The sequence below is a fragment of the Capra hircus genome, chromosome 12 (genome assembly GCF_001704415.2).
Source record: "Capra hircus breed San Clemente chromosome 12, ASM170441v1, whole genome shotgun sequence".
Taxonomy (NCBI): domain Eukaryota; kingdom Metazoa; phylum Chordata; class Mammalia; order Artiodactyla; family Bovidae; genus Capra; species Capra hircus.
In genome coordinates, this window is record NC_030819.1 from 56,483,156 (window position 1) to 56,555,244 (window position 72,089).

The following is a 72,089-nucleotide window of genomic DNA, read 5'->3' on the forward strand; positions in this document are numbered from 1 at the left end:
GGGTTTGGAGGACACAAATATCCAGTCCACAACAGATCCTTTACAGATGCTTTGCCAATCCTTAGAGAGTACTAGACTTCCTCAGTGGCTCAGATGGTAAAGCATCTGCCTACAGTGTGGGAGACCTGGGTTCAACCCCTGGGTCAGGAAGATCTCCTAGAGAAGGAAATGGCAACCCACTCCAGTACTCTTGCCTGGAAAATCTGATGGACATAGGAGCCTGGTGGGCTACAGTCCATGGGGTCACAAAGAGTTGGACATGACTGAGTACTAGTACTAGTAGAGAGTACTAGTACTGTATGTTGCTAAGAGCATAGCTACATGTATTAGAAGCGAACAAGCAAGTGATACGTTACTAAACTATAATGGGAACTGAGGTTCCTAATCAGGACTCCTGCTTTGATAGAAAGAAAAGTGAAAGTGAAGTCGCTCAGTCGTGTCCGACTCTTGGCGACCCCATGGACTGTAGCCTACAACACTCCTCCATCCATGAGATTTTCCAGGCAAGAGTACTGGAGTGGGTTGCCATTTCCTTCTCCAAAGGAGAAGACCATCTTAACTCAACGAGGAGGGAGACACCTGCAGGCAAAGTCAGAATTTTCTGCAGGAAAAAGTTTTGAGTTCAACATGTGAACAAGTGCTCAGTTATGTATTTAATCTGTTAACCATGCTTCTACAGATGGTTCTCTCTGGCAAAGACTGCTTTTTTCAGTAAGCCCTGAGACCTTCTGGGAGAAATAATGTCTCAGGACTTCCTGAAGGGAGCATTTTATGATTTGCAACAGAACCACCATATCATGCCAGAACAAATGGGCATCACAGCTGGAGCCAACACAGCAAGAAGGTAGAGTAAAACAAGACATGAGCAAGAGAAGTGAGGTGTTTATTTAGAACAATGGAACTCTGATGTATGTTTCAATACATGAGGAGCTGGACATGTAAGAAGACATACATGAATGTCAGTAACACAATGGTCTCTGTTGGAATTAATGTAACTTATCTTTCTTTCATTCTATAATCAAAACTCTTGAAAAATGTTTGAAAAATACACTATTTTTCAAGTAGGAAGGAAATTAATTTTATGATACCATTTAGTGAAAAAAACACATAAACCAAAATGGGAAGAAGCGATGAAGAAATACTATCCAAGAAGGGACGTAGCTGCTTAAATGATTGTTCATTGTGTAACATGGCACTGTTGAATATTCTGATTCTCTTTCCCTTACACCCCATATCCAATCCACCAGTACACTCTGACTCTAGCCATTTCCTACCATCTCTGGCTGAAATAAGTCTGAACTACCAGTGTCTCCCTTGGATGGCAGATGCCTCAACCTGAGCGTCCCTGCCTCTGTTCCACACAGCATTCAGACTGACCTTCCAAAGCACAAATCTGATCATGTTCTTTCCGGGGTTAAACCTTTTCAATGGGTTCCTTACCAAAAAAAAAAAAAAAAAAAAAAAATTACTTGGCTGCACCAAGTCTTTGTTGTGGCACGTGGCGTCTTTAATCTTCATTGTGGCATGCAAACCCTTAGTTGTGGCACGTGGGAATCTAGTTCGCTGACCAGAGAACTAGAACCCAGGCCCCTGCGTTGGGAGTGCAGTCTTAGCCCACTGGACCGCCAGGGAAGCCCCTCGATGGATTCCTATTATGGGAAAACCCCAAATCCAAGTTCCTTACCTCCTAGTTAACAAGACTTAAACAATTTGAACTACTAACTCTCTGAACATCTCCTACCATTCTATTCCGAAATGAGTTCACATTCCCGTCATAGGAACCTTACCTTCCTGTTGCCGGCCAAACAGAATCTTCTCTTAAGACATTTGTAACTTGCTCTTTTCTCTGACTCTAATCTCCTTCCCTGTTATTCAGTCTTAATTCGTTACCTCAAAGAGGTCCTCCTTGACTACTCAGCAAAAGCAGTTGTCTCTGTCACCCTCTGCTGTATTTTCCTCACAGTATTTGCTCACACCATGGGAAGTACTAAGTAGTACTATCAGCACATACGACTCTAATAAGCACTCTGTGCTTGCTGTCCTCCCCTCACCTTCTAAAATGTAAGCATTTCTTGAGGGCAGACATCGTTTCAGTTCTGTAGAAGCACAGGGAACAGTGTCTGGAACATACAAGTGCTTAATGCAGTTTTACTGACTAGCTACAAAACGTTCGACAGATCATTTCACTTTCATTTCACTTTCTCAGCAAAGCACATATGCTTTGAAATGTAATTAATCAAACACTGCTATTTGGTTAAGTATTTTCCAATTATTCAAATAAAATAGTTACTATTTTGGTCAATCAGAGGCATTGCATTAGAAAGTGTTTCATTTTTAGCAACTAGATAGCCTCTAAAAATGCTAACATTAACACACAGTTTGCAACGATGGGAACACCAGATACATGCAGTGTCCAGTAAGGTAGATTACTGAGGACTCGATATGCGACCAGTGAAGCAAGAATTGGATTTTTAATTTCATTTCAGTGAATTTGAAATCAAATTTAAATGGCTACATTCAAGTACTGGCTATCAGGCAGGACAACGCAACTCTGTGAAAGTTAGATGTGAGCAAGCAAATGATAGACTGCTAAAAGCTTTTAGAAAGAAGATGAAGTTCAAGGTGAACTGAGGCAGAACAGGAGGTTAGAGAGGGAGGCAGAAGCTGTATTAACAAAGAAATCCATTTTAAGGCAGAATCATATAAAATTTCCAATATTTGACCAGTTTTTATTTTCAATTTTATATACTATAATGTGTTACAGAATCTAAAACGCTTTCTAAACTCTATAAAAGGCAACAGGGATTTTCAAATTTAAGACAACCTAGTCAATTCCTGACTGATACTAAAAATATAAACAAGTAACCTTGAGGTAATCTATATCCCATTTATAATTAGATTCAGAGCTTACCTTATGCTTCATAATAGGGTTCTACTGTGGGCAGCCTAATAACTAACGTAGTTTGAAAGATCAATTATGTTTATATATTAATGTTAACAGATATGCAGATGATACCACCCTTATGGCAGAAAGTGAAGAGGAACTAAAAAGCCTCTTGATGAAAGTGAAAGAGGAGTGAAAAAGCTGGCTTAAAGCTCAACATTCAGAAAACGAAGATCATGGCATCTGGTCCCATCACTTCATGGGAAATAGATGGGGAAACAGTGGAAACAGTGTCAGATTTTATTTTGGGGTGCTCCAAAATCACTGCAGATGGTGATGGCAGCCATGAAACTAAGATGCTTACTCCTTGGAAGGAAAGCTATGACCAACCTAGATAGCATATTCAAAAGCAGAGACATTACTTTGCCAACAAAGGTCCATGTAGTCAAGGCTATGGTTTTCCCAGTGGTCATGTATGGATGTGAGAGTTGGACTGTGAAGAAAGCTAAGTGCTGAAGAATTGATGCTTTTGAACTGTAGTGTTGGAGAAGACTCTTGAGAGTCCCTTGGACTGCAAGATCAACCCTGGGATTTCTTTGGAAGGACTGATGCTGAAGCTGAAACTCCAATACTTTGGCCTCTTCATGAGAAGAGTTGACTCACTGGAAAAGACTGATGCTGGGAGGCATTGGGGGCAGGAGAAGGGGACAACAGAGGCTGAGATGGCTGGATGGCATCACTGACTCAATGGACATGAGTTTGAGTGAACTCTGGGAGTTGGTGATAGACAGGAGACCTGACGTGCTATGATTCATGGGGTCACAAAGAGTTGGACACGACTGAGCGACTGAACTGAACTGAATGTTAACTGTATTTAAACTGCATTGGTGAAAAGCATCTGTGTTCTTTCCCTCTCCATTTAAAAAATTTTATTATTTTTGCCACACCTGTGAGCTCTTTATTACTTCTGCTCAAAGCTTGTGAGCTCTTAGTTCCCTGACCAGGGATTGAACCTGGACCCTTGGCAGTGAAGGTACAGAGTCCTCACCACTGGATGGCCAGAGAATTCCCTCCTCTCAATTTTAAGAGAAGAAAAATTGTCAAAATTGGTTAGCTTATTTGAATATCATATCAGAGAATTATTCTGATCAAAATACATATTTATCAATAAAATATTTCTCTTTGGTCAATATTCACCCATACAGATGCCAGGACATATATACAATGACTTAAAAAAAAATCTTTCTCCATCTTTTATTGGATTTTCTGATCTTCGTGAATTCCTTTCTGATCTACAGGTGCCTTTTAAAAACCTCATTTCTGACAAAATAAAACCATAGCTCCTTTGGTTTAGTCTGGTATTTAGTTACCGTTCTAGCAAAATATAATACAGAATTTAGAATATTTTTTATATTAAAGAATTACATGAAAATATCAACCTTTCAGGTAATATAAAGAACATCTTCTACAATAGCACAGCCATATCCATTATCCTACGTTATATTTGAGGTAAGGAATTATCTTTAGTGGTACTCTTATTAGAAGTTATTACAGTTTCAGCATATTAGCACTTTATTTCCAAGTTTACTTTACAGTATTTTAGGCAGCCATGTATAATGACATTTCCCTACACCAGAATCACAAAGTTGAGTGGCTGAGAATGCGTTAGTCTTCAGATGAAATGAATTGCCTAGGATACTGCCACGTGGGAAGAGACAGGAACAAAACCATAACTATGATCACAGCATCAGAAGGTTAAACGTTGTTTTATCTTCAGATTTTAAAAACATTTATCATCTCAGAGTAATGGTTTAAGCCTTTACACTTGTGATACTGTTGGGAATAACACATGCAAAATAGATATACAATAAAAAATTTAGTGCTATTGCTTTTTTAAAAAGTGAATTCCCAGGCATTTTTTATAGTATAAAACAAAGTGCAACAATTCAATATTTTAAGCATTAGAAGAAATAATCTAGGTTATCCCCCAGTCTCTTAAAGGGATTACTTGCACTAAATTATTCAACATGATCTAGTCATTTTTAATACACCAGAATAGGTAAAAATGTCACACAACAGCAAGATAAGTTTTTCTAGCAGGTGGATGTGACTCTCACAGGAGCAACAGCAATTTCCTTTTGAACAGAAAAGGGCATTTAGGCTTTCCCACTCTGGTGTGGTTACAACTATCCCCAGGCAGAGGCTCCTCCTGACCTCTATGGCATGCCAGCCTCTGTGATTGTCTTTTAATATACAACAGGGCATACAAAGTCTGTTATATTCTTCTTTGTATTCCCAGGACTCACTCCAGTGTCTGGCAGATAATAAGAATTTAATAGTGTTTGTTAAATAAATTTAGCAATAGGTGGAAGAAATCCTTTGTTTCTAGGGAAAGATACCACTGGCTTTTCTGGGCAGACAAGTTCATGATGAAGCTAAATAAAACCACCTAAGGTCATCCCGAGGCCAAGACATTTCTTTACTTTTAGAATCCAGTTGTTGAGTCAATCAATACTATTCACAGTAACATGAAAGATAGAAAACTCTCTTATTGTAAACATTTTCTAAGATTCTACAACATGTTTTGCTTTCCCATTTTGGCTTCTAATAATTCCTTTGAACTAAGTTTAACCTAAATTTTGCTTTGAGCTGATCCCTTGAGTGGAATACTGTTTTCTCACTTCAGAAAACGTAAAAGGATACTGAATCTAATCACAAGAAAACACCAGACAAATCCCAAACAAGGATCATTCTTCTAAAAAAGGGAAGGCCTGTGTTCTTCCAAAATTTCAATGTCATAAAAAACAAAGTCTATGGAAATGTTACAAAAGAGATTAAAGGTACACAACTAACTGCATAAGCCTATACTCAACCCCATATGGGGAAGGGGCTGCTGCTGCTGCTGCTAAGTCGCTTCAGTCGTGTCCAACTCTGTGAGACCCCATAGACGGAAGCCCACCAGGCTCTGCCATCCCTGGGATTCTCCAGGCAAGAACACTGGAGTGGGTTGCCATTTCCTTCTCCAATGTATGAAAGTGAAAAGTGAAAGTGAAGTCTCTCAGTCATGTCTGACTCTTAGCGACCCCATGGAATGCAGCCTACCAGGCTCCTCCGTCCATGGGATTTTCCAGGCAAGAGTACTGGAGTGGGGTGCCATTGGGAAGGGGCAAAACGGCATAAAAGATGTTATTGGCTCAACTGATAAAACTGGAATAAAAACAGTGAAGTATCAAGGTTAAATTGACTCAAGTTAACTATAATTCTCAGGAATTACACACTTAAGAATTTAGGGATAGAGGGCTATGATGTATACCCTTGGATGATTTAGAAACAACATTGTGTGTAAAGACCCATACACATGCACTGAGTGAACACACGGAAGCATCAAAGATAAACCTAATGAGACAAAATAGCCAAGTTGAGGTTAAAAAGTATACAGGTGTTATGTTTTTCCAACATATCAACTTGTAAGTTTGAAATTACTTTCAAATGAGTAAGAACAGGTAATCAGAAAAGGGCATTCTCTTTTTCTCAGTATATTCTTTCAAGGTAGCCAACTCCAACAGTCGGTCCTTCCTGGTTCTGCCATCTCTTCTCCTCTTTGTTTAGGCACTTGTTAAGATGTCAATTCTCTTATAAATAATTGTGTTTTTGTTTATTTTCATTGTTTAAACAATCTAACTTCCTTTTTAGGGAAACCTATTGAAAATACTGCATTTACTCCAAAATAAAATAGCAGAGGTAATTTACAACCTTTCTGAACAGAAACAACAGGTACAACCCAGGTGTTCTAGGTTTTAAGTTCATCATATATAATTAAAATATTTTCAGAAAACCATAATCACCTCTGTAAGGCCTACAAAAGTAGATTAAGACCTGAACTCTGTCATTTGCTAGATTAAAGTCTAAAGGGAGATAAAGATATAAACTATGATTGAAAAAAGAGTGAGAAACAATGAAGATCGTATTTCTACCGTTGCATAACATATTTCCCCAACTTGGTAGCCTAAAACAATAAACATTTATTGTTTCATAGAGCTTCTGTGGCCAAGAACCCAAGAAGACTCAGTGGCAGACAAGATGTAGGTGGGGCCTCCAGTCCTCCCAGGGCTTGACTAGGGCTGCAAGGTCTACTGCCTGGGTGGCTCACACACACGCAGACCAGTCCGTGGGGAGGAAGCCCGAGTTCCGCATCTCACAGACTTCTCCACAGCGCTGCTCCAGTGCATGCAGAACGTGGCAGCTGGCCTCCCTGGGAGTGAGCAATTTGAGAGAGCACAACGGGAGCTGCAACGTCTCTTAGGACCTAGCCTCAGAAGTCACACACTGACATTTCCACAGTCTCCTACTGGTTACAGAGGTCAACCCTATTTAGCACAGAAGGGGACTTCACTAAGGCATGAACAACAAGGGGCAGGGATCACTGGGGGCTGTCTTGGAAGCTAACTGCCACAAAAGATAGAAGATACCAAGGGAGGACAGAGAAGGTGCAAATAACTCCATTCCCTTGGCTGCCAATGACAAAAAACTATTAGGTGATTATCTCTGGGTATTCAAGTTTAGTTCTTCAGTCAGAGTATGCCATAACTGTGACAGAGAATGTGACAGTCTGGCAATATTCCTGCCTCTTTTAACTGAGCACATCACAGAATGTATCCAAAGAAAGCTTCATGGTTGTTATACCCGGATACTGGGAACCCACCACTCACATGTTATTCCACTCCAGACTGGCACATCTTGGTCTCAGCCTGTATAATTGTTTGCCACATAATCCTTAGTGTGAAGTTCAATGCAGCACTGCCCCCAACCAATGGATGCCTCAAATCAAGAGAATCTTTATCCCATTCACAGAATCAGCAGCTCAGAATCCTTGAATTACAGGGGATTTTACTGTTTAAAAGTTGTGTATTTACTCATTCACCTGCACCAGGTCTTAGGTGCAGCACACAGGACCCTCTGATCTTTGCTGGAGCACTTCGTGTGGAATCATTAGTTGCAGCATGTGAACTCTCCGTTGCGGCATGGGTGGGATCTAGTTCCCTGACCAGGGATCAAACCTGGGTCTCCTGCATTTGCAGCATGGAGTCTTGAACTACTGGATCACTGGGGGAAGTTCCACTATGGATTTTAGAAAATTTCATCTCTTCTTTTAAAGAAACAGGGACGAAAACTTTAAAAAGTGGATTGTCAATGGTAAAGAGGGCGTGAGACTTGTAGAAGAGTTGTCATGAGAACCGCAGGATGCATCACCTGACCATAAATGCTACTGAAATAGGCAACAGAGATCCAGACCAAGGCATGTCCCCATGAGGTTCCAACCACGAGGGTATACTGAACACGTATGCTTCCATTCTCTCTAGTAACCACTGACCTTTGGCAAACTCTTTCTCCACCAAATGTACACAGAAGGCTTCAACCCAAAATAATGCATCATGTGCTTGTTTTTCTAACGGAAATGTTGGATTAAGTCTGACCCACCTATAATTTATTGTTCTGTGATCAGTAGAAGGCACATAAAAGATGACTGGAATAACACAGCTGGCATAAACAAGTACTATACTTGATATGAACCTCATTACATCATAATACACAACTGATTATAGAGTAATGAGGTTCATATCTAGTACTTGGGTTAAAGCCATCTTTCCCCATTTTTCCTTCAGTTACTCTCCATTGAGGAGGAGGGGGCTTCCTTGGTGGCTCAGATGGTAAAGAATCCGCCTGCAATGTGGCAGACATGGATTCAATTCCTAGGATGAGAAGATCTCCTGGAGAAGGGAATGGCTACCCACTCCAGTATTCTGGCCTGGAGAATTCCATGGATTGTATAGTCCAGGGGGTCGCAAAGAGTCAGACACAACTGAGTGACTTTCACTTTCTAGGAGGAGGCATGCACATGCAAATTATCTATGACTGGCAATTAAGCACTCTCAGAAGCACTAGTGCCTCCCATGTTATTTCCTGGGACATTCCCCATGAATACCCCCAAGGATATGCTGCTTTTCACAAAATGATTAACATCCAGTGTTAAATAGTTAAGGTACTTTTCATAATCACCAGGCATCACAGGCATTGCAGATCTGGTAGCTGGGCTAAGTCTATACACAGCAGGGCAAAAGCAAGAGATGCAAAGTTCCAAAATGATGTCATGGGCTATTGCGTTTCCTTCTCTTTTTCTAAATTGGGCCACTGCTGTTTCCTCACTAAAGGAGCTGGCTTCTGCAAAGTGAACAACACAGTAGTAGCTACCATAAAACAGGTGCTCCATAAACGCTAAGGCCCTCTCTTCTTTTTCAACTGGACTTCTCCTGTGTTTTACAAAGACAGAAAAACAAGATGGAAGATTTTCCTGTTGCTTAGGAAAAACAACTAAAGCTTGTTTAGGGAATATACCTACAAATACATGAAAGCAGCCAGTTATCTGGTATGCGTGAGTACTGGAATGGCATGGAGTAATGTAGGGCTGGGTGAAAAGGATTGAGAAGTGGAAGGAAAATCTTATTAAGAAAAGATTCCTATAACCCATTCCTGACTTCTCCCATAACAAAAATTTTTGGTTTTGAAATGATAAAAACAGCATCTATAAAGGTGGGGAAAGGGCCCTGTTATCAGTTTACGAGGGCTGCAGTAACAAAATATCACATCAGTGATTTATTTCTTCACAGCTAGAAGTCCAAAACGAAGGTGTCAGCAGGCTGGTTTCTTCTGAGGCCTTTCTCCTCGGTTTACAGAGTTGTTTCTCACTGGGTCCTCACATGGCCTCCTCTCTGTACATCTCTGTACATCTGTTGCACATCTGTGTCCTAATCTCCTCCTCTTATAAGAACACCAGTCATAATGGATTAGGATCCACCCTAAAAATTTCATTTTAACCTAATCATGCCTTTAAAGAACTTATCTTCACATACAGGCAGATTCTGGAGTACTGGGGGTGAAAAGTGTCAACATATGAATCTTGGCAGAGGTGGGGAGACCAGTCCAGCTTGTAACAGGCCCACACATTGTCAGCACTCTTGTTTGCATTTACAGTGCAATAACTGCATCTCTATTTATTTACATGTCACATATGCAAATGAAGTAATACAGCATGATGATCTGAATTTATCAAAAAGCATCTCTTTTCTGTAGAAACCCAAATCTATAAACAGCACACAAAGTGCGGTGATTTACCTGATAACTTGCCAGGGCTGGCTGGCCCAAGGTGGTGGGTGGACCACAAGGAGCACCAAAGATCTCTTTCCTAATCAAAGCTTCCTCACTGGCTTGCCACAAATCCTAAAATCCTTCTATTCCTTCACTGGCATTTTGTTTCCTCTGAAAATGTAAATAATCTCTGGAAGAGTAAGATATTAACTGATCGTTAGCCACTAACATCTTAGGGTAGAACAACTGAGATTGCAGTCTTAAAATATTATGAATTCCATCAAATGGAATTTTATTACTGCTCTGCTACTGGAATGTTAACAACGGTCTTCTTTAATGGTAATTCTAGTCTAGGCCATTCATGCTTTTTTTAAAAAAAAAAGTCTGTGAGACAAATATGTATAAAAACATCCCCTCACCTAATAAAGAAACCTGAGAAGAGTAAGAGGAAGGTGATGAAATTAACTTTTTTGAGTACCTGCTCTGTATCATGTACTGTTAAACATTTTAGAAAGCAAATTATTCACTGTTAAAAATAATTCTATATAGTAGTATCAACTGCATTTACAGAGAGGAAATGGGCTCAGATAAAGTAACATCAGAGTTTGAGGATAGGTAAGGAGAGATTAAAACCCACGTCTGGTTCTGTGGCATGTTTGGTGGGTACACGTGGTCAAACTACTAGTGCTGAGCTCTAGTTTCCTCCTTTTAAAAATAAAGCTGATACCAGCAGACAACCCTCCTTTTCACAGCACTGTTGTGAGGTTTATGTCAGTTGATGTGCACATAAAACAGTGTGGTGGAAGGCAGCAGAACTGACGTGCGGCTTCTGAGACTAGACCTTGTCGCCTTCTGCTCCGTCCCCCTGGAACACTTCCACTTGTTAAAAAGTCCAAGGGAGACTACAAATGAGGAGAGACAGCCTGGAGACAGAGACAAAAGCCCAGCTGACACACAGCACCTTGGCCTTAGATCCTTCACCCCACTCACAGTAGACCCTGCACGAGTGGACCCAGGTGAAACTTGAACTTCCAGTGGACCCAAGAGAACTTCAGGCAACTACAGAATCAGCACAAACGATAAAGCATTCTGGAAATCCACAGAGTACAGCAGAGGCTACACTTAAGCATCCTACCACGCACAGGAAGGCCCACTCCTCCCCAAAGAATTCAGGTCCCAAATGTCAATAGCACTGAGGTTGAGAAACTCAAGTTACCTGTAATGGAATGGTGCCTAGGATTAAGATGGTAGCAGTGAGAGGTGGACAAGTGCTGAGATTCTGGATATATTTTTAAAGTAGAGCTGACCATATTTGGTGAGGGATTACACGGACAATATGAAGGAAAAAGAGGCATCAATGATGACACCAAAGTTTCTCACCTGAGCTATTGGAAGGATGAAGTGGCTTGCACTAAGATGAGGAGGGTGGTGGGAGCAGCAAGTAGGGGAACAAGAGTTTGGTTTTCATTTGGGAGTGAGAAGTAACGCATGGAAATTCAAGCATCAAGTTTTGGACAAACTAAATTGAAATATGTATCCACTTGCCATCAAGTGAATAAATTTATCAAGCAGGCAAATGGATATGAGTCTGAAGTTCAGGGGCAAGGCTGGGGTTGGAGAAATAAACCTGGAACTCTTAGTATCTGTACAGTATTCACAACCATGGGACAGGCTAATATTATTTAGAGAGCAAATGTAAACTGAGACAAGATCTGAGCTCTGAGGCATTCCAATGTCAAGAGGAGAAACCAGTAAAAGATACTAGTAAGATGAAGAAGACAACCTGAGGTAGGAGGAGGAGAGAAAAGAGTGATCAACAGTGTCAAATGCTGCTCAGATGTCAAAAGGAAAATGAGGGCTAAGAAACTATCAAATCCAGTCACAAGGAAGCCAACACTGGTGTGGAAATGAACAGTTTTGGTGGGGCTGTAGGAATGAAAACCTGAGTGGCCTGGACCTCGATACTAGCTATAAACAATGATCCGCTCTTTTGAAGCCTTTGTAAAGCTGAGTCAAGAAACAATAATATCTGGAGGGGATTTTCTTGGCTACCAACTTATTTTATATACACACATGTACAGAAAAGTTTATAGTGTGACAATTCCCTTATATCTACTACAGAGATTCAAATTTTAACACTTTCATATTAGTTTTTCCTATACACACATATATATATACACATACACACACATATACACACACATACATACATCAGAATATTGAAGATAACTTCACCTCTAAATATCCTTCCGACACACCTCCTTACAAAAGGCCTTTCTCCTGCAAAAGTAATAACCATAAGTTCAGTTCAATTGCTCAGTCGTGTCTGACTCTTTGCAACCCTATCAACTGCAGCATACCAGGCCTCCCTGTCCATAGCCAACTGCCGGAGTCCACCCAAATCCATGTCCATTGAGTCAGTGATGCCATCCAACCATCTCATCCTCTGTCATCCCCTTCTCCTCCTGCCCTCAATCTTTCCCAGCATCAGGGTCTTTTCCAATGAGTCAGCTCTTCACATCAGGTGGCCAAAGTATTGGAGTTTTAGCTTCAATATCAGTCCTTCCAATGAACACCCAGGACTGATCTCCTTTAGGATGGACTCGTTGGATCTCCTTGCAGTTCAAGGGACTCTCAAGAGTCTTCTCCAACACCACAGTTCAAAAGCATTAATTCTTTGGCACTCAGCTTTCTTTACAGTCCAACTCTCACACCCATACTGACCACTGGAAAAACCACAGCCTTGACTAGACAGACTTTTGTTGACAAAGTAATGTCTCTGCTTTTTAACATGCTGTCTAGATTGATCATAACTTTCCTTCCAAGGAGTAAGCGTCTTTTAATTTCATGGCTGCAATCACCATCTGCAGTGATTTTGGAGCCCCCCAAAATAAAAGTCAGCCACTGTTTCCCCATCTATTTGCTGTGAAATGGGACTGGATGCCATTATCTTAGTTTTCTGAATGTTGAGCTTTAAGCCAACTTTTTCACTCTCCTCTTTCATCTAGAGGCTCTTTTAATAACCATAAACACACTCAGAAAAATATATTCCCAAATATATTCTATAGCTAGGCATACTTGAATTTTCCACTGTGTTTTATAGCAGGTTCCCACCCCATCTACCCCACCACCCCCCTGCCCCAAACCAAGATTTAATCCAAGTCCATGCACTGCAATTGGTTATCAGGTTTCTTTGGTCTCTCTCAAAGACTTTTTGAAAAGATCTGTTTTACAGAATGGATTGGATGATTCCGTTAAGACATTTAATTTGTTCTGTCCTGGAAGGGAAGATTTTGAGGGTAGTAAGTGTATTTATTATTTTTGGCACAATATCCTAAAATTAACATTTCCCAATTTTCTGATCTCTGCAAAGTCTTTTAGTTTCAGAAAATTCTCAATTTATTCCAAGATTTTTTTCATTCTCAACTGAGCAAATTCCAGGGCCTATATACTCCATATTCAGAAAAAAATATACTATCATCTCCATTTACTGTAAGAATTCATGGGAGATCTCTTCTTAAAGCTAATCAGTACCCAAACCAAATATCATTTTATTGATTAATCACGACAAATTACATTTGGAAAGTAAAATGAAGTCTCTGAAATTTCTTTGCTGATTAGCAAAATATGCCTCCTTGTACTTGAGGGTGAAAGCTGCTGTCAAATAATGCCTACATGACTGGAAACTGTAATAGCCAGATGCGTTTACTGGGTTGGTGCTGGTATGTTCTGTACATTCCTCTGTCAATGTAGTAAACAGGTTAAACACAGATGAAAAATTTGATTATATTAATATTTGGCTTCTTTACCTGGTCATTTATGTACAAATTCTTTCAACAACTTAATTAATGTTCTTTAAGCAACTTAAAATGCAAATTGACACATTTACAGCTAGAATTTCAAGGAACATTTGTTGTTGCTGTTGTTCAGTCACCCAGTTTTGTCTGACTCTGTGACCCCATGGACTGCGGCATGTCAGGCCTCCCTGTTCCTTACCATCTTCTGGAGTTTGTCCAAGTTCATGTCCATTGCATCAGTGATGCCATCCAGCCAACTCATCCTCTGACCCCCTCTTCTTCTACCCTCTATCTTTCCCAGCATCAAGGACTTTTCCAGTGAGTCGTCTGTTCACATCAGATGACCAAAATACTGGAGGCTTCAGCTTCAGCATTAGTCCTGGCAGTGAATATTCAGGGTTGATCTCTTTTAAGATTGGCTGGTTTGATCTCCTTGCTGTCCAAGGAACTTTCAGGAGTCTTCTCCAGCACCACAGTTTGAAGGCATCAATTCATCTTAAAACATTTTCTGCCATAATCTTCAAATTATCATGTTTTTCACAGTGTTGGAAAGCATTAAAAGTAGAATTTTTATATAAATTAATTTTATACTCTTTAATGCAATGAACATAAATTCCCTCTACCTTGCATTGCAATTCTGTTAGCTTACAAAACTGAAACTATTTAGCATGTTATATGATATTTAAATTATGGTGAAATGAGTAAAACAAAACGGTTAATGATTTTTAACTGTTCTATTTCATTTACTTGGACTTTAGTGCTTTGACACTGGAATATGAATCAAACCATTGACACTTATTTAGAGTGGTTTTCAATTCCTTTGGGTCTACAGACTATTTCAGTGAGGTAAATGACCTTCACTAGCCATCTAGTCCACCTCACCCAGATTACCACTGCAAAAAACCTTCACTTGAATAAATCAGAAGTTGGGAATCAGATTTTAAGAAGCACTTTCCGTAAGACCAGAACTATTGATTCATATAAAGATAAAAACTGTAGCTATTATTACCTTATATTAAGTCAGTCTGTAGCTCAATGGAACTTTCACAGACTAGCAGGAAGACCATGATCATACTAAGTAAACTTTAGACACAGAGCTAGACAGCAGGGCAGGACCAACCAGTAGAAAATCATCCTCTCAATTCTCCAGCTAGGATATTATACAGTCATATATACAAAAATACAACTCTTCCACACAACTGTCTTAGTACTTTAATAATTTTAATGGGATATTAAACATTACTGAATTACTTGCTCTCATATGAAGCAATGTGAGGCAACAAAATCAAACATGTTACATATTTGCGGTAGCCAGTATGAGGTGGGCTCCAGTGGGCCCGGTCTCCTGCTGTTTACACTGTGTTCATCGCCCCCATTACATCAAGGTGGGTCTGTGCAACAGAATGATGGGATGTCACTCCTAAGGCTGTATTATCAAAGATATTGTGGTTTCTGCCTTTTTCTCAGACACCTGCTCTGGAGGAAAGCCAGCTGCCATGTTGGGAGGACACTCAAGCAACCACATGAGACCCTGAATTAGAACCACTCAGCTAAACCACTCCCAATTTCCTGATCATCAAAAACTGCATGAAATAATAAATGCTGTCTTTTAGGCAGTTTTGGGAAAATTTCTTACAGAGCCAGGGATAATATAATAACATGTATTAATTAAACTGGTTGAAGTTCTAAGTCTCTTAACTTCTCATTTAGGTATTAAAAACCAAATTATGCTGATGCAATGTAAGGTAGTTAAAAACAAAAAACAAAACTAACAAATACCTACTGAGTACCACTGAGGGCAAAAAAGCTCTCTCATACCCCACATGAAACTTCATTAGGGTAATATTCATGCTGACCTGTAACTTCTCGCTAATTCCTCCCCAGGTAGGAGGGAGTAACTGGTCTGATAACAAGTTTGAGAGAAGGAATTCTGAGGCTCAACTAAAAGTGAAGTGAAAGTCACTCAGTCGTGTCCGACTCTTTATGACCCCATGAACTATATAGTCCATGGAATTCTCTAGGCCAGAATACTGGAGGGGGTAGTCTTTCCCTTCTCCAGGGGATCTTTCCAACCCAGGGATCAAACCTAGGTCTTTACCAGCAGATTCTTTACCAGCTGAGCCACAAGGGAAGCCCAAGAATACTGAAGTGGGTAACCTATCCCTTCTCCAGCAGATCTTCCTGACTCAGGAATCGAACCGGGGTCTCCTGCATTGCAGGCGGATTCTTTACCAATCGAGCTATTAGGGACGCCTACTTGTCTAATCTCACCTACTTGTCTCCTTTCCACTTGGGACTTGTCTGACTGAAGAGATCTGTTTGTTCTGGCCTGCCCTCTGTCACACAGTAAATATAGTGGGACGAGCTCTACTCGTGTAGACAGAGAAACATGAGGTTGAAATCTGTGTAATTCTGGAGTGCCACATTAGGGAGTTCATTGTTTCTGCAAACCTCAGTCACATTTTCCCAACAACTATTTCAGTAATTAACTTATATCTGAATCTTTATCTATCTGACTTCTGTGTCCTGTTTCTAAACTGGATCCAAACTTCAGTAAGGGAAAAAAAGGGGACGGAGCAACTTATCAACTTCTAAATACAAACTATTAAGGGTATTTTGTGCCCTTGTGCAGTTTATAGTCTATTTGGCATATAAACTAGAATTATGTAACCTGAAAGGTTACGTTATATAAGAATTACCTAACAAATATAAACTTTAAGCAGCACGTAATTATTACCAAAAGTGAGAAATTATGATCATCTGTGAGAATCAGAACATCTGAAAGAGAAGGGTAAAAACATAGACCTACCCCATGCCAAACCTATAAACTCAGAAATGGGACCCAAATAACTGCACTTTTAATAAGTTCTCAAAACAATGCTGATCCATACGAATCTAGTCAAAGTGAAAGTCAGTTGCTCAGTCGTGTCCGACTCTTTGCGACCCCATGGACTAGTAACCCTCCAGGCTCCTTTGTCCGTGGGTTTCTCCAGGCAAGAATACTGGAGTGGGTTGCCATTCCCTTCTCCAGGGGATCTTCTCGACCCAAGGACTGAACCTGGGTCTCCTGCATTGCAGGTAGATTTTTTACTGTTTGAGCCACCAGGGAAGCCCCAATCCAAGATATACATGGCAGGTGCAATGACTTTGGAAAAAAGGAGCCTGCTATGAGCTAGCAAAGGGAAGATGATACCAAACAAAACTTGAAGCAAACTTTGAAAGATATACAGGAGTGGAAGAGGTGGAAGAGGATGAGGGGAAAACATCTGTTGAGGGCTTCTTAACTGCAGACACTCTCCTATGTATTACTTGTTTAAGACGATTTCATTTCTTATATGGAAAAACTGAGGCCCAGACAGATTAAATAATTTGCCTGAACTCATGAAACTAGTTAAATGACAGAATGAGATTAGCAGAAATTTTCATTTTAAAGATGAAATTGAGCCTCAAGGGGGTAAAATATGTCAGAAGTAACAAAATTGGAAAGGGGCAGAACTGTGATTAAGAAGTGAAGTAGCCAAGCTGAAATCAAGTCTGTGAATCTAAAGGCTCTGCTGTTGCTGCTTCTTTTTTTTTAGTAAGTGGGGAAGGAGGTCTGTCTCGCTTAGGAAAACACACAAAAGAAGGAAAGCAAAAGCAGACTTAAAAAAAACATTAGACCACTGCAAAACAGACTATATTTTAACTTGTGATACAGCCAGAGAATCATACATTAAAGGCCACCAATGGCTTAAAAAGCACTCAAAAAATAACTGTTTAATCATTATGGTTTTGTCTCAATTGTTTAGTTTACTAAATAATTACTAACTGCCATTCGCAGTCAGCAAAGAACCAACTGTTAAGACTGATGGCTTATCAACTAGTTGGAAAGCACCAAACTAGACTAATTGTATAGCTAACCTTAATTTTAGAAGTATGACATTAAGGCCAGAATAATTTTATTAAAAATTGCTTTGTTGTTTTCAGTCACTATGTCCAGCTCTTTGTGACCCCCATGGACTGCAGCCTGCCAGGCTTCCCTGTCCTTCACTATCTCCTGGAGCTTGCTCAAACTTATGTCCACTGAGTCAGTGATGCCATCCAACCATCTCATCCTCAGTCACCCCCTTCTCTTCTTGCCTTCAATCTTTCCCAGCATCAGAGTCTTTTCCAATGAGTCGGCTCTTTGCATCAGGTGGCCAAAGTATTAGAGCTTTAGCATCCGTCCTTTCAATGAATATTCAGGGTTGATTTACTTTAGGACTGACTGGTTTGATCTCCTTGCAGTTCAAAGACTGCTTTATGACAATGTTTTATAAGACTGCTTTGTCGTCCATGTTACAATTTTAAGGACTTTTAAAGTGAAAGATAGTGAAGATAAGTCCTTAAAATATTTGTCTCTATAGGGACTTCAGTTCCTCTTTTCTATCTCAAGACCAAAATAAAAATTCAACTCTGTAAGGCCCTTCCTGTAATTAATCATTTTTTCCTTCATTGCTGCTATACATCATTGCTTGTACAAATTTAGCATTTATTTCATTTTGCCTTGCATTAAAACTGTTTGTTTAAAAACGTTTGTACTTCTTTAGGGAAGACTATGCATCATTCACCTTTGTATTCACCTAGCATTTAGCACAGTGCCTTGCACATTCAATAAATGCTCAAGATGAGCACATAAATTACATATGTCAACACATTTCCTATATCAACCTTGAACTAACAAATATAAGCACATGGGAAAATACACTGTTGAAAACATTTCCATTTTTAAGCAGGTTTGGTCAGCCATGTAATTTGAGATCTGGGAACCACCAAAATAATTTTTATCAACAAATATGCAGTATGTACCATGCAATGTATATACAACAATGGGGGAAAAAAAACAGATGTAGTTTTTGCCCTCACAAACCTTACACCTAGTAGTAAGACAGACAACAGCATATAAACATATGTTATGAAGAAAACAAACAGTAGGTGAAATGAGGAATTAGAGTAAGGGTGGAGGGTAAGGGCAGCTTACATAGGTGCACAACCTGACAACTAAAATTTAAGCTGAAAATTGAAGGGTGAGAGTCAGTTATGCAAAGAGGAGAACAGTCAGCAGTTTCACACACTAGCAAAGTAATGCTCAGAATTCTCCAAGCCAGGCTCCAACAGTACGTGAACCGTGAACTTCCAGATGTTCAAGCTGGATTTAGAAAAGGCAGAGGAACCAGAGATCAGATTGCCAACATCTGTTGGATAATCAAAAAAGCGAGAGAATTCCAGGAAAACATCTACTTCTGCTTTTGACTACGCCAAAGCTTTTGACTGTGTGGATCACAACAAACTGTGGAAAATTCTTAAAGAGATGGGACTATCAGACCAGCTTACCTGCCCCCTGAGAAATCTGTATGCAGGTCAAGAAGCAACAATTAGCATCGGACATGGAATAACAGATTGGTTCCAAATCGGGAAAGGAGTATGTCAAGGCTGTATATTGTCACTCTGCTTATTTAACTTACATGCAGAGTACATCATGAGACATGCCGGGCTGGACACGGCACAAGCTGGAATCAAGATTTCCAGGACAAATGTCAGTAACCTCAGATACACAGATGACACCACCCTTATGGCAGAAAGAGAACTAAAGAGTCTCTTGATTAAAGTGAAAGAGGAGTGAAAAAGTTGGCTTAAAATACAACATTCGGAAAACTAAGATCATGGCATCCGGTCCCAAGACTTCATGGCAAATAGATGAGGAAACAATGGAAACAGTGAGACTTTATTTTTGAGGGCTCCAAAATCACTGTAGATAGTGACTGCAGCCATGAAACTAAAAGATGCTTGCTCCTTGGAAGAAAAGCTGTGACCAACCTAGACAGCATATTAAAATGCAGAGACATTACTTTGCCAACAAAGGGCCATCTAGTCAAAGCTATGGTTTTTCCAGTGGTCATGTATAGTTGTGAGAGTTGGACTATAAAGAAAGCTGAGCGCCAAAGAATTGATGCTTTTGAACTGTGGTGTCGGAGGACTCATGAGAGTCCCTTGGACTGCAAGGAGAGCCAATCAGTCAATCCTAAAGAAAATCAGTCCTCAATATTCATTGGAAAGACTTGATGCTGAAGCTGACACTCCAATACTTTAGCCACCTGATGTGAAGAATTGACTCCTTGGGAAAGATCCTGATGCCAGGAAAGACTGAAGGTGGGAGGAGAAGGGGACGATAGAGAATGAGATGGTTGGACAGCATCACTGACTCAATGGACGTGAGTTTGAGTAACCTCCTGGAATTGGTGATGGACAGGGAAGCTGGGCATGCTGCAGTCCATGGGGTCAAAGAGTGAGACACGACTAAGCGACTGAACTGAACTGAATTGAAAGGCCTAAAGGTGTGTGTGGGTCATGTGCTGCAATGCCAGCTTTGAAAAGTTATTACAGCACATTCCCCAACCTTCCGTTTTTCAATTCTTTTGCTGCCTAAATTAAATTTAGGCAGATTCTCTTGCCTAAATTAAATGACAGCACTAACTCTGGGGAATGCAAGATTCCTTCCATATAATACCAATTTCCTTTTAGTCTTTATGACTATTAAATTCATCTCAAAGTGACACCTTTTTCCCAATTAGGAAAGAGTGTTTCTTCTATATCAGCTTTCATTTTTTGATTTGAAGCCCTCCTGATTGCTCATCAACGTGTTGTATGATTACTTCAACAATTACTTATAGAATGTTATTCTGTCATCAGGAAAAATGCACTGCTGGCTTTTGGAACCGTATGTTGCTCTGGAATATAAGGTCACACAGCAGAAGAATTAACATTAGAAATCCAAAATTTCAGCATCTGCTCTAGGGGTCTTCCTTATCTTCTGTCTTCTCATTTTGTGAGTGAAAATCAGAGCCAAGTTAAGTTTAGGTTACATAATGGGCTGTCACCTTCTGTCTAAATTATAGTCTATAAGTACAAAATAACATCAAACTCTCATACTATTTTCTTGTGTGGTTACTATATGGCTGTATTCACAAATAGGTTGTGTACATCTCTTTCACTGCACATATTACAGTATGCTAACTATCCTCCTAACTGAATTGAATTCACTGAGTGCAAGAACAAAAATTCCTTTTATTTTTAAATATGCAAATACCGGCCCAAGTGTAATGCCAAAAATATTAATATACATTCATATTGCTTAACCAAAACCCAGGGGCTGGGTGCGTTTTAGAAACAAGAATTTCTGTGAATTAAAAAATGTCACAAGGCACATAAACCATTTCAAAACACCTTACATACCAGTGGCCAAGAGCAGCACCTCATAATCAAGCATATTAATATTTCTTCAGCAGAACATAATGGATAAATGAAGACTATATATACCTTTTCATTAGTTCAGGTTGCATTTTGCTCCCAAATGAATTCTATCTCCAAGCTTAAAATGCTTTTGCTTTTCAAAGCCTTTTGAATGTTGGTATTAGAGATATTATGGACTGTATTCACAACAGTGCTGCTACAAGATGCGATTAATCACTTCAACTCTCATCTTTTTGATGAGACCAGAACAAGCAGTTATACCAGGCAGCTTTTATATCCCATGTTTGAAGAGAGGTGTTTTATCACTAAGGAACCCAACCTAGCAGAGGGAATCAAAAGCTGACGGGGAGGGGGGGAGGGGGGCAGAATCCTAATTGTACAATACTGTATTCTTATCGGAGCTGCTCATTAATTATTATTTAATAAGGAAGCTCCATTTGATTAGATCATGTTAGTTATTTTTTTAAATGAAAATGGGTAAATAAAACTCTTGTCCCATACGGCTAACAGGCTATGGAGGCAATCAGCTTTGAATTCTATGGGAAGATAACTGCACTCTTTGGGGACCAATGTTCATAGAAAGAGGGATTCCAAATATAATGGTGAGAAATAAGCAGAAATGTACACATTTTTCTCTAATTATAATTACTCTAATATAAACCAAGGGAAATTTTCTAGTCAATCTCTCCTAACTTTTATATTATTAGCAATCTTATACAAAGTCTTACATGTTTTTTCTACTTTTTACAAACGGAAAAAGCTCTGCAATCAAAACCGAGCAGACTAAAATCCATTCTTTTCTTTCCATAACTCAAGCCCCACCTCCACTTTGCTTCTGTTACTATTAGATTTTTTGCCTCAGCAAAATACCCAATTTGCACTCAAAGACTACAAATCAGCTCTGCAGACAACAATGTTTGATATGATTCAGTCTGGGGATGTTGATTTTCAGTCTTAAAATTGTATGGACATTTTAACTGAATCAGTTACTTTGTTCAATATATGACATTAACATTCAGCAAGTGTTTATCACAGAAAAGTGTATTCCATTCTAAAAACGGAAATACCAAGAGTGAAAATGAAATAAATCTTCTTGAGTTTTAGCTACTATTTCAGAACGAAATACTACCTTCTCACATTTTCCTAATTCGTTAAAATAAGAAAGAGAAAACCTAATAACCTAGATCTTAACAACAAATATACCAGCACATTACTTACCTAGTACAACAAAAAAGGTGAAGAAAAACTAACCAGACTATTTTTCAGTCTGGAGAAAAACAAACTCCCTGTTCCATTTCTCAGCTGTTTACATTCAAAAAACTAAAATCCTTCTCACTGGATTTCTTGATACAGGGGACTGACTTCCTCTATACTATCTTATGAAAACGATCAGCATTAAATATTTAAATTACTTAGCTTGAGACCACTTTAAAAAAAAAAGCCCCACAGTCCAAAATGCCAGTGGTGACTATTCTGTAAGGAAATGGGTCAGAAACATGTTGTTATTCTAGGAAGCAGATCAACCGAGCCAAGGACTTCTAAAATATGCTGCCCCCAAGATTCAGGATGCAAGACTCAAGAAAGCACGCGCGGTCACGATGTCCGTGAAGCCACAGGACGTTCCTACGAAAGCAGAGCCTGAAAACTCATCGGCTCATGGAGAACTCCCCCTTTCTCTTAAGTTACAACAAGGCAGGGCAGCTGACAGGAGCGCGCTAGGGACATCTCGGCCCCTGACTAGCTAAGAATGGGGTCCCCGTGCTGCGGCTACTCCCCTTACCGTGAGAAGATCTGGGAGGGAGGAAAGGAGGAGAAACACCCAGAATCCTGGTGAAAAAGGCCCTGGCCTCGCAGACGGGGGTTTAGGGAGACAGGGGGGGGCAGCTCCGTGTGTGGTGACCCTTTGTGAACAGGCTCTGTGGCAGCTCGGCTCTCACCGAGGCTTTCATGAGAGCGGACAACGGGGGCCCTGCGCCGCCCGCCCCGACGCGGAAACCTCGGCGCTGCGGGCGGGCGCCTGCCAAGAGCCCCTCCATCGCACCCTCCGCCAGCTGTTGGGAGGCTTCGCTCCTCGCCCGCCCGCCGGCCCACCCAAGTCACTCAGGGCGCATCGGCTTTCGACCCGGGCTCGCCCGGCCAAGGCGCAACGAGACGCGCGCCGGGCTCTTTCCTTAGCGTAATCCCTCCGCTGCCGGCCGCGCACTAGTTTTAATCACGCCCCACTCTCCCCCGCCTTCCCCCGCCTGGCCGCCGGCGTCACCTCCGCCACCCGGGCGCTTTCCAGCAGCTTCCAGAAACGTCGCCTCCCCAAACCCAGCCACTCACATATGGCGGGCTCTTGCAGCCACCGGCCCCGCCCCTAGTCGTCGCCGCAGCTACAACTGCGGCTGCGGCGGCCGAGCGGAAAGCCACGCCTCTCTGCGGAGGCCCACCGGAAGTGCTCCTGTCTTCGCCTTCCCTGCCCGGCTCACGCCCTTTCAGGGCCCCCACGCAGAGCCGGAAGGGGAAGTGTTTCGCCGAGGACTCAAACCGGAAGCTGCTTTCCTAGCGGAGGGGCTCGGGGGGAGGAGCGGGCCGAGGAGAACGTGGGTTGAACGTCGCGCACTGGCGTGGGAGCTCCAGTTGGAACGGGAGTTCCGAGCGACCCGGACGCGAGGAAGGGCCGAGCCGGCGGCAGGTAAGAGAAAAGACGGAGTAGCTTCCTTCAGCTTCTGAAATAGGAAAAGCGGATGGAGCTGGGGTGATCTGTGGGGGTACTACGCTGGTTGAAAGGAGGGGCTAGGCTGGTTGGGGGAAAGGCTTGGTGAGTAAGGTGTTAAGAGTCACAGATTCATTCGCTTGGACTCAGAGAGGTAAATGCTGAAGAGAAACCAGAGGTCCCCTAACCGCCCCCCCCCCCGCCACTTCATAAGGACCGTGAATTAACGGAACCCTGCGTCTCCTCGGGTTTCCAAGGTTGGGTTTTGAAACTCACGTCTCCTGGTCTGTGATTCAGGACGGCTGGCTTGGGTACCAGACAGGGCTGGGCGCCGAAAGCCAGCCCTAGCCCTCGGCTTCAAGTCTGTTGTGGCCTCACCTTTGACAGCTCGCGTGCCGAGCCCCCTTCCTTGGAGGGAAAGCTTAAACGGGTGTAAGGCCTTATTCGAGCAGTTGGTTCTCTGGGTTTCCCCATTTTGCGCTGGGCTGTGACTTCAGCTTAATTGCTGCTTTCGCTAGCCCCAGGGCCAACTTGACGCTTTGTTGCTGTTACTGGGTCCGTGCTGAGTTAGTACTTGACATTTGGGCTTCTGGAGCGTCAGTGGTTCACAAAAGTAATGAAAAGGGTGGGGGTGGGGAGCGGCTCAAAAAACAAACAAACAAACAAACAAACAAAAAAACGGGGAGGGTGAAGTGGAGCAGACGGTAAGACTGGAAAGGCAGTGGTCTCACAGTGCGATGGTATTTAGGTCTTAGCATTGCCCTCAGGTAACCCTGAACGACTGAACACAAACGCATGGAGCGTTTGGACTTTACTGTAATCAGACTGGAGTCATTACTTGATTTTAAGCTGGGCAGCGACAGACTCAGACTTGTTTTTCTTTCATAAAAGCATCACTTTGGCAGTGATAAGGAGTGGAGATGGAGATGAAGACAGAAGTGGGGGTTTGAGATGCTTCCAAAGAACTGTCCACAGAATTTGACGACTTTGACTAGAGAACCACTCAAATTTTCTAGTATGTGTGTTTGTAAGCATAGAGGTGCCAAAGTCTAGGAGAAATACAAGCAAAAGGAGCAGGAGTAGGTGGTTTTTTGAAGAGAGGACAATGAGGGCAGTCATTCAGGGATAAATTAAGTTGTAAGAACTACCCCAGGGTTTTCTATCTAGGACCAAGTAAGTTGTATTTGAAAGACTTGAATAGCCTACCTCTGTTTTTTTTGTTTTTTTTTTTTTGATGAATTTTCTTTTGGGGCTTCTGCATATTCAGGATTTCAACCACCAGCTTACCTGTTTTTCCACTGAAATTGTTGGGTGATAGGATCAGGAGAGCAAATCTGAATTCTTACCATGTTTTACTTTAGTAGAGAGAGAACCAGCTGGAAAAGTTTGCTTAATCCCTCAGGCAGATGGAAATTTTCAACAAGGAAGATTTTTTCCAGATACATGGCTTACCAGCCCTTTTTTTTTTTTGGAGAATACTGCAGAATGATCCAAGCTATGCTACCTATTTTCTGCATAATGTATAAAATAGCACTAAATAGTACTTAAAATTTGCTATGTGTCAGGTGCTAAACATTGTACACACATTGCATTTAATTCTTCAGTTCAGTCGCTCAGTCGAGTCCGACTTTTTGTGACCCCATGAATCACAGCACGCCAGGCCTCCCTGTCCATTACCAACTCCCGGAGTTCACTCAGACTCACGTCCATTGAGTCCGTGATGCCATCCAGCCATCTCATCCTCTGTTGTCCCCTACTCCTCCTGCCCCCAATCCCTCCCAGCATCAGAGTCTTTTCCAATGAGTCAACTCTTCGCATGAGGTGGCCGAAGTACTGGAGTTTCAGCCTCAGCATCATTCCTTCCAAAGATATCCCAGGGCTGATCTCCTTCAGAATGAACTGGTTGGATCTCCTTGCAGTCCAAGGGACTCTCAAGAGTCTTCTCCAACACCACAGTTCAAAAGCATCAATTCTTCGGCACTCAGCTTTCTTCACAGTCCAACTCTCACATCCATACATGATTTAATTCTTAGAATCATCTAATTTTCCAAATACAGTTTTGAACCTAAAGCCGGTGCTTTTAGCCACTGTTGAATCCTAAAAGTTTGACTCTTCCTGTATAGTTCCCTTCTGTTAGTAGGTTATAAACAGAACCAGCCAGAGTTAACAAATTGGTGTCCTCCCTGAGGAACTTAAAAGGAGAAGCACTAAACTTGTTTTTTTATCCTTTTGGCAGTGATACTCAATGGGCCGAATTTGGCCCCCTACCCCCACCCCACCCCTCAGGTTGGCAACATTTGACAGACATTTGGCAACATCTGGAGATACAGTCACAACTGAGGGGTGGGTGTTGTTGGCCTCTAGCAGTTAGAGGTCAGTGATGCTGCTGAACATCCCCTTAACCCACAGGACAGCCTCCACAACAAACTGATCTGGTGTATGATGTCTGTAATCTTGTGGTTGAGAAACCCTGCTTATGAATGTTTCTTGAGGAATAGCAACTTGAGATTCACTGATGCTTTTCTGAAGAGAATTTTTATTTTTGGAATTATTCCTTGGCTTGAAAGCTGTGTAAAGTATATTCCTGTGAAACAGAATAGCATAACTAGTTACTAAAGTGAATCTGTGAGCCCCAGTTTTCCAAGAGGTGGTTGTCATAGAATCATGGATTCTTAGATATTGGAAAAATGTTTTTCTTGCAAGTATTCTACAGCATCCCTGTGAAGTGGTGATTCACTCTGCCCAGAGTTCTCCTTTATCTAGTTTTCCTTGTATTTTAAATCTGAACTACTGTTAACAATTACTTTCCCTTACACTGAACTCCAGTCTCATAATTTTGACTTGACTGAATGTGATTCTACTCTAGGGGACTACACTCAAAAAACACTTGTTACATGTGTAATTTGTACTATGACAGTGTTTATATTTTTGTTCTGTTACAAATTATTTAATGTTAAATGAAGTACATTATTGTCAGCTTTTAAGAAGTGACACTGTTCTCAGCTGGTGATGTATTCTTGGTAATTGAAAGCAATAGGAATGTAGGGGGTTCTTTTGTCCTTGTCAGGTAATAGCACAATGGATCTGGGTTTTGTAAAGTACTTTCTTAATATAATGTTTATATATTTGTTTTAAATTGTATATAGACTAAAAACTTAGGTTTTCAAACTCTGGTCGATACAGTTAACTAATAGCTAACTCTGTTACAAGTTTTGATGTTTGCTTTTAAATGAGTCTACTGTGAAGACTGGTCCTATTGCTGGTCTGTGCCCTCTTCCCACAAATTTGCTAGATTTATAAATAAATTTAGATATTTTGCTTTCACTTCAAAATAACAATTTTAGAATCTGTTTAACGTAGGATATATAGTTCTCAAAATATACTTAATGTATATCCATCTTCTAAAATAGCATAGCTCTTTTTCAAAGTAAATAGGATTTTTGTTTAATTGTCTATTGACTTTTTTTTTTCCAGGGTTCATTGAGAAATCCTTAGTGCTATTGACATGTTTCAAGGGACATAAATTAGCCAATGACTCGGAATGACGGATTCCCCGAAGAGTGGAAATGGTTTGCCAGTGGTTGGACCAGGGGCTGATATAGGGAAATCTTCACTCCACATGGTGGGGTACTTGGGAAAAGTTAGTGCACTTATTTTTTGCCTCAGTGCAAAGTTGGTTTTTTTCCCTCCTGTTTTTGAGACTTAAATTTGGTTTTAATTTTACCAATTAATTTCTAAAAAATTGTATCTTCCACGGAAATCTTACAGTAATGGCGAAAGACTGTTTCTGTTTACCTCTCTGTTTCACTGATACGTGAAAGTAGAAAGAAAACACAGACCTCACAGTTTACTGTTTGAAAATGTCGAACATATTTTCAGTAGTAACTGATGTTACCTTTTTTCTTGCAAATAAAACTAATGCTATTCTTAACACCTGCTTTAATATTTAAAACTAGAATATATTCTTTTTGGAATAATAGCGTATTAAAGCCTGTATGCATTTCTTTTATTTGCTGTCTTTTAAAGATATCTTGCCAGGATGCTTCTAGGTGAAAATTATAAAAAAATTTTCTGGTTACTTTTACATTTAACTTTTTGTAATTTGATGAAATCTGTGAGTGTCTCTATTTTAATTTACTTTTTTTCTCTTTTAGAATTATGATTCAGCTAAAGTTTTATCAGATGGGTATTGCCCTTCTTGTAGGGCGAAGGGAAAGTTGAAAGCCTTAAAGACTTACCGAATTAGTTTTCAAGAATCTGTCTTTTTGTGTGAGGATCTGCAGGTAAAGTATTAATCTTAGATGGTATCAAAGTTTTAGCCTTTTGCTTTTTTCTTCACTGTTTAAATTTGTGCTCATTTTGTAGTTTTTAGATTGTATGTTTTTTAATATGTAGATAATCAAAGTCTCTAGATCTGTCTGGTATGCAATTTTAAATATTCTCTGTTATTTTTCCACTCAGTTTTCTGAATTATTACATGAAGATGTTAAGACTTGTTAGAGGAGGAAATATATTTCAAGATTTTTTTTTAACCTTATAGGGGTCCTTTAGATGTTGTCACTCTTATCTGTTGGTTTATTAACTTTGGGACTCACTGAGAAAGTTATTAACCTGTAAATATTATGTACTTAAGAACTCTAGAACTTCTTCATCTTACAAAACTGAAATTCTGTACCCATTGAATAACCATTCTAATTTGTCTGTGAATGTGACTAATCTGTAGGTACCTCATATAAGTGGAATCATACAGTATTTGTCTTTTTTGTAATTTTGCTTAATGTAATGACCTCAAAGTTTATCTATATTGTACCATAAGACAGGAGTTCCCTTTTTTAAGGCTGCATAACGTTCTATTGTGTTAATATGTATATACCGCGTTTTCTTTATCCACTTATTTGTACATGGACATTTGGTTTGCTTCTACTTCTTGGCTATTGTGAATAATGTTGTAGTGAGTATGGGTGTGCAAATATCTCTTCAAGGTCTTGCTTTCAATTTCTTTGGACAACTTTTTGAATACAAAATTACCGCTATTGATTTTAAAGTGTTCTATACCATCTGACATGTGGTAGGGTTAAGGAAGTAATCTCAGGGTATAAAAGCCGAGGATTAAGTTGTTAATGGTGACTGCACAACTAGTTAGTAATGGAAAAATGAAGAACTTGTCCCGTTAAACTAAAGAATTTCTAAACAAGTGCAATATTAGGAATATAGTGTTCACTTGTATAGAAAATGCTATATTTTAAAATGGAGGATTGAGCGCATTTCAGGTTTCCCTCGTAGCTCAGTCAGTAAAGCATCTGCCTGCAGTGCAGGAGACCTGGGTTCAATTCTTGGGTCAGGAAGTTCCCCTGGAGAGGGAAATCCACTCCAGTATTCTTGCCTGGAGGATCCCATGAACGGAGGATCATGGGATCATAAGAGTCGGACATCTTTCTTTCTTAGTGCATTTCAGTTAGTTGTTGCTGTAAAATGAACTATCTCAAAACTTAGTGACAAAGTGACTTAATGGCTTCACTCATGATTCTGTGGGTTGTCAAGGCAGTTCTTACACTTCCCATTTTGTTGGCTGGTACAGCTAAATTTAGTCTGTGTGGCAGGCTCTGGATGCCAGCTCCCAACTGGGAACTCAACTCAGGTAGTCAGCAAGAATCTCACTTCTTCTCCACAAGGGTCTCTCCATAAGGCTAATTAGGATCCTTACAGTGCAATAGCTGAAACTAAGAAAGTGTCTTCCAGAAAGAGGGCTGCGAGAGGGCAAGTCCAGTCAGCCAGTGCTTCAGGCCTCCGTGTGCATCCTGGTTGTTCATGTCCCATCACAGCTAGTCACATGGCCAAGCCCAAGGCTGTGGCAGGGGGCTGACTCTAGGGCCTGACTACTTGGAGATACAGTTCTTTAGTTCACTAGAGGCCACTGATCTGGCTGTCTACCATACCTGTATAGAAGAAGGCATGTTTTACATGAAGGCACACAGGATGTGGATTTCTTGCATCTGTCTTATAAAATGTTTTGCTGGTGTTCAAGCTTAGGGAAAATTCGTTGGTTATTTTAGTGACTTGTTTACACTTTTGCTATTTGGCTGAATTGTGTTCATGTATGGTGAAGTCATTAAAATTCAGCCAGTGTGATTCTGAGACCCAGTGTGGTTGTAAAATTGGTCCACTGATGTGCTCTTGGGTTAATACTCAGTTTCAAAACTGTGTAACACAGACATTATTCTTTGGAGCTTTTTACGTTGAAACTACTTTTCTAGTTTTTAATGCCACACAGTATACCTATCCCCAAAAGAATAGTACACTCATCATAAAATTTTAGAATTTTTAGTTCCTTCAACATTGGATTCTTTGTTAATGCAAAAATATGTATGTTTTCCTTGTTAACTTACCCTGGTGTAGCTTAGATTAAACCCTTGACTATTCAGATTAACTAGGAAAAAAGTTTTGAGGACTAAAGTTTTGATTAACTGTTTATCCTTGTTCCTTCAAATTTAAATTGATAATATTCTATATCCTTTCATATCAAATTAATGCTAGCATTTTATACATATTTTTCATGATATAGAAATGGTGAAGTAAAGCTTGAGCTTATTTGAATTTTTATTTTTTCTTTCTAGTGCATCTATCCTTTAGGCTCTAAATCACTTAATAACTTAATTTCTCCGGGTTTGGAAGATTGTCACACTCCAAATAAGCCTCAAAAGAGAAAGATCTTGGAAACCAACTGTGAAGATTTACCTTTTTTAACAGATTCCAAAAAGACTAAAAATCATCGAGGCATTGACAGTGAACAAGTTTTGAACAGTAACCATAATGGAGGAGAATATGATGGAACCTCACCAGGCTTACCTGGTTCACTGTACAGTGGACAGCAGAATCCAGTTAGGACAGCTGATTCCTGGGAGCAGAACGAGGCTTTGGAAGCTGATACTGTTGACATGGCTCCTGAGGAAGATGCTACCATGGTTGATGTTTCTGGAACTGAAGGAACTCGCCCTCAAAATGAAAGATGCACATCTGAACTGGAAAAGCCACTGGAGAGCAAACATACCTCATTTTGCCAGGCTTCATGTGTCCAGTGGAAGAACGCACATGCCCTGTGTTGGTTAGACTGTATCCTGTCAGCACTGGTGCACTTGGAAGGGCTGAAAAGCACTGTGACTGACCTGTGCTCTAAAGAGGAGTCCGTGTTCGGGCGGTTGTTTGCCAGGTATAATGAAGCCAATAAGCTTCTGCACACCAGTCAGCTGGATGGAGTTAAAGGTTAGTAATGATGTGTTATTTCTCTTTAATTTTAAGAGAGACTGATATTGAACTTGTCTCATAGCGCGTGAGAAAGATGCTATTCGTACCCATTGTTCTGTGTCGAGACCTGGGAGCAGGGCCCAAAGGGACCATATCGTGAAGCTTGAGATAATACTAGTTGTGTTAGCATGACTGCCCAAAAGGCAGTCTTTTTCAAAAACTAAGAGTAAGGGGTCTGTGGTTATATCTTATCTGTTGGTCAATGGTGGTCAACATCGAGTCCATCAAAGTAAAACTTTGTAAGTTTTTGAGTTGCTGTAAAGTGGAATAAAGAAGTAAGTCGATCACCCATAATCCCACAATTCTCCAAAAATCACTTCACAGTGAGGGATATATATTTATTTTTTCATGAAATAGGATACCCAGGAACCACCTCCAACCCAAGATAAAATATTTGCAGTGATTTATTGCAGTGATTTATGTTCCTCCCCATGCCATCCTCTACTCCCCCCGAAGGTAATCATCATCCTACAATGTGTTTTATCATTTCTTCTTTTTAAATAGTTCTTCCTACATATATATGGCTAAGTAATATATTGCCTAATTTAATGTTTTGAACTTTATAAAAAAAGATAAACAGTGTGTTTTTTCTGGGACCTTTTTTATTTTCTATCAAGATTTATCTGTAAAGCTGCTTGTGTCTGTGGCTCACCTATTTTAATTGCTGTGTAATATTTCCAGTTTGTCAAAATACCGGTTTGTAAGTAAGTAAGTAAAGTCAAGTCACTCAGTCGTGTCTGACTCTTTGTGACTCCGTGGACTGCAGCTCACCAGGCTCCTCAATCCATGGGATTCTCCAGGCAAGAATACTGGAGTGGATTGCCATTTCCTTCTCCAGGAGATCTTCCCGACCCAGGGATCGAACCCGGGTCTTCCGCATTGGAGGCAGACGCTTTAATCTCTGAGCCACCAGGGAAGCCTCGTTAGCAGTGCATTTATTCATCTATCATTGGGTTGATTCTTGCCATCATAAATACTGCTGCCATGACTGTTTTTAGGCCAATCTTTCGGGGCCCAAGAATTTCCCTTGGATCTACCTTAGGACAGACTCTGAGTTCACACAGACTGGATAAAGGCTGATGGTTTTCCAGAGTGGTTGTATTGGTGTGTACTCCCATTAGCAATATAGATGAGATCTTCCTTAGCCATATTGCCTCCCGTGGCTATTTTCACAGGTGGAGATTTTTGCTATTTGAATGATATAAAACAGTCCTGATTTGCTTTTCCCCAATTTTAGAAAGGTTGAACAGCTCTTCCTGTATAGATTGACCCTCTGTTCCCTCTGTGAAGCCTGTCTGTGTCTTATACCTGTTTGTTCTGTCGTCATGTGCTTACTGATTTGAGCTTTTATATGTCCTTGTTGCTCTATTTATTTATGTCAAATAGCTCGCTACATCTCCCAGTTTGTATCTTGTGCTTTTGCTTTTTTAAAGATCCCTTTTGATGTACAGAAATTGTTCATCTTTCTCTTTGTAGCTAGTAATGTTTGTGGCTTTAAACAGAAATGTTTCCTTTATCCAAGATGAGAAAGTCATTCACCTGTGTTTTCACTGAGAAGTCACAGAGCTTTGCTTTTTACATTGAAATTCTTCGTTCAATGGGAAGTAATTGGGTATGGTGTGTGGTAAGAGTTCATTTTTTTCCCCATTGCATAGCCAGTTTTTCTAGCTTCACCTTTTTCCTCAAGTGATCTGCGATGCCCCTCTTGTCATATTCCAGTCTGTGTAAGCAGTTCCTTAGCGCTCAGTTTTGTTCTCTTAGTCACTTTGTCTCTGCACCAGTACCACACTGTGTTAATTATTAGGGCTTTCTAGGTCTTGCTGTCCTCATCTTTACTCAACTTGACTTTGATCTTGCAATCTTTTATATAAATCTTATACATTGTTTCCCCATCTTTAAATATTTTTCTGTCACTGCACCAGTGCCAGGCTGTTTTAATTATTATGGCCTTTTGGGTCTGGAAGGGGAGAATCCTTACTTTTATGCAGTTTGACCTTGGTTATTCAGTATTTTATTCATCTTTTACAAGATAATTGTCATTTTTGTAATATAGTTGTAATTACATTTGTTCCAGCTGCATTACTGTTGATTGTAAGTTTTCTCTTTTTTTCCAGTGTGATCAGATACCAAAAATTCTGGTCAGTGCTCACTTCTTATTACAGGAGACTGCAGATGTTCTCGTAGTGAAACGCACAAGCAGTGTGTGATCAGGCTATATGAATTGTTTACTTGTGAGAGATTTGAGTGAAAAGATCTAGTAGCCAGAGTCAAGTGCATATGGAGGCTTTTACTCAAAATAATTTTAGTTAATCTTAGTTTCTTAATTTTGCTAATCTTAGTTTTCTGTCAGTAATTTTGAAGACTTTGGCCCTAAAGAATGTCAAAACACATGATCAGGTATGTGCCCCAAGATGTTCATGATAATAGTATTTATAATAGTAAAATAAAGAGAAAAATCTTAAATGTCCAGCAATAGGGAATGGCCAATAAAACTACGGTTCAGTTGGAGTGTAATAACTAGCCTGCAAAGTTTTTAATGAAGCACATTTGTGTAAAAAAAGCAGAATGTGGAGTTGTACAAAATGCGATGATGTCAGTGAAGATCCCTTCATGCCCTCCTTCCTCCCCCTCCCCCCAAAAAAAGAGTAGGAGGGAAACATACCAAATGTTTGTTTGGGAAGTAATCATAATATTAAGACTCCTTATAGATTTATCTGTTCCTGAGATATAGTTAAGTTCAGTAAAAGTTATAAAGATAAGATTAACTGATTAGAAGTTGTCTTAGCATAAGAAATAATTGCATTGAAAGAAACCGCCTCAGATGTTTCAGAGATGGCCAGAATATTAACATATAGCTCTTTAGCTAGGCCTGTGATTATTTGGGTGAGAAAAACTTTCACTAAGATTTTACTCCGGCAGAATGATGTTGAGCCAGGCAGTCAGTACTAACGATATTGTGCTGTTAAAACAGACTGAGAGAATCTATGGTATACTACGGGACTTCCCTGGTAGCTCAGATGGTAAAGCATCTGCCTGCAATGCAGGAGACCCTGGGTTTGATTCCTTAGTCGGGAAGATGCCCTGGAGAAGGAATTGGCTACCCACTCCAGTATTCTTGCCTAGAGAATGCCATGGATACCCCATGATGGGCTGCAGTCCATGGGTTCACAAAGAATCAGACACAAGTGAGTTGACTAAGCACATACACACATGATATACTACAAAGAGAAGAAGAATTAAGGAATTTTGTAGTTTTCCATTTTGTCTCTGGATAATTTGTTGGCTGAGAAACTTTCATTTTTGATAATGTGTTAATTGTCTATAGAAAGATATAGGTTGATGAGAAATCAATAATGTTCTATATTTTATTATTAGATGGAGATTGTAAAAAGCTTCCTTCAGAAATATTTGCAAAGATAGAGACCTGTCTGAATGAAGTAAGAGATGAAATTTTTATTAGACTTCAACCTCAGCTTAGATGTACATTAGGTAAGTAATTTGTGGAATTTAACTGTGTTACTCATCTACTGTAAAGACATACTGACATCATAAGGAAATACAATACTGTTTTATTACTTGGGATGATCAGATTCTTGGAAGGGAGAATCTGGGTAGAAACGTATCACTGGTTAAGTCATTCAAGGATGGAGTTGTTTTATATAAATATGCATGCATGTGCTTCTTCCCTTCAGAGTGGATGCAGTTCTCAGAGCCAGGTCAGCACTCAGGGGTTACACCATTGGCTTCTTTCCCTGTCCTTTCCCCCAGTAGACTACCCCAGTCACTCATCTGTTGGGTGGGAAATTCATCCCAGAGGAGCCTTGTCCGTAAGATCGCCAGAGTGTAAACTGAGGGGCTCCCATGTTGCATTTTGTGGCTATCAGTTCCCTCCTAGAGTGACCTGAGATGTTTATTCAGGTTCCCTACTTCAGTTCCCAGTTGAATTTTAAAGAGTGGTTTCTTCCCCAGTCTGAATCACCACCCTGCTTATCCCTGCTCATTATAAATGTTTGGAAGATTGTGCCTTGCTCTACTGCTGCCTTGGATGTGGATTTGTGTATAACAGAGAAGGGATGTCTGAAAATTGTGCACTCATAGCAATTGGGCAGGCATGTAGCTCTTCCTGTACAGTAGCATCCTCTCAATGTGTCTGCACTGCTCAGTCAGCAGTGAGAGGGGCTACGTTAGTGCTTAAGGTCTTACTAATGAAACGTAACATTTGCTTCTGGGAACACGTTGGAATCTTAGAATGTGTGTGTCCTCGTTCGGAATATTAACATGTATTCTAAACCACTAAAGAAAGAGAAGTAGAATCTGTACTGGCTTGGAATGTTGGTTACAGTTTTAAGATCAGCCAGACACTTAATCATTTTCATTACTGTTTTTAAAAAAACACATTGTAAGCTATCCTCTCTGCTCTCCCTACTTACAGTTAAAGAAATATTACAGCTAATACCCTTTTTATACTCTTTTCCCAATTACTCCTTACCTCACCACAAGGATAACTGCTATCTTCAATTTGATATTTCCTTGCCTTCATTGTATATATGTTTTTTTTTTTTTTTTTTTTTTTGGAAAAAGCCAGTATTTTATGGTATCTACTTATTTATGTAAGTGTAGAGAGTAATTTAGTCTTTGAGTGTTGTGTACCAGGATAGACAGACCAATAGAACAGAATAGAAAGTCCAGATCCAAACCCGCCCACCTCCCCCTGCTCCACCCCAACTTGGTTTCTTCCTAATGGTGATGGTTGGTTCCTGATTGACAGGGGAGGGGGTGTGGGTGGGATTAGAGCCCTTCTTCACAGCATAATTAGAAAGAAACATCCAGTATTCACATAATGGCACCCCACTCCAGTACTCTTGCCTGGAAAATCCCATGGACGGAGGAGCCTGGAACGCTCCAGTCCATGGGGTTGCTGAGGGTTGGACACAACTGAGACACTTCACTTTCACTTTTCACTTTCATGCATTGGAGAAGGAAATGGCAACCCACTCCAGTGTTCTTGCCTGGAGAATCCCAGGGACGGGGGAGCCTGGTGGGCTGCCGTCTATGGGGTCGCACAGAGTCGGACACGACTGAAGTGACTTAGCAGTAGCAAACACAAAAAGCAGAATTGTAAAACTTTGGAAGAAAATATAGGTCACTATTTTACTAGAAATTGGTGACTGCAGTTACATCAAAGTTTAAAACCTCTGTGTAAAGACAGAACAAAGAAATAATATCTAGGATATCTTATGAAGAATTCTTGTACATCAGTTTAAAAAAAAAAGAAAAAACCTGATAGAGAAGTGGCCAGACACATTAATGAGCCAGTAACAGAAGAGGAAACCTGAATAGCTAGACAGCAAGGAGTCACTGAAAAGTTTGCATCCTGATGAACAAGATAACTTCAGGGAAACATGCAACCTAGGTACAGATGGTCTCCATCTTTCAGTGGTCCAACTTTTGATTTTTTTTTCCAGTTTACAGTGGTGTTAAAGAGATAAATGCAATCAGTAGAAACTGCTCTGAGTTTTGAATTGTGATCTTTGCCTAGACTAGTGATAAGCCCTATGATACTCGCTTGTGATGCTGGGCAGTGGGAGTGAGCTGCAGCTCCCAGCCAGCCATGCGATCACAAGGGTAAACGACCGATATGCTTGCAACCATTCTGGATCCAGTCTAGCATCCTGCTTTTCACTTTCAGTATAGTGTTCAGTAAAGTACATGAGATATCCAGTACTTTATTATAAAATAGACATTGTATTCAGTGATTTTGCCCAACAGTAGGCTAATGTTAAGTGTTTTGAGCATGTTGAAGGTAAGTTCGGCTAAGCTTTGATATTTGGTAGGTTAGGAGGATTAAATGCCTTTTCAACTTAACGATATTTTCCACGCTGTGTAGGTTTATTGGAACATAAGCCTGTTGAGTAGAGGAAGCTCTATAGTTGAGCAGGAGTTTGGGTTAAGGCAGTAGAGACAGAGAAACCACTTAATTTAGATAGAAGGTTATCAAAATTAGAAATAAGCTTTGGTATTGTGTGTTTCTCTAATAGGACGCTTTAGACACCTAAAACTGATAATCAAAGGAAAAATAATTAAGATCAATTTAGGAGCTATGTACATTACCTAAAATGATTTGTAATCATATAACTTATTCAATTGTGTTTTGAGCTCTTTTGTGATAGTTTAATTTGTTGAGAACTATGTATTTTTTAGAGCTAAAGATTATGTTGTCATAATGCAATATAGATTATTTACTTTTTCACTTGATATTAGTTTCAACAGAGTAAGTAATTAAAGGCTGATAACTAATTACAAACTCATGCTATACTACACACTCTTTATGCATATGATGTTCATTTTTAGGAGATTAATTTGTTATTTCTTTCTGTTTATGAGAATATTTTGTTTCGGATTTCTGTTTTGTTTTTTTTTTTTTATAAAAATAGCAGTGGGACTATAAAATAACCTTTGTGACAACTGATACTGATAGAGTGGTGCCTAAGACCACTGATCCTTAGGCAGGAAGATCCACTATTCTGCCTTTCAGTACAGCTGACCGAGATGACTCCTCTCAACTGTGTTCCAGACAACTGTAGTTCCAGGGTTGGAGAGAAGCGAACGTCAGAAGTGAGGCTGTCCCAGGGGAGGTAGACGATGGCAGGGCTTGGATTAGTCCTTGGGCCAAATCAGTAAGGCAGCATCTAAGCTCCCCGGAGGATAGAAAGGAGGGAAAGCAATTGGAAGATGAATGTGAGGAGACTCTAAATCCTCCTCCTAACATGCTGCTCTCCAAATTGGAAGATAGAATCCACAGTGCAGCTTTTGTTTTAATGAAAACAAAATTCAGATATTCTTTAGTTTTAAAGTTGTTGAAGTTTAATCGTTAAAAGATTAAGAAGAGTAGTGGCTGAGGAGTCTGGTTCTGTGAGCCTGGCGCCTACACCACTTTGTAGAACTAGAGAGTCAGAGTAGAGATAGCTTTTTTTCATGGTTTTGTCCAACTTGGAAATTATTATGCTACAGTGTTTCTCCAGTTATATTATTCTTAGCATCTGTACCAAACAAATCTACATATTTTTTTGCTTTGTTTTTATGATGCTTTAGAACTGTCACAGTTATGAGGATTTCTTTTTTCCCAGAGAAAAGCTTATCTGAGGAGACAGTGTGAGTCTTTTGTATCTTTGTCTTAGGTGTTTTCGTTAAGTGTCACCAAGACAAATGAAAGATAGTGAGTGTTAATTAAAATGATGGGCATTTTTAAAAAGTGCTTCGAAAACTTCTCTTGCCCAACTGTGAATAACTTACTCTATCATATATATGTATTCCCATATATTCATACCGTGAATATAGTGAGAAAAGACAATTTGTAATTTTTTTTTCAGTTTATTATGAGCAATAATTTTTCTTTTTCTTCTTCAAGGTGATATGGAAAGCCCTGTGTTTGCATTTCCCCTGCTCTTAAAAATAGAACCCCACATTGAACAGCTCTTCACATACTCTTTTTCTTGGAATTTTGAATGTTCACACTGTGGACACAAGTATCAAAACAGGTTAGTGTTTCTGTTTTCTTTAGTGGATTCATTGTGTTGAAAATGTCTCCAAGTAATGAAATATGAAGAAAACTTGCTTCCACTTGTAGCATTGCTGTCTTTACCCTTGATAAAATTTCCTTTTGTGTATTGAAGTTTCTCCACTGCTAAAAGGAAAAAATTGGGCCCCAGAAGCTGCATTATTTACTTGCTTTTTCATACTAAAAGAGTACCAAAAATAATAATAATAAATAAACATAAATGGTTTGATAGATTACTAGAAGGAATTTTGTTAAGAAGATCTTCAGTGGGAAGTGGGGACTAATGGTGAAGTAGCACAGTCCCCTGCCTCCCCTACTTCTGCTGGATTCCCCGCTGAGTAAGTATGCCTCTTAGAATTCTTTGCAAAGCCATATGTGTTTTGTTTACTCCTATATTAGAGACTAGGGCTTTTGTTTGCTTGTTTTCAACATTGTGGAAACTTGATTTTAGGCTCCCAGAGTCTTGGCAGCAGATCTCAGAGGTAACTTACGCTCTCCCATTCCTTCCCTTAGTCCTATGAAAGAGCCACCACCAGAATCCTTCTACACGTGAACTGTCTCAGCTTTCTACTTCCCTGCTGCCTCTAGGTGAGGATTAGAGAGATCACGGTTGTTATACATGACCCTGAGATTGGTACTCAGGATGAAACATGGAGAAGAAAGAAGCTGCAAAGTTATTTTGCTTCCATACACCTGCCATATTAAAAAAATAGAGAAATTAGGTTTTGGAAGAGGAGTCAGGGAGAGAAAATTTATCAGACACGACGCCTTTGCTGTGTCTATATATGAGAAAGTCACTGGCTGGCTGTCAATTAAAACATGACCACGCTGGTTCTGTTGGTCATTTATTCAAACTGTTACAATAGAGGTAAATCCTTTCCTCTTTTACTGAATTCACCTGTTAATAACCTAGAAAATTTGGAGTCTCCAAGTTATTGAATAAATATATATGAAAAAATACTACTTCAGATATTCATTATCTTAATTGAGAATATTTTCAGGTATTTAAGGATTAGTCAAGGAGAGCTGAGTGTGAGAGAATGCTCTAGGAATTCCAGGCTGTAGAACCAGGAAGCATTTGTTGTTGTTTTTTTTCAAATCAGTTAAGTCAAAAGGACTAGAACAGAATTCAGTTCAGTTGCTCAGTCATATCTGACTCTGTGACCTGTGGACTGCAGCACACCAGGCTTCCCTGTCCATCAGGGAACAGAGTAAGACTTAGCATTTCATTTATACCTAGGACTTAAGTAACTTTGTATGAGTATTAGAACAAACATCTGCTTCTAGGTCTTCTGGCATTAAGTTCTATAAATTATCTGACTTTCTCCTCGTTCGACATACGTGGAAACTGAAACTTGAAAGGGGTTAAATTGACGCCTGAGGTGACAGACTAGTAAGTGGAAGAACTCAGGCTTAGGCTTCCTGTCCCCTCAGACTTGCCTGCTCACTGAGGTATGCTGCCTAATCTCCACCTGGGTCTCAAATAATATAAATACCAGAAACAAGCCTGAAGACAACAGTCAGCTTGATGATAGCTTTTCCGGAATCTGTGTCTCAGTTGTTTGACAGCTTTTCACTGAGCATGTTCTCTGTGCCAGGAACTCAGCAGAAATCATCTTTATTCGGGCCAAATTCAGACAGTTAGTTAGGGAAGTAACATGGAAACATAACAGAGGGCCAGTGACTTAGCAGTTATTTTGATCTGTTGGCTTTGAATACAAAGTGAAAAGTGCATTTTGGAGCCGTATAAAAAAACTATGAGAGCTCAAGGGAAAGAATCCACCAACCACTTGCCCCTCTCCCTTTTTTTCTTTTTTTGTTAGAGTTTTTTGCTCTAAAAGTAAAAGTAGTTAGAGGGGAAAAGCTTAAAATGAAGTGGCATTTCATTGAAACTTAGTTTCATTTAATCTGGTGGAAGAATATCCGCAAACTTGTTCATTTGTGTGCTGCTATTTTTAGTGCTAGTTTAAGAGCTTTTGACTTGATTTGGAAGATAGTTTGTGCAGGCAGTTAAAGACCTTGGAGTTGGGCTCCCTGAACTCATTTCATGTCTGTCGGGTTTATCATCTGATGTGTCTCATTTTCCTCATCTGTAAAATGGGGACGAAAAGAGTGCCTGCCACAGGGATGTTTTGGTAGATGAGTTTGGCTTAGTGCCTTATATGTAATACCTGCTCAGGAATGTGAGATGTCATGTGGGGCATTAATGCTTATTTGCTGAGACAAACTCCCTTTTATTAATGAAAAATAGGAGCTTTTACTTAATATTTATCTTTGGAAACTGAGAATGTAGCAGAAATAACAGTCAGTGCATTTGTTGATACCTTTATGTGGCTTTGCCTTTAAAATGTTAGCTTCCCTGAGAATTGATCTATTTGTAACAGCCTGTGCTTACCTCACATATAAGTTACTGGTATTTGTTGTTATTTTTAAAAGAAGGTGGTGTCTCTTAGATAATAAATAATTGCTCTTTTAAAAATACTGCTAATCGAGTTGAATTGTAGTGTGCATCTGTAAAGATCATGTTTGCAGATGCTGTTGCTATCAAATATTCAGGCTTAAAGTGCAAAATTTAGAACTCATGTAAACTGTGAAAACCGTATTTTTTCACAACTGATATTTTTATACTTTAAGAATCAAAATAATTAAGTTGTTGCTATTCCCGAATATATGTTTTTGTAAGTGCCCCTTTTCATTTTTGGTTGTTAGTAATGGATAGCCAGATGGTGAATTTTTTGATTAAGGATGAACTCTTAATACATTTGAAAGCCTTAAAGCAGTGGTCCTTCACTCAGGGCTCTTTCCTGCCCCGTGGGATATTTGGCAGTGTCTGGAGATAGCTGGTTGCTGCAGCTGGAGGCTGTTATGGCCGCTCATGTGTAGAGAGGCCAGGAATGAGGCCCAACGTCCTCCAGTGCACAGGTAAAGGCCCTCCAGTGAAGAATAACCCAGTGTAAAATATATAGCAGCGGGATTGCCCTTGAGAAACCCTGCCTTTAACATTTTCATCTCATAGCTGAGAAACTATAGATAATTAATGTGGAGAGTCCTTACAGAAAACTTTACTAGGGTAGGGTTAGGAAGGAACATGGACACACTTTTGTGGGAATAGGAAAGTATGAATAAATAAAGGAAAGTGCCTTCTGTTTCAGTCGTTGATTTAAGGTAACATGAATGAATTTAACTTAATCAAAATTATGTCTCTTTTTTTTAATAGATGTATGAAGAATCTGGTCACCTTTACAAATGTCATCCCTGAGTGGCACCCACTTAAGGCTGCCCATTTTGGTCCGTGTAACAATTGCAACAATAAGTCACAAATAAGAAAAATGGTATTAGAAAAGTGAGTTTAAATTGCCTTACTATTTTTAGAACAAAGTGAATGTGGATTTACTTTTTTTTCCCCCAGTGTGTAGTATTGAAAGTGATGACCTCAACTTGCTTTTTAGAAGTTTGAGTTAGCATAGGTTTATGAATTGCCAAAGTGCTTCTCTCTGTCAGGAGCTCTGGTAAGCTGTTCAAGTGACACACCACTGCAGAGCTGACTTAGGGTAATTGTCTGACCCCACACCTACTCTCTCTCCTTTTTTTCTTTTGTCTTCTCTCTTTTAAGCTTATTAAACTTTCATTTTCCTCACCTCTCTCAAGTGCCTCAGTTCAGTTCAGTCACTCGGTCGTGTCCGACTCTTTACGACCCCATGGATCGCAGAACGCCAGGCCTCCCTGTCCATCACCAACTCCCGGAGTTCACTCAGACTCGCGTCCATTGAGTCAGTGATGCCATCCAGCCATCTCATCCTCTGTCGTCCCCTTCTCCTCCTGCTCCCAATCCCTCCCAGCATCAGTCTTTTCCAATGAGTCAACTCTTCGCATGAGGTGGCCAAAGTACTGGAGTTTCAGCTTCAGCATCATTCCTTCCAAAGAAATCCCGGGGCTGATCTCCTTCAGAATGGACTGGTTGGATCTCCTTGCAGTCCAAGGGACTCTCAAGAGTCTTCTCCAACACCACAGTTCAGAAGCATCAATTCTTTGGCGCTCAGCCTTCTTCACAGTCCAACTCTCACATCCATATATGACCACAGGGAAAACCATAGCCTTGACTAGATGGACCTTAGTTGGCAAAGTAATGTCTCTGCTTTTGAATATGCTATCTAGGTTGGTCATAACTTTTCTTCCAAGGAGTAAGCATCTTTTAATTTCATGGCTGCAATCACCATCTGCAGTGATTTTGGAGCCCCCCAAAAATAAAGTCTGACACTGTTTCCACTGTTTCCCCATTTATTTCCCAGGAAGTGATGGGACTGGATGCCATGATCTTCATTTTCTGAATGTTTATCTTTAGGCCAACTTTTTCACTCTCCACTTTCATCAGGAGGCTTTTTAGTTCCTCTTCACTTTCTGCCATAAGGGTGGTGTCATCTGCATATCTGAGGTTATTGATATTTCTCCCAGCAATCTTGGGTCCAGCTTGTGTTTCTTCCAGTCCAGCGTTTCTCATGATGTACTCTGCATAGAAGTTTAAATAAGCAGGGTGACAATATACAGCCTTGACGTACTCCTTTTCCTATTTGGAACCAGTCTGTTGTTCCATGTCCAGTTCTAACCGTTGCTTCCTGACCTGCATACAGATTTCTCAAGAGGCAGGTCAGGTGGTCTGGTATTCCCATCTCTTGAAGTATTTTCCACAGTTTATTGTGATCCACACAGTCAAGGCTTTGGCACAGTCAATAAAGCAGAAATAGATGTTTTTCTGGAACTCTCTGGCTTTTTCAGTGATCCAGCGGATGTTGGCAATTTGATCTCTGGTTCCTCTGCCTTTTCTAAAACCAGCTTGAACATCTGGAAGTTCATGGTTCACGTATTGCTGAAGCCTGGCTTGGAGAATTTTGAGCATTACTTTACTAGCAGGTGAGATAAGTGCAATTGTGTGGTAGTTTGAGCATTCTTTGGCATTGCCTTTCTTTGGAATTGGAATGAAAACTGACCTTTTCCAGTCCTGTGGCCACTGCTGAGTTTTCCAAATTTGCTGATGTATTGAGTGCAGCACTTTCACAGCATCATCTTTCAGGATTTGAAACAGCTCAACTGGAATTCCATCACCTCCTCTAGCTTTGCTTGTAGTGATGCTTTCCAAGGCCCACTTGACTTCACATTCCAGGAAGTCTGGCTCTAGATGAGTGATCACACCATCATGATTATCAAGTGCCTAGAGTCATTAGAATTCTGGGATTTCCTTAACCTGGTTTCAAGAACTAAGATGATTCAAAATGAGCCATAGGCTCATCTGTCTGAGTTTCCATCTTCTCCCGGACTTCAGCGTGCTAATTCTTCATCCTTCTGTAAGCTTTCTGCTGCCCTTGAGCAGATATATCTTCATTATATATCACCAAGCCTTCTGTTTTACCTCAGTGGGCGGACTGATCAGAATTTTCTTTTTTAGTGTTATCAGAAGCTCCATCTTTGTAAAAGTTCACAGGTCAGTTCCATGTTTGGAGAAGGCAGTGGCACCCCACTCCCAGTACTCTTGCCTGGAAAATCCATGGACAGAGGAGCCTGGTGGACTACAGTCCATGGGATCGCGAAGAGTCAGACACAACTGAGCGACTTCACTTTCACTTTTCAGTCTGATGCATTGGAGAAGGAAATGGCAACCCACTCCAGTGTTCTTGCCTGGAGAATCCCAGGGACCGGGGAGCCTGGTAGGCTGCCATCTCTGGGGTCACACAGAGTCGGACACAACTGAAGTGTCTTGGCAGCAGCAGCAGCAGTTCCACGTTAGGCGGTTTCTCTTTTGTTAATGCACTCACACACGTACTTCCTCTGTAACTTTGTCCCTACTTAAAGGACATGTTTTGAGGTTTCATTTGATGTAGTAAAGAACCAGTGACATTAACCTCTTCCTGTTTCCCGATGGCCTTGGATGTGCCAAGAAATCCCTCAGAACCTTTCCTAAAGGTTTTATTTTCACCCAAGTAACAAAATCTCAGTTAATCTACTAGTGCCAAGACCTAAAAGGAGAGAAGAACAGTGCCTCTCCTAGTCCATTTCCAGGTGCCTGCTTTAAACCTTTAAGGTAGCATTCAGTTTAGACATTTCAGTGTGGTGTACCTTTGCACCTTTTAAAATATTGAGGACTGGGACTCTCACACCGTCACCTGCGCCCCACCTGTGTTTAACCTCTCCCTGTCCTTCCAATATGATTACATTTTTTGGTTAAATCAGTACTTCATTGTTTATTATGAGTATACATACACCCCTTCTGCCAAGGAGTATAAGTGGTTACGTTTCATCTCTTTCATAGCTCTTTATTTTTCCTGGAGTTATTATGTTTTCATTTGCTTTGTTATATATACACTGTGAATTTTCTCCAAATTCTTCAAATGCCCATTAATTTTCTAAACACTTAAATGCTTCACAGTTTTTAAATTCTCCCCACTTTTGGCATCGTGGATCAATATGTGGCCAAAAAAACCCAGAATTTATTGATATAGACAGTTTTGCAGGACGTTTTATTTATAGTTACATAAAGACTGGATTATTCCCTAATAGATTGACAAGGAATAATTTACAAATTATCCCTTGTCAGTTTGGATAATCTACATTTTTGGACACTGATTCAAGTTTATTTCAGCTGAATAAATGTTGATAAGCTAAGTAAGTTTTGACATCTGTTTAAATATTGGGAAAAGAGATATTCAACATTTTTTTGTAAATCCTGAAAGTTCTGTTAAATTTAGTTATCTGAGGCCTATTCTGGATTCTGTTCTCTGGTTTGTCATGTTACTGTAATAATGTATTTTTGAAATTGCAGATGTTTTGAAATTTATAATAACCAGTATGTTTTCTTTTCTACTTCCTTAGAAATAAACTTTTTGTAAGTAGAATTTTAACTTGATGGGTCTGTCTACTTCCTGAGAAAACAGAGAAATAGGCCAAATTATTAGCTTATTTGATTTTTTTAAATGTTTATTTGAATATCTTAGGTTTGTTATTTTGTTTCACATATTACCTGTCCCATCTAACAAAAAAGCAGTTAAATTTGGGTACTTGGTGCCAAAGAAAATTCTCAAAGGTCTAGCTTTTTTTCTTTTGATTCTGTGAAGTAGTTTTCAAGAGATCTGTAAGCCAAAGCAGTGTTGCAGCTTACAGAGCAAGTTTTGTTTAATGGCCTGTGTTAGAGCTTTACTGCATGACGGCCTCCAACTGTCAGTGACACCATTCTGAGAAGGGTGTACTGTTACACATGTCTTCAAATGAGTTCTCCGTTTCTAATTAAGGCACACATCTGGAGGTTCTCAAGAAAAAGCAGTGCAGTTGGCCTTGAGAGTGTTATGTGTGACTCACTTGCCTCAGACCATCTTTTGTGCAGCCAGACACATGGCATCACATTCATTTGACTTCTCTTGCCTTTCTCCCCTACAGAGTCTCTCTCGTATTCATGTTACACTTTGTGGAAGGCTTACCCCATAATGACTTGCAGCGCTATTCATTTCATTCTGAAGGCTGTCTTTATCAAGTAACTTCTGTAATTCAGTACCAAGCAAATAATCATTTTGTAACATGGATTTTAGATGCTGATGGTAAGTGCTTAAACATTTTTCTTTTATGATAATAGGCGTGGGGACTGAAAACTCTAGTTTGTTGTTCTTTTAAGATAAACGTTGCCTTTACATTCTTTTCTCTCTTCTTGTCCTTGCCTGTTACAACCCCACCCTTTCTCCTCTACCCCATCACCCTGCTTTAGAATCACTCCTCATGGCTGTTTGTTTAATATCAGCATGTTTATGAGTATACACATGCATATGCATATTGCTTTTTTAAAAAGAGATTGAGGTGAGAGACTACTGTTGGTTTATAGTTTGCTATTTTTCACTGAATGTTCTTCCTGGGGATAGTTTGGATATATATCACAATATGCTTATATAAGCACTTTGCAAATGGAAACTCATAAATACAGATATTACTTTAAAGTTTTACCCTACTTCAGAATTTAGGGGGGGATTAGTTCTCAATAGCTTAAAAAAAAACTTTGAAAAAAAATTATAGTTTTCTAATTGCACTCTAGAGAATGAAAAATCCTCTTCAGAGGGAAGAGGTTAGGTATTTTCCAACTTTGACAAATATATAAAAATTGTATGATTAGCTTATAAAAAATATCCTGGCTCTTCTCTAGAGCAGTGAATCAATCTCTGAGGCTTCAGCCCAAATAGTAATCAGATGGTTCTAACATATGTTTGTGGTGGAGATCCACTGACCTAGGCAAAGAAAATATTCTCAACGTTTTAATGGGTATAGGATAAGAAGTAGTGGGTTCGGATTATTTATAAGACTGTATCGACGTAAACTTATTTAGCAGATAGTTTTGTTTGGGAGTTTTTGGTGTTTAGAGGGGGTATTTAATGTCTTTCCCTGTCATTGATCGTCTCATCCTTACTTGACAAATGAGAAAACACGAGCTTAGAAATAAGAGCAGACACCCAAAAACCTAAGCTTTTATTTTTTTCCTAACCACCACCCCCACCAATAAAATAATCAAATTAAATGTTGGTGCTTGAGGTAACAAGCTTCATTTATCTTGAAAATTCATATATATGAAAAACCTAATCTATTTTCTGATATTGTTAGATATATCAGGTGATACTGTACTCTCAGTTCCATAAGTTAAAGATACTTCTGTCTTGATTTTTATGAGCATTTTAGAAAAGAGTAAACACTGCCTCAGTTTTTCACATTTCTGGATGTGAGTCCATAACTTTCGTTATCCAAACCCAAGGACTTGACATTCGGCAGAGAAAAATGGTGGCATAAGGATAAGGCCATGTTTTCAAGTTCTCTTTTGGTGGGTATTCAGTAATAATAGCAGTTAAAAAGGCCAGAAGAAAGTTACCTAGGATAGTGGTCTGTTTGAATATCTAACCTCTCACTTTCATTCCCCATTCCCCAGGAAGCTGGCTAGAATGTGATGACTTAAAAGGCCTGTGTTCTGAAAGGCATGAGACGTTTCAGGTTCCCGCTTCGGAGATACATATTGTTATTTGGGAAAGAAAAACATCCCAGATGACAGATAAAGCACCTGCCTGCCATCAACTTAAAAAGACTAGTGACCAGTATGCTTTTGACAACGAGAAGCAAGTGTCTCCAGCAGCATGTTCTACAGGCGAAGCTGCCTCAGCTGAACCGTCTTCAGGAACGCACCCCACAGGTGTGTCCATGGTTCCTAATACCCTCTCACAGGATGAAGCCGTAGCTCCTGGACATCATTCTCTTCCAGATCTGAAAGGTTCAGTTGACAGCAGTATCTTACATTTGACACTTGAAGAAGTACAGTCCAACTCTGAAGGTTTTTTATTAGAACACAAACCTGTGGCAGAAAATGTAGGGGTTGTTGAAGCAAACACTTTGCAGTCAGAGGAGCCACTCATAGCTTTTTTAGTGGCCCCATGCGAGGACAAGCTTACCCACAACCAGTCTATGGATTTAAGCTTTTCATCCCAACTCTTAGCTATGCCATCAGTACAGGTGACTACAGAAGATACTGTAGTTACTCAGCCTGTGAATGACACTCGTGCTGGTGACCTTACACAGCAAGTGAAGTCAGACACTGAGGGTACAGTTGCACTAGAGAGGAATGCTTCATTGAAACAATTTCTTGTACCAGAAACTGAGAAGTTAAATCCAGAACAACATGTTACATCTCAGGTATCTGATTGGAAGGAAGAAGAAACCACAGCATTTTCTCAAACTGTAACAGCTAAGTCGTTACAGAATCCACCTCTGAAAGAGAAGAAACCATTTGTGGGAAGTTGGGTAAAAGGCTTATTAAGCAAGGGTGTTTCTTTTATGCCCTCTTGTGTTTCAGCTCATAACAGAAACACTGTGACTGATTTGCAGCCTTCAGTTAAGGGGGCAAGTAATTTTGGTGGCTTTCAAACTAAAGGTTCAAGACAAAAGGCCAGCCAGGCCTCCAGGAAAGCTCACAGGAGGGCAGCTAAGCTGCCTCTGATGAGTAACTCTCCTCCAAGCCATCAGTCACCAGCCAGCACAGCTTTCCCTCCCCGTGCTGATGGCACTGGTGATTCGGAAGTTTGGAAGAGATGTGAAAGTGCCTCCTGTGGAGCTCACCTCAACCACAGTTCTCATGGAAATGAAAATGGTGTTTCGTCACCAAACCATGGAGACACAATTGAGGGTCAGATTCATAAACTCCGTCTAAAACTTCTTAAAAAACTTAAGGCAAAAAAGAAGAAATTAGCCGCTCTGATGTCTTCCCCCCAAAACGGAACACTTCCAAGTGAACCTTCAGAACAGGTGTCCCATTGTGGGTCTCCAAATGACGGTGAGTCAATAGAAGGCTTGCTACAAGAACTGCAGCGTCAAATTGACATTGCCGACAATAAATCAGGGTGCGCCACAGTTCCTGGTGTTTCCCCGTACGGTGGTCAGACGCATGAAGAAATTCTAGCAGAATTACTGTCCCCGACCAGTGTGGTTTCAACAGAGCTCTCAGAAAACCGGGAGGCTGACTTCAGGTATTTAGAAATGGGAGATAGTCACATCCCGGCACCAGTTCCCAATGAATTAAACAGTATTCCCCACAACACACATCTGAGGCAGGAGCATAATTACTGCAGCCCCAAGAAAAACCAGAGTGTACTTCAGCCAGATTCACTTACAAATAATGCTTTTATTAGAACATTGAACTCGGAAAGTCCCATGAAGACTGATATTTTTGATGAGTTTTTTTCTGCTTCAGCATTAAATTCTTTAGCAAATGACACATTAGACTTACCTCATTTTGATGAATATCTGTTTGAGAATTGTTGAGTGCTTTTGGCTCTTTTTAGTTTAATATTTATTACTACTCTTGGAAAAATTTACTGTATTTCTAGGTAGTGTTTGACACACTGGCCTTGTCATGAATAAAATGTAAGCTACTGAAAGTTTTGCCTCTCCAGTTTTCTTACCTGGAGAATCCCATGGACAGAGGAGTCTGGCGGGCTACAGTCATGAGGTTGCAGAGAGTCGGACATGACTGAAGCAACTTAGCAGTAGCAGCAGCATGCCCATGAAGCCTATGATCTGTTTCATAAGTTTAAATAATGATGAATGTGTTCTCCTTTTTGGCTTCATTTTGTGGTAGATGAATGAGGATTTGAAAATGTTAAAAATGAAAAGTAGTGTATAGTTTCTAGCAATTTGTACAGTTGGGTACACTCAATTTCTACATTTCAAATTTTAGTTTTGTTGGTTCAGGAGAAACACTAGTTAATACAAACTTAAGTGACTGTATATGGTATGTGAGCATGTGACTGCTTTTACTAGTGGTGCTGTGGTCTTAGATAAGAGCCTAAGCATGTGTCTTGTACCAGTAGAGTGGTATAGAATGTAAACTCCCCCCCCCCCAATATAATTTGTCTCCTCTTTCTCTCCTTAAAAAAGATGGCAGGAAACTCATAAGTAAAATGTTGCATAATGTTGTGATCAAAAAATGATCTATAAAAGGAAAAAGTAATGCATTTTTGTGTTGATGTGCTAAGAGATTATAAGTATCATCTTTCTCCCCTAAGACACTTATTTCTGTAGCCAAAGTGGAACACACCATCTAACAGTTATGTTTTGGCAGAAATAGTTTCCTTATATGAACCTGTAGCTTCATTTAAACTTCAGGTGCCCAAACAGCACCTCCTGCTGTATTAATTTGAATTAGCAGCAGAGTTACTAAGGTTTAAGGGTGGCCATCTTGGGGAAAGAATACTTTGCTAGGGACTCAGAACTTCAGAATTAATTTGTCAGATTTACTTCCAAACCTCCCTCCCTTCCCTTTTTTCTGATTACAAAAGTGACACGTTTATTATAAGGAAAAACTGGGAAAATACAAGAAAACACCAAGATTTCAGAGTATTCATCTTAACATTTAGTGATAATAACTACTGCAGACATTTTCATGTTTTTATGCATTTAGACTTTTAAGAAATAAAAGCTGCTGTTGTACCTGTTTGTTAATGATCTGTGTTCATGTTTAATGAGCATTTTTTCCATCTTTAGTTTTTGACACCTTTCGGATAGCTGTGTAATGTTACATTGTATTATCACTGTTTCATCAATTTATATTTTGAAGTGATTTGTACTGTTTTGTTATTGTTAATTATACTTACTGACAAAAATTTTCACAGATCCAGGTTTTATTTTCTGGGAGTGGAATTGCTGGGTTGAAGAATATGCACTTTTATTTTTGGTCTTGAGTCATTTTGCTGAATCTTCATCAGCACTAGGAAGTAGCATTGGTTGGGGGAGGGAGAACCTTGGCTCATTTTGGTTACATTTCCATGATGACTAGTGAGGCTGAATATTTACTATAACTCTCTTAGCTATTGGAGTCTTTGAGGCATTACTTATCCATCCTTTACTTGTTATTAATTATTCATTCAGATATTTCTAGGTTTCTGCTGAATGTCAAGCATTGTTGTAAAGCTGATATAAGGCAATAAAAAAAATAATAAAAGGAAATTCTTGCCTTTCAGTCATTTGCCTTTTAAACAAGAAGGTAAATCTATAATGTTAGGTGGTAATAGGAAATAGATGTGGTTGACTCTTGTTGTTTGGTAGTTCTGTAAAGTTGCCGTGAACACTACATTAGCAATTACTGAACCACTGCTCCTGGTGGGAATACAGATAGCTTCCTGTGAACCTCTGCTTACAACATCATCATTTGATCAACAAATGATGTTTTTTGTGTCTTTCTGTTTAAAGATACCTTATGTAATAGATATTATTGCTTCACTAACGTTGAACCCAAGGCCAACAGTGCTGTAGCTCATGCCTGAATGGAGCTTGTCCCACACACATGTTTTCTTCCATAAGACACATCACATCTTCCTTGAGCTTGGGAACAGGAGATAGGACTTGAGCACCATGCTTCAGGGCTATTTTAAACCACAAAATAACCAACAAAAAGCACGAAAAATGTCCATGAGACGTTGGGTCCATGCCAGCAGTCCTTGAAGTCTGGTCCTATCCAAGATGTACATGAGCATGTTCAGTTCACGCCAAGTGATCTGTACCACACATCGAGGACCTTGTGGCACAGACCAGATGTTCTGCAAGGGACTCAGATTTTTTCACTGCTGTGTACACATCCACAAATGACCACAAAAACACTGCAGGTATTGGTTTTTAGGGTTACAAATTTTAGCAAGTAGGCAAATTCACAAATGCAGACTTGATAAATGTCAGATGGTACTAAATGCTATGGAGAAAAGTGATGGGCAGATTATTTTAGACCAGGTGGACTTGGCGGGAGGGGTGGCATTTGAGCAGGTCCTTCAGTGAAGTTAGGGAATTGACCACGTGACTGATTCAAGGGCATTATCCAGGAAGAACAAAAGCCCTGAGGCGTGAGGGTGCTTGGCATCATTGAGAACAGGGAAGAGCCCAGTGTGAACAGTGAGCAAGGGAAGGGGAATTAGAACATCGGGTTAAAGAGGTTGGCAGAAACCAGATCACGTATGGTCTCCGAAAATAACAGGAAGCCACCAGAATTTTCCAGACAAGGGAATGACACAATCTAGTCAAGAGGTTTTAAAAGGTCACTGGCTATGGTTGTCAGAATGGAAGTGCTAGTTTATGACAGTCTCAGTTCAGACAGCTGTGGAGGTGATAAACAGCTGGACCACTGTTGCATTTCAGGGGTGGAGCCAAAAGGTCGAGTTGATGGTCGACTGTGGGGTACAAAGAGGATGCAAAGAGGGAGCTCAGATTTTGTTGCCTGAACACATGAGTGGTTCTGTCTACTGAGATGGGACAGACTCGGGAAGGAAAACCTTTAAAGGAAAGAATTTATTCAATTTTGGATGCATTCCCTCTCCTGGGTGATCAGAAGATAGGGTTTCCTAGCTGGGAAGGCAAAACATCTGTGATCGTGGGAACTATAATCACTGGTGTGCATGTCCAGGAAGTGCATAAACAAGGTGTGTGCTCTGCTGAGTGAGCAGCTGCACCCGGAGTCGTGTCCTCAAGGCCAGGGAGCAAGATCCTCACCTTTGACCAGCTGGCCCTGGACTCTGCCAAGGGCTGTGGCACTGTCCTCTCTTGTCCTCTCAAGGGTGGAGAGAGGTGTACAGGCATTTCGGCAAGGCCCCAGGAACCCTGCATAGCCACACCAAACCCTTTGTACACTCCAACGGCTGGAAGTTCGAGCACACCAGAGGCCAACCATGGCTACAAGAACTAACCCCTGACTCTACTCTGTTATTAAAAAGATTTTGGATGCCAAAAAAGAAATAAAATTGGATGCGTGAATGTAAGATACCTATTAGACTTCCAAGTGGGGAGAATAGGAAAGTGGATCTACAGCACTGGGGCTCGAGAAGGGACCGCTGAAGATACCCATCTAGAACGATGAGTGCACGGATCCTATTTGATGCCATGATGTAGTGCGTGCCTGCTAAGTCACTTCAGTCATGTCTGACTGCAACCCTATGGACTGCAGCCCGCCAGGCTCCTCTGTCCATGGGATTCTCCAGGCAAGAATACTGGAGTGGGTTGCCATGCCCTCCTCCAGGGGATCTTCCCAACCAACCCAGGGGTTGAACCCATGTCTCTTAGGTCTGCTGCACTGGCAGACAGGGTCTTTACCACCAGCAACCCCTGGAGGGTGGGGTCATTAGGGAGTTAAAACAGCTCTGGGGAAAGAAGAGGGGCAGTTAAGAGGAAAACCAGGCGAGTGGTGTTCTGAAAATCAAGGGAAGAGCTGTCGGGAAGGCTGCCGACTGGCCAGGTGCCGCTGGGCAGTAGAGAAACACAAAGACCGAGACCTGACTTGGGCCTTGGCAATGGGAACGCCCTTGGTAACTTAGCCAGGACAGTTCAGTGCAGCTGTGAGGACAAGAGTGAATGGGTTCAAGCGAAAAGGGATGGTGAGAAAGGGCAGATACATATCCCATTCTTTTGAACCATTTGCTTGACACCTGGTGGGGGAATGCAAGGTCAAGGTTTTTCCTATTTTTAAGATGGGAGATGTTATCACATGCTTAAGTGAGAGCTCAAGTGTTCCAGAAAGACAAATGGATGTTGTAAATGAGAGAAGGGACAATTGCAGGAGCGGATTTCTCTGGGATGCGATCCAAAATCAGAAGAGGGTGTGACACTAAGAGCTAGAAGAGTTTATCCATTTTAGTACCAGGGAAAACAAAGTATGTAGGTACTGTCATCAGAAGATTTGAAGATTAGGGGATGGGGGTCTTGTGATTCTTTTCTCGAGGAGACAATAAAAGCTGCGGGCCTGAGGGGAGAAAGAGTTAAAGATGGAAGAAGCGAGATTTGAGTTTCCGGTGCTAAATGAACAGGACCATGCAGTAGGCTCACTAGGCAGTGCTCAGAACCCTCCAGAAGTCTATGGTTGTAAACTCTACTGAGACCAGCTAAAATGGTGGTATGTTTTTCTCTAACCGTGTGTGCGGCTAGGGTGCAGGACTGAGAGAGTAGATGGGAAGTTAAAGAGTTAGCTGAAGTTAGAGGCTTTGTCAAACAAACTGGATACAGAAGAGAAAGGAGTTCAGGTTTTAGGCAAGAAAATGATTATAGTAAAGGATAAGGTGGGAGGGTTAGCGGGGACATGGGATAAGGAACGGTCATTCAAAAAGTGGTGGCGGACCTCCATGAACTGGAGGTGGGTTCAGAGAATGCCGGAGTGGGACTCATGGAGGAAGTAAGCAGGTTAGAAAGTGGTGTACTTGAACCTGAGCTTTCAGACACAGTGCACTGACCTGTGATGACAGGGTCTGAAGGATGACAAGGGAGGTGCGAGGCCAAGGTTGGGTCAGGAGCTGAGGAAAAGTGAGGAGACATAGGAACCAGGAGGCCAAGGTGGTGTGTGGATAGTCTCTGTAGGTGGTTGCTGCTGCTGCTGTTGCTAAGTCGCTTCAGTCGTGTCCAACTCTGTGCGACCCCATAGACTGCAGCCCACCAGGCTCCCCTGTCCCTGGGATCCTCCAGGCAAGAACACTGGAGTGGGTTGCCATTTCCTTCTCCAGTGCAGGAAAATGAAAAGTGAAAGTGAAGTCACTCAGTTGTATCTGACTCTTCCCGACACCATGGACTGCAGCCCACCAGGCTCCTGCATCCATGGGATTTTCCAGGCAAGAGTACTGAAGTAGGTTGCCATTGCCTTCTCCGTAGGTGGTAAAGGCATCTAAATGGTAGACTGTCTTTCTGGACCTCTTGCTTTTGCCTCCAGGAGAGCCTCACCCCCTTTTCTCCCATCCATGTTCCCTCAAGAAGCACAGAAGAGACACAGGTGGCTGACAGGCACACCAGGACATTTCTGAGTAAAGCAGACCCACAAAAGGCACTTCTTCTTATATAAATAACTTCTTCACAACAGCCAAGTGCCAAAGTGACAAGGAATCTGGTACTGGAGAAGTTTAATCAGGAGATTAAATGTAGCCAAGAAACAAGAGGTCATTGGGAGAAAAGAGGCTCCTATGAAATACTTCAAATCTCAAAATGAAAATGCGTTTTCTGTTTAGTTACTGCAGGCACTTAATAGCTGGGTCAAGCACCCTTCTTGCCAGTTTTCTCTTTATGATAACCTTCCCGCTGGGTTTGGAGGCAGAGATGATCTAAATATGCTGAAAAGTTCAAGTGTGTCTACAGCTCACCTGATATTTAAAGCTCCCCCAAGGCCCAAGACGATGTAAGGCAGGCCTATTCAGAAAGATGGCAAAATGTTTGAGTTGTAATCTAGAGTCCCATGGATACAGACCTTGTCATTATCATAAAGCATCTCTGTGGACGGTAATTAATAGAAAAATTCTATCTTTAAAACTTTAATTCTATACTGAGTCTTATCCATTGCAGATTGTCACCTCTGTAGTAGTAGTATAGTGAATTCCAATTATCAGGTCAGCCTATATATGCTAGTACAAGTGAATATATTAGATAATTAAATACAAACTATCATTACACTCAACATGTGCATATAATAATCTATGCTCTACTTTTTCAGCTTATTACTAAGGTAGTTGAGGATCTCCTTATTTTAAAGTGTGTATTTGATTTACTTGTTTCAGAATAACTAGTTTGAGTCATCTTTGACAGACAATAGTTTTTGGTTTGTTTTTACTGCAAAAAAAAAAAAAAAAGGCTCAATTCCTGTGAGAGGGTGACTCATGATAGCAAATATGACAGTTTTCTGGGAGTCATTAAAGTAACTCCCAAGGAAAGAAATGTAAACTGGTATCTGGTGATGGTATAAATCCCTACAGAAGGGGCCCTGAAAGCATCAGTATACTAAAGCCCTTCACAGAGTATGTCCAGTGGTTCCAGAGTGTTAACAATAAAGCATGCATGCTCAGTCATGTCCGACTCTTTGTGACCCCATGGACTGTAGGTAGCCCAACCAGGCTCCTCTGTCCATGGAATTTCCCCGGCAAGAATACTGGAGTGGGTCACCATGCCCTCCTCCAGAGGATCTTCCTGACCCTGGGATCAAACCTACATCTCCTGCATTGGCAGGCAGATTCTTTACCCCTGAGCCATCTGGGAAGCCCCTACAATAAAACATTAAGTGTTAAAGCCTCCAGCGAGCTCTTTTTGTCTCAAGTCCTTTATTACTAATTTTACAATGTACTTAATTTCTCAGCAAGGAAAAAAAAAGGAACTGGCTTCTCTTTGTGACTTGTCAATACTATTAGACTCTTCTAGTTCTTTGTGTTACCTTAAAATCTTCAGTTTAGTAACTTTTCTATACCTGAACACTTTGGATTTGACATGTTTTATGACTTTTATCAGTAATTAGAATACAAATTGGATAAAATACAGAACAGGGCCAAGAACCTGCACCAGAGGCTCTGTGACTCCCTTGGACGCTGTAAATAAAAATTTCTCAGTGAATGTGTACATTCTGGGGAGAAGAGCTTTAGCTTTCCATACAGATTTTCACAGGGCTCTGTGAAACCCCAAGTGGTCTGCTGGAAACTATCTTAAATAAATGAAAGTGATAGTGAAAGTCATGTCTGACTCTTTGCAACCCCATGGACTATACAGCCCATGGAATTCTCCCGGCCAGAATACTGGAGCAGGTGGCCTTTCCCTTCTCCAGGGGAATCTTCCCAACCCAGGGATGGAACCCAGGTCTCCTGCACTGCAGGCAGATTCCTTACCAGCTGAGCCACCAGGGAAGCGCATCTTAAATAAATGAAGTTTAACTTAAAATGAAGTTAAACTTTTAAAAAAAATGACGTTTCTGAGACTAGGTTCTCAATGAACTCCATGGTGGAGAACTGACCACAGGTTAGATAAGCTAAAAATATGGACAATTTATAATTTTTTGAATTTCAAGTTTTCTTTAAGAATCATCCAGAGTCCCACATCAAGCAAAGTTATCACCATTTTTCTGGGTCCCCTAGGCTTTAACCCTAAAGGAAATCAACCTTGAATATTCATTGGAAGGACTGATGCTGAAGCTGAAGCTCCAATACTTTGGCCACCTGATGCAAACAACCAACTCACTGTAAAAGACCCTGATGCTGGGAAAGATTGCAGGCAGGAGGAGAAGGGGACGACAGAGGATGAGATGGTTGGATGGCATCACCAACTCAATGGACATGAGTCTGAGCACACTCCAAGAGAAAGTGAAGGACAGGGAAGCGTGGTGTGCTGTAGTCCATGGGGTCACAAAGAGTCAGACATGACTTAGGGTCTGAACACAACAAGCTTTAAATGTGGGCTCCACCCTCACACTTCCCTCCTTTTTCCATCCTAAAGTTTCAACCAGTCTTCCCTTGAATGCATCCATGCCTTCTTTCCTTTACTCACCTTAGCCCAGAGCCTCACTGCTTCTCCTTTGAAATACAAGTGTGTCTCAACTGTCCTCTGATCTCATTTCTTATTGATGCTATTGTCAGCCTGACCACCAAAAATAGATTTCCTTCTATCCTAAAACAGAAACCTTTTAACAGTGACTCCTTTACAGAGTCAAGCCAGGCCTCCTCCCTCAGTCTTCAGGGCCCTTTTGCAAGCTAAGAACATTTTCACTGCACCCTAAGTACATACACATAGTCCACCCACAACCCCCGCCACTCCCTCATCATGTCCTGAAATCTGCCCAGCCTAAAATGTCCCTCCCCTGCCTTGTGCCCTGTCCAGATCTTTCAGGGTCATTTCAAGTCCTCCATGAAGACAGTTTAGCCCATCAAAGTTGACTTCTTTCTTCAGGGCCAGGGAACATTTTTCTGTGTTCCTCATGCTGATCCTTGGTCATAGGCATTTTTTATGTGACTGTCGGCCTCTGTGAACCACGTACCCAGGAAGGCAAGGATGGCTCTGGTCCTGAGTGTGTGCCATGGGACAGGCCTGGGCTAGGTGAGCGAGCAGCATGAATAAAGGCATGGTTCCTCCTCTAAAGAGATCACGGTCCTGTTCAGGGAACAAGTAACTCCCTGGTTGCAGGGTGCTGTGATGAATTGCGGAGGACGGGCATCTATATCAGATGGAGGCAGTGTCGGGGAGGCTTTCCCAGGGGTAGCTTCTCAGCAGATGTGACCCAGGTAAGCAGAGATGGGGAAGGGCACGCTGGGCAGATGGACAGACATCTGGCCAGGAAGAAGGTGTAGGGCAGACTGGACCTTTCAAAGAACTCCTAGTAAGTGCTTATAACCTCTAAAAGGTTTCATCCGGAAACAGGGTGAAGGGAATCCTCTGGATCCTAAAATGATCATTAATATGGTCTCTTCCTTCGAGGAGCTTAGAGCCTAGTGTAAATATACTCAGCTTCAAAGTGGAAGGATCTGTCACTTCAGTTAACAGCAAATATTACAGCTTCTTCATCTTGAAATGTGAGACTCAATTTGAACAGTCTGTAAATGATCTTATGACATAATTCCACCTCCACCCCCCATTCTCTTGTTTCCACTGTAAGCTATCCTGAAGTGTAGGTGGAAAGTCTGGAATTTCCAGGAGCTTCAGAAAGGCTCCTAGCTAGGAACATTTGGGTGGGTGAGGGGTAGGGGTAGGGGGGAAGGGCTACTGTTATTCTGTCTGGAATTCCACTGAAAGTGCAACGTTGTGTCTTCTTCCTGAGGGCTCCTAACAAGGCAATAGAGGATATTTTATCACCAACAGTAACTTGATAAATAGTTGTCAGCCAGCATTTGTCAAAGCATTCCCTAAGAGACACCCTAGTGAGACAGTTTAACGATTCCTTCTTCTGGGTCTCTGAAGTCTATTCATGGTAGGTACGTCCCAGAGAAAAAGCACCTACCTACTGAGCACCAGGTGACCTCAGTCTTGGCAAGAATGAATTACAGCCTCATGTTATCATATTGTCATGTGGTTCCCTATCTTTATAGAAAATCGTATGTATAGAGTGATATAATGTCAACTACTTCTCAATAAAATCAGGAAAAAAGAGGAAATCGTGTGTGAATTCTCTGCTTGAAAAATATTTGAGTCTTCTGTGTGATGAGTTGAAAACACGTCGTTTGAGATTTTTTAACAGGAACCTCTACACTTTCTAATTTCAGGAAAAATTCTGGCAGGAGCCTAAACGAAGAGAATAGTTAAGGCCTTTGCCTAAATTGAAGTCCTGGCTCCAAAAGCTAAATAGAGCACAACTTAATTCAGCCCACAGTGGCTCGGGATGAATTGTGCCTCCACAGTCTGAGAGGTCCCCTCTTGCCTGCTTGCATCTGCACGGCTCCTCCAATCTTTCTGACTGCACATAAGGCAAAATTGCATAACCACTTTGGCTTTTGAGTGGTATCAGGTTTTCCTAGAGAAACCAATGGTTATTTATTCATTCACCTACCAATGAGCAATTGCGTGTTTGGGGTTTGTTTTTGCCATTGCAGTCTCTGCTGTTGATGAACAAGGTCGGGCAGGTCTCCTGGACCATGGGTGCACATTTCCCCCACATACTCGTTTGAACTAGAATGAGCAAACCACGCCGCAGCAGCGTCGCTCTCGGATTCACCCGGCACCGAACACCATTAACTGGACGTCGTCTTCCTCTGTCCTAGAAGCGTAGCAGTATCGTACTCTTGCTCCATTAAAAAATCTCCTTGTTGCCGTTTTAAAATGAATTTTCCCGTAGAGGAAAAACAAAACGCTACCGTCCCTGGGTGGGCTCGAACCACCAACCTTTCGGTTAACAGCCGAACGCGCTAACCGATTGCGCCACAGAGACCCGGCTACTAAGGCTGCTCTGCGGTGTATACAGATTTCCGCGGCCGCAGCAGCTCCCTAGCTGCCCGGGGCGTTGCCGCGCGGGCACCTCGGAGAAGCGCGCCGAGGAGGCGGCGGGAGGAGCCGGGAGGCAGGCGGACGTTCGGGCGGAGCCGCGGGGACTCCTCGGGGGGCAGGGCGCCGCCCGCAGACCCCGCCCCCCGGAGCCGGCCCTGGCCCCGCCCCCTGCAGCTGGCCCCACCCCCCAGAAGCCGGAGCCGGCCCCGCCCCGGCGGCTCGGGGGTCGGCCGCGCCCCCTTCCCTCTCCCTGTGCGCGCAGGAAGGTGGCGGCAGCGCGCGGTGACCGTGACCGCGACCCCCGCGACAGGGCGCCCGGCTGCAGGGGCTGGACCGGGTGAGGTCGCCCGTGCTCCCTCGCCGGAGCTGTGAGAGGAGCATGGATTTTGCCCCCAACCACCAACCCCCCCCAAACTATGACACCACAGATCCGCGGTGTGAATTTGCCATATGCACTACTGTGCTTGGTGCATGGAAAGAAGATTTTTCCGCCTGCAAGAACCACTGTTTGCCCTATTTGGGTTGCGGGGGAGGCTAGGGCCCGCGCTGAGAATGCATGGTTTGGGGGACATCAGAACGGCCTTTATGGAGGGAGTGGCAATTCGGATACGCCCTGACGCTTGAAGTGGTCACTGCAGGCTCCCGGCTTTCCTTGACTTCTGCACTGAGGCCTTGGAAGCCACCCCCCCACTGCCCGCCCCGCTCCACGGAGGAGGGGAGTGGGGGCCTTAGCTTAGTGCCACACCCTGAGAACTGCCTGGTTTTCATTCTACTTTTGCCTGAAGTCAGATCCCTAGAGCTCCTTTGGGCTCAGCTCCCCTGTGCCCTCAGCACACAGAAAAGGAAATTTCACTCTAGCTCTCCACGTGCCAAATCCAGTTTAGTGGTGTGTTCCTGTTTCCGTTCGGTTTACCTGGGAGGGGTCTTCCTCCAACTCTGGCTCCTGCTTTCCTCTCCCATCCCTCCTCCCTTCCTCCTGGTTCTTCTTTTCTCATCATTTTAACGATGTTTGTTTGTTTTTAAAGCACACAGTTCAGTGACAATAATACACTCACACTGCTGTCAACCATTGCCATCACCCATCTCCAAAACTAAAACTCTGCACCCAGTAAACACTCCTGTGGAGTGTGTGTGTGCTCAGTCGTGTCTGACTCTGCAACTCTGTGGACTGTAGCCCGTCAGGCTCCTCCTTCCATGGGATTCTCCAGGCAAGAAGACTGGAGTGGCTTGCCCTTTCCTCCTCCAGGGGATCTTCTTGACCCCTGGATTGAACCTGCATCTCTTGATTATCCTGAATTGGCTGATTTTTTTTTTTTTTTTTTAAACCACTGAGACACCTGGGAAGCCCAAACCTGGCAACCACCATTCTACATTCTGTGTCTAGGAATATGGCTACCCTAGGTCCACTCCAGAGAAGGCAATGACAACTCACTCCAGTACTCTTGCCTAGAAAATCCCATGGACGGAGGAGCCTGGTAGGCTGCAGTCCATGGGGTCGCTAAGAGTCGGATATGACTCAGTGACTTCACTTTCACTTTTCACTTTCATGCATTGGAGAAGGAAATGGCAACCCACTCCAGTGTTCTTGCCTGGAGAATCCCAGGGACAGGGGAGCCTGATGGGCTGCCGTCTATGGGGTCGCACAGAGTTGGACACGACTGAAGCGACTTAGCAGCAGCAGCAGCAGGTACCTCATGTGGTGGAAATGGACTGTCCTGTCTTGTTTCACTTAGCATGTCTTCAGAGTTAATCCACATTGTTGCATAAGCTGAAATTTCCCTCTCAAGGCGGAATTCAACCCTAACCCTTTTTAAGGCTGAGTCATATTCTGTTGTGTGTATCCACCGCATTTTCTTTAGCCCTTCCTCAGTTGATGGACGACTGGGTTGCTCCCACATTTTTTTTGTTGTGAATAATGCTACGGTGAACACAGATGTGCACGTATCTCTCTGAGTCCGTACTCTTATTTCTTTTGGGTAACATATCCAGAAATACAATTGATGAATCATATGGCAGTTCGGTTTTTAATTTTTCATACCATTTTTCACAGCAGCTGCACATTTCACATTTGTCCACCAACAATGCACAAAAGTTTCTATTTCTCCACATCCTTGCCAACACTTGCTGTTTTCTTTCCCTCTTCCTTTCTCCTTTCCTTCCTCCCTCCCTCTTTTCTTTCTCTTTCCTCCCCCCTCCTTCTTCCTCCCCACTCCTTGTTCCTCTCTCCCTCCTTTCTTTCTCTCTCCTTTCTCCTTCTTCCTTCATTCCTCCATCCCTTCCTTACTTTCTGTAATAGCCATCCTGATGGATGTGAAGTGTTCTCATTGTGGTTTTGATTTGCATTTCCCCAGTGTTTAGAGATGTTGAGCATATTTTCTGATCCTTCTTTTGGGTTCTCTGACTCTTCTTCTGCTTGCTTCCTTCTAGCTAGAGCCAGCTTTGCTTCTCTTAGGAGAAAGCTCTGAGTGATGGAGGCCAGCTTCTGATAAAGGGGGTAGGGAAAGACTAAGGGAAGCTGCGGAGTTGAGCCTGTGCTCAGGAGAGGAAATGAAGGAGGAATCTGCTGAGTAGGACTGTCTAGAGACCTTGTTTTGTTTATCTGTGTTGGGCAACTTCTGGAGTCAGTTATGTTTGATCTGGTTCTGTTTGGGTATACATAACTGCCTGAAGTCATGTTTAATCTGGAGTTCATTTATGTATATGGTGCTTATGCGTGGTCTACAGATGAAGAAGGAATTGATGACCTCCATCTTGGAATTATTGGAGCAGATTAGGTTTTCCAACCTGCACCTCTAAAAGTTAGCTTAAAATTATGCTAATTTAATGGAATTTTCCATTTGTACTTTCAGTTTCTCCTCAGGGACTGTGGGACTTTTTTTGGCCACCTTGCAGGGTTTACAAGGATCTTCGTTTCTTGACCAGAGATCGAACCTGTGCCCCCTGCAGTCCTAACCACTGGACCTCCAGGGAATCTCCAGGACTGTGGGAAATTCTAATTAAAGTGTTTAAACGATGATCCCTATCCCTCACCACCCCCTTGTGATTCCTCTTAGAAACACAGTGATACCTTTCAGATGTATAAGAAATAGAACTCTATCTTTCTATGATTCCGTATAATTTCTCTTTTGATTTCCTGTTCTGCTGCTGCTTAAGAAACAATCTCTGTCAATTCAGGATTCCCTCTATCCCCTTCTCTGGAGTCGTTTCCAAGTGCTGAGGATTTGGTGGGCAGTCCGCATTTGGTCCTGAGTCACATGTGCACACAGGTTGCTGAAGAGGCAGTTTTGCTACTATTGAGGGTCCCATTCCTTTCCCCACTGAGGGAAAAGACTCTCTTGTGAAATTGACTCTTGCATCATCATTCCATAAAGTCACTCTTGGCACAATGCTGGCACTCCTGTCTGCTTATGGGATCTGTTACGGACTAAATATTGTATTGCTTCAAGGTTCACATGTTGGAATCTATTTGCCACTGTGATGGTATTTGGAGGTCAGGCCTTTGGGAGGTATTTGGGTGGGGATGTCATGAATGGGATTAGTGCCCTTTTAAGAGGCTGGAGAGATAATTCCATCTTTTTCCATCATGTCAGGGTACAACTAGAGATCAGCAGTCTGCAATATGGAAGGCCCTCACCAAAGCCTGACATTGCTGGCGCCCTGATCTTGGACTTCCAGGCTGTACAACTGTGAGAAGTCCAATTGTGTTGTCTGTGAGTCACCCAGGTTATGGTACTTTGGTACAGAAGCCTGAGCTAAGACAAGACCCCAAACTTCTCTTTTCTCATCAGCCCCACCCACACACCCCCATATCTCCAGCCCCAGACTGTGGGATGTTCAATGGTTTAAAATTTTAGAGGCACCTGCATAGAAGGGAAACAAGGAAATAACCACTGAATGTGCTCGAGTCCCAGCTGAAAGTTTAAAGGTTTTCCTTCAGTCATACTTGTTTGAAAACATTATCAAATTTTCTCCATTAGGCTGAGCTCTCGGGTGTCTCTTGCTTCATATTCATGTGAATAAAATGGTTTTCTGAAGAGAAGGTGGCATTAATGGACCAATTATGTTTAAGTAATTATAGGTACTTATCTAACTAGAAAACAGGTGTTCTAGAAACCAGATGATTGTGTCCATTGAAATGATACCCTTGACTAGAAGCTTCCACAAGAGGTAGGGCCTCCAAGGACAGAGATTTCAGTCAACTTTGTTCTCTGCTGAATCTCAGCACCTGCCATGGTGCTCAGCACACAGCAGGTGCTCAGTAACTCCATGCAGAAGAGATGAGTAAATGAAAACATAAGCCTAAAGAAACTGGAAAAAATATGAGGAAAAAATTAACTTCCTAATATATAAAGAAGATTTATCAATTAATATGGAAAAATTCCTTTTTAAAAATTTATTTATTTTTTGGCCACAGCATGTGGCCTGTGAGATCTTAGTTCTCCAACCAGTAATTGAACCCAGATCTTTGGGAGTGAGAGCTCAGGGTTCTAACCATTGGACCACCAGGGAATTCTCAAAAACTACCTCTTTACAACTCAACTTAAAAAAAGGGGGGGCAAACAAAAGTTGAGACATGAGCAGAGGATTCTTAACTTACAAGTTATCAAAATTAAATGAAGTAAAAATTTTCCTTTTCTCAAATAGCAAAGCAGAAAAAGAGATATTACTAAAATTTTTATCAAGGACATCATTGGGGTCCACTGTTATACAGAACTGATCAAGTAAACTTGGGCTCTAATTTCTGGATAGTAGATTGGTAAAAGGAACACTGAACAATGTTTATACCCTCTTTTTCTAGAAATTCTATATTTAGAAATCTGTCCTAGGAAAGTGACCAGGGATATGACCCAGGTTTTAAGTATATCATAGCAGTATTATTTATAATAGTGATAAATAGGAAAGAAGTGGCAACCCACTCCAGTATTCTTGCCTGGGAAATCCCATGGACAGAGTAGCTTGGTAGGCTACAGTCCATAAGTTCACAAAAGAGTTGGACATGACTTGGCAACTCAACAACAGCAAAACAGGAAACAACTTAAATGTCCAGCAACAGGAAAAAATGATAAATTGTAGTATATTGAGAAAGTGAAGTGGAGTCGCTCAGTCGTGTCCAACTCTTTGTGACCTAATGGGCTGTAGCCTACCAGGCTCTTATGTCCATGGGATTTTCTAGGCAAGAATACTGGAGTGGGTTACCATTTCCTTCTCCAATATTGAGAAAATAGAATATTAAAAATATAGATATTAAAAATAATGTTTTGAAATATATAGTGAGTCATGGTAAGTTGTTGTTTAGTCAATAAGCCATGTCCGACTCTCTGTCACCCCATGGACTGTAGCCCGCCAGTCTCCTTGTCCATGTGATTTCCCAGGCAGGAACACTGACATGGCTTGCCGTGCCCTCCTCCAGGGGATCTTTTCGACCCAGGGATCGAACCTGCATCTCCTTAGTTGCAAGCGGTTCTTTACTGCTGCACCATTGGGGAAGGACATAGTCTTGGTAAAGTGTTATGTTAAAAAAAAAAAAAGCTACAGAATCCTGTAATTCTAAGAATAGTGTTTTCAAAGAATGACAATAGGCTATGATGAAATGTTAAGTGAAAAGGTCAGATGAAGAACTAGGTCATTGTGATAACTCATAGCTGCATATTCTATGTGTCTCATGCTGTTAGACACACTTATATATAACATCTCATTTTAGCGCATAGCAATCCTGTGGGGCAGACATCATTACTTATTCTAATTTTACAAGTGGGGAATGGGAGCAGAGAGACTCTGTTCAGGTTCTAGAGCTTATGAGTGTAGAGCTGGGTTCCAGACCCAGAGTCAGGTTCCATCAGTCACACTTGTAACTTGACCCACACAGCCTCTCAACATTGCCTATACAGTATGAGCACAGATTGTGTGTGTGTGTGTGTGTTTATACATGAGTAGTGGTTATGGTTATCTCTGAATGGTGATTTTCTTCTTTCTCCCTTTCCACTACTTCCTCAAGCATTTGCAGCAAGCAGTACTTATAAAGAGCCAGTGATGAAAGGTGGCAGAAGCAGTTTCCTAAATTGCAGATAGAGGGTGGTAGGTGGTTATTCTTGGCCGATCTTCTCCATCTGGGGGCAGAGGAGTGCCAGCCTGTGAGGTGGTAACTTGCATAGTCCTGTGTCTGCACAGATGGGTCTCTGTCAAGCCCCGTATGCCCCAGCTGGTCTCCCTTCTCCAACTCTTTCACCTGCCTCAGAAAGAGTGTCTGAGGGGCAGTAGATTCCTGTGGGGAATTTTACAATGTGCAACTCTTCAATAATGAATATGCTTTCATTTAAGAACTGATCCCTGAAATTTTGGGCTTTCCAAGTGGTGGTGGTGGTGTTCAGTCGCTAAGTTGTGCCCGACTCTTTGTGACCCCATGGACTGCAGCACGCCAGGCTTCCCTGTCCTTCAGTATCTCCGAGAGTTTGCTCAAAGTCATGTCCATTGAGTCAGTGATACCAGGTAACCCTCTTAGCCTCCACCACCCTCTTCTCCTTTTGCCTTCAGTCTTTCCCAGCATCAGGGTCTTTGCAGGTGGTTCAGTGGTAGAGTCTACCTGCCAGCACAGGAGACTAGGTTCGATCCTTGGGTTGGGAAAATCTCCAGCAGGAGGAAATGGCAACCCATTCCAGTATTCTTGCCTGGGAAATCTCATGGACAGAGGAGCCTGGTGGGCTACAGACCATGAAGTCACAAAAAGTTGGATACAACTTAGCAACTGAGCATGCATGCACTTGAGATTTTAGATGACTTTTACATTCTTAAAAAATTTTTTTTGCACTGATTTTTTTTCTTCTTTTACAACAAATTAATTTCATTTAGGAAGGATAACCCAACCTATAGGAAAGGTTATATTAAGGTATATTAAGACTTTAAAAATTTGTAAATTTAATATGAAATATTTAATGCATTTGGGGCTACATGGAAGTTAGCAGCTATTTATTGAATCTCATAAGGAACCAGATTAGTTGCTTCAAAGATTCTCCTTCTTCCAGAGACCTTCCAAGACATCAGTCCTGCCCACAGATCATTTTAATCTACATTGGCAAGTAGGAGATCTATTAAAAAGGTTCAAGGCAGTAAGTGAGAACTGGGGATATTTAAGGCATCTGAGTCAAGAGTAACCACCGAATGATCGGTAAAGAGCCTTGGGAGGAGCTGGGTCCTGGGTTGATCCTTGGCAAGATCCTTTAGACGGTGAGGAGAGGGAGTGGAGGTGTGGACCGTGAGAATGAGTGATTGACCCAATCAAAGAAGAATATTTACACAGACCTTGGTAGGACACGAAGAAAGCTAAGTGCCAGCCTGGAGGCCCTTAAATATCCGGTTAGAAAGTTTGCATTATTTTTTTAAATTTTATTTTATTGTTGGAGTATGGTTGTCTTACAAGTATGTTAGCTTCTGTACAACATGAATCAGTTATATGTATACATGGGTCCCCTCCCTCTAGAGCCTCCCTCCGAAAGTTTGCATTATGAATAATATTGTTCATAAGAGTATCGTTCATAATGGTAGAAAATTTTAAATGACTTAAACGTTCATCAAAGGAACAATGTCTGAACTAGTATGTTCTATGTATACAGTGAGGATGCACTGAAAATTTTGAATGAAAGAGATTGGATAACAAGTTAATCTGGCAATCAAAGGTTGGGAGAGAAACCAGTGGGAAACCTAGTTAGGAGACTATTTCGATAAACCAGGTGTGAAGTGAGGAGGCCTTGTTGGGATGGGGTGGTGGAAAATGGAAAGGAGATTTTAAAATATTGATTACTTATTTATTTGGCTGTGCACTAGGTCTTAGTCGTGGCACGTGGGATATTTGATCTTTGGGGCATGCAGTTTCTTTCATTTGCGTCATGCAGCCTCTTTGTTGTGGATGTAGGATCTTAGTTCCCTGAGCAAGGATGCAACCTAGGCCCCCTGAATTGGGAGCATGGAGTCTTAATTCCTGGACCACCAGAGAAGTCCCTCGACAAAGAGTTAACAAAGGGAAAAGCAGTGGGATTACATTGATAAGTTGGAGTTATTGATTTGGTGCCATCGATGGCAATAACTCTGGCATTAAGAACTTTATTGTGCTGTAACACCCAATGATTACATTTTTTAAAGAAAGAAGTTCTACACCTCTCCTTACATAATAGATGCTCAACACAATTTTTGACTGTGTGGGCTGTTCTAGGTGCCTTGTTCTATTGCTGTAGCCCTTGCTAACAAGGCTTACTTTCTGCTTTCTAAATATTGCTATGTTCAAGAATCCTCTTTCTCAACTGTATCTCTTGTGAAGAAGAATGGTTATTTTCGCTAGTATATTACAGAAGGCAAGCTTCCAGGAGAGGAGCTAGGAAGTAAAAACTTTTTAGTTAAATTAAAAAAATTTTTAGCTTTATTGAACTATAAGAGAAAGATATATATCCATTCATCTGTTGACAGACACATAGTTGCCTTCATGACTTGTCTACTGCGAATAATGCTGCAGTGAACACGGGAGGGTAGATATCTCTTTGAGATCCTGTATTTAAATCCTTTGGATATATTCCTGGAAGTGAAATTGCTGGATTATATGGTAGCTTCCTTGATGGCTCAGCTGGTAAAGAGTCTGCCTGTAGTTCAGGAGACACGGGGGATGCAGGTTCAATCCCTGGGTCAGAAAGATCCCTTGGAGGAGGGCATGGCAACCCAGCCCAGTATTCTTGCTTGGAGAATCCCATGGACAGAGAAGCTACAGTCCGTGGGATCACAAAGAGTCGGACACAACTGAGCGACTAACACTTTCATGGTATTTGTATTTTTAATTTTTTGAGGCATCTCCATGCCATTTTCCAAAGTGACTGCCCAAATGTATATTCCCACCAACAGTGCACAAGTGTTCTCTTTGCTCTACACCTTTGCTAACACTTGTTATGCTTTGTCTTTTTGATGATAGCCATTCTAACAGGTTCAAAATGGTATCTCATTGTGCTTTTTGATTTGCATTTCCCTGATGATGAGTAATGTGGAACACATTTTCCTATATCTGCTGGCCATTTGTTTATCTTCTTTGGAAATGTTTATTCAGATTCTGTGCCCGTTAAAACAAAAGGCGTGCTTCCACTTGGCCTCATTAGGACAAGTGGTAGCACCACCTTTTACATGTAAGTCCAATTTTGCAATAAAAGATTACTTTTATGACCATAGGGCTTATACAAAATAAATTAAAAGTTGGATTTGTGAAATTTTCTAGAGACCAAGAAGCTAGAAATAATTCACTTATTCAGTCAATATTTACTGAATCATTACTGTGTTCCCCAGGGAAGACAGAAAAGTCTCCTTAGGGTAAGAAAGGATTTCATTAACACAACACAATAAATATAAACATAAAATAGTTGATGTATTTGATTCTAATTAAAATGCAGAAGAACTTTTGTTAAACAAATAAGCAAAAAATAAATAAATGTAAAAGATAAACCATGGTCTGAAAAGAATTTGCAACTCATGTAACTAGAAAAGCCTTAGTATCCAGAATTCATAAAAATGCCTCCCAATCAGAAGACAAACAACAAAACAGAGAAACAGGCAAAAAAACATCGGTGGAGAGAAAACCCATCATCAATAAACTTGTGAGAAGACAATAACCTGGGACACATAGAATCACAGTGAGATGCTATTTCACATCCAGCAGATTGGCAGATCTGAGGAAGCCTGATAGGCTCAGTTGGTGTGGTGGGGGCGCTTGGTTCGTCTGCTGTGGGTGGAAGCTGGGGGCACACGCCCTGGAGAACCGTTTGTCAGTATCCTGGTGACACTGGATAGACTCACTCCCTCCAACGCAGTTTTTCATCCTAGAGATGCGTAGACAAGGATGTACACAGGACGACTCCATCCAGTATTGTTCACAGTAGTGAACTATTTTGTTTATTTTATTTAAATAAACAGTAATGTATTTAAATAATTTAAATAAATAAATTATTTGATATATTTAAATATTAATATTTTATAAGTCCTTGGTGTACAAGTGCACATATAAGGTGTACATATAAGGTATACATATAAGTCCTTGGTGTACATATAAGTCCTTGGTGTACATCATTTTAGTTCAACATCTCTGCACTCCAGAGTGATCACACGAGTCTAGTTTCCTTCCATCACCATGTGCTTGGCCCTGCTCACCCATTTTGCCCACTCCACAACCCCTTCCCCTCTGATAACCCCGAATCTGTTCTCTATGAGTTTATTTTTATTTAATTTCATTTATTCATTTTAGATTTTACATATGAGTGAAATCTACATATGAGAAATGGTAAGGTATTTATCTTTCTCCATCTGACTGATTTCACTTAGTATTTCACTTATTCCATCAAGGTCAACCTGTATTGTCACAAATGGCAGGGTTTCATTTTTTTTTGGCTGTGTAGTATTTCCGCTGTGTTGTATGTGTGTGTGTGTGTGTGTGTGTGTGTGTGTGTGTGTGTATCTTACATCTTCTTTGTCTATTCATCCCTCAGTGGATACTGAGGTTGTTTCCATATCTTGGCAATGAACGCAGAGGTGCATATATCTTTTCAAACTAGTATTTTTGTGTTCTTTGTATAAATACTCAGAGGTAGACTATCCGGAGCATATGGTAGTCCTATCTTTAATTCTTTGAGACATCTCCATACTGTTTTCCATAGCGGCTACACCGATTTACATTCCTACCAACAGTGCATGAGGTTTCCCTCTTCTCCATATCCTCTGCAACATTGGCTCCTCCTTGTCTTTTTGATAACAGTCCCTCTTGTAGGTATAAGATGCTATCTCACTGTGATTTTGACTTGCATTTCCCTGATCATTAGTGATACTGAGCGTCTTTTCATGTGCTTGTTGGCCATCTGTATGTTTCTTTTGAAACATGTCTATCCAGACCCTCTGCCCGTTTTTCAATTGGGTTGTTTGTTTTTTGCTGTTGAGTTGTCATAATAGTGCAGCGCTTGAAATGACTCAACTGCTCATCAAAATGATGGTGAATAAGTAAACACAGTATATGTAAACATTGCAATATTGTACAGAAGCTTTAATAATGAATTGGGTCTTTATCAGTGTATATCAATTTTAAAATATGATGTTGCACAAAAGATAGGTCCATCACGGTTGTTGTTCAGTTGCTCAGTTGTGTCCGACTCTTTGTGAACCTGTGGATTGTAGCATGCCAGGCTTCCCTGTCCTTCACTATCTCCTGGAGTTTGCTCAAACTCGTGTCCATTGAGTCAGTGATGCCATCCAACCATCTCATCCTCTGTTGTCCCCTTCTCCTCCTGCCCCCAATCTTTCCCAGCATCAGGGTCTTTTCCAATGAGTCGGCTCTTTGCATCAGGTGGCCAAAGTATTGGAGCCTCAACTTCAGCATCAGTCCTTCCAATGAATATTCAGGGTTGATTTTTTTTAGGATTGACTGGTTTGATCTTCTTGAAGTCCAAGGAACTCTTGAGAATCTTCTCCAGCACCACAGTTTAAAAGCATCAATTCTTCAGAACTTAGCCTTCTTTATGGTCCAACTCTCACATCTGTATACAACTACTGGAAAAACTGTAGCTTTGACTATGCGGACCTTTGTCAGCAGAATGATGTGCCTGTTTTTTAACATGCTCTCTAGGTTTGTCATAGCTTTGCTTCCAAGGAGCAAGTGTCTTCTAATTTCATAGCTGCAGTCACTGTCCGCAGTGATTTTGGAGCCCAAGAAAACAAAGTCTGTCACTGTTTCCATTTTCTTCCCATCTATGTTACCATTTATATAAAAGTAGTAAATAGACAAAGCAATGCTATATATTATTTATAGATATAGTTACATGCGGTCATAATATCAGACATGCACAGGAAAAATTTAAAAAAAAGTTCAGGAAAGCAGCTACCTCTGAAGAGGGAAATAGGTCATGGAGACAGGAGTCCCCCCCAACACACCATTGTCTGGCACCTTTTGCTCCTGGATAAAGTCTGAAAATGTATAGTAAAATGTTAGGATTTGATAATGTTCCAGGATGGGTACACAGATTTTTGTTACTTTTTTTATTGTGGAGAAAAAACATACAACAGAAAATGTATCATCTGAACCATTTCTGTGTTCAATAGTGTTAAGCATATTTGCCTTATTGTGTGAACAGCTCCAGAACTTTCTCATCTTGAAAAACAGAAACTTTATACCCATTAAACAATACCTCTTCA

General features: G+C 41.1%; 1 protein-coding gene and 1 non-coding gene across 3 annotated transcripts; one reads left to right on the forward strand and one right to left on the reverse strand.

Moving 5' to 3' along the window:
* USPL1 (ubiquitin specific peptidase like 1) lies at positions 23,575–51,158 on the forward strand. Of its 2 annotated transcripts, XM_018056614.1 has the most exons (9): positions 23,575–23,770; positions 27,266–27,431; positions 27,946–28,074; positions 30,406–31,051; positions 34,469–34,582; positions 38,502–38,631; positions 41,869–41,994; positions 46,074–46,231; positions 47,596–51,158. In XM_018056614.1, exons 2-9 carry the CDS (start codon positions 27,333–27,335, stop codon positions 49,473–49,475), a joined length of 3,282 nt encoding a protein of 1,093 aa, XP_017912103.1. In that variant the 5' UTR covers positions 23,575–23,770; positions 27,266–27,332; the 3' UTR covers positions 49,476–51,158. The 2 variants fall into 2 exon arrangements, with proteins under 2 accessions (XP_017912103.1, XP_017912104.1); XM_018056615.1 differs by lacking the exon at positions 27,266–27,431.
* On the reverse strand, positions 59,762–59,835 carry TRNAN-GUU. The gene has a single exon. It is a non-coding gene; the product is annotated as a tRNA-Asn (tRNA).

Bases quoted from the DNA above. Each gene is read 5' to 3' on its own strand.
- USPL1 (XM_018056614.1), top strand. From the start codon at position 27,333: ATGACGGATTCCCCGAAGAGTGGAAATGGTTTGCCAGTGGTTGGACCA. The intron at 31,052-34,468 runs GTTAGTAATGAT...TTTTATTATTAG, and splicing joins TCAGCTGGATGGAGTTAAAG to ATGGAGATTGTAAAAAGCTT. The intron at 41,995-46,073 runs GTGAGTTTAAAT...TCTCCCCTACAG, and splicing joins AGAAAAATGGTATTAGAAAA to AGTCTCTCTCGTATTCATGT.